The 60,948-nt window shown below is 40.1% G+C and overlaps 2 protein-coding genes across 4 annotated transcripts; one reads left to right on the forward strand and one right to left on the reverse strand.

Moving 5' to 3' along the window:
• Window positions 1-5,413: 5,413 nt before the first annotated feature.
• On the reverse strand, window positions 5,414-36,966 carry AARS2 (alanyl-tRNA synthetase 2, mitochondrial). Its single transcript, XM_032216271.1, has 22 exons — window positions 36,690-36,966; window positions 35,243-35,431; window positions 34,184-34,329; window positions 32,500-32,694; window positions 31,479-31,623; window positions 29,755-29,900; window positions 29,286-29,394; window positions 28,579-28,617; window positions 27,121-27,234; window positions 26,650-26,775; window positions 25,915-26,065; window positions 23,880-24,049; window positions 23,368-23,481; window positions 21,360-21,500; window positions 18,602-18,739; window positions 14,666-14,775; window positions 13,954-14,062; window positions 11,512-11,634; window positions 10,543-10,653; window positions 9,422-9,505; window positions 8,912-9,022; window positions 5,414-6,630 (listed from the first exon to the last, which is right to left on the reverse strand). The coding sequence occupies exons 1-22, from the start codon at window positions 36,915-36,917 to the stop codon at window positions 6,466-6,468; spliced, it is 2,964 nt and encodes a 987-aa protein (XP_032072162.1). The 5' UTR covers window positions 36,918-36,966; the 3' UTR covers window positions 5,414-6,465.
• Window positions 36,967-43,344: 6,378 nt separating this feature from the next.
• RNF8 (ring finger protein 8) lies at window positions 43,345-59,998 on the forward strand. 3 transcript variants are annotated; one of them, XM_032216713.1, is made up of 8 exons: window positions 43,345-43,487; window positions 44,542-44,670; window positions 49,184-49,918; window positions 52,175-52,237; window positions 54,753-54,842; window positions 55,154-55,261; window positions 57,391-57,602; window positions 58,660-58,789. In XM_032216713.1, the coding sequence occupies exons 1-8, from the start codon at window positions 43,365-43,367 to the stop codon at window positions 58,697-58,699; spliced, it is 1,500 nt and encodes a 499-aa protein (XP_032072604.1). In that variant the 5' UTR covers window positions 43,345-43,364; the 3' UTR covers window positions 58,700-58,789. The 3 variants fall into 3 exon arrangements, with proteins under 3 accessions (XP_032072604.1, XP_032072603.1, XP_032072601.1); XM_032216712.1 differs by having other exon boundaries at window positions 43,361-43,438; window positions 57,391-57,595; window positions 58,660-59,998; XM_032216710.1 differs by having other exon boundaries at window positions 43,365-43,487; window positions 57,391-57,595; window positions 58,660-59,998.
• The last annotated feature ends 950 nt before the right edge of the window (window positions 59,999-60,948 follow it).

The following is a 60,948-nucleotide window of genomic DNA, read 5'->3' on the forward strand; positions in this document are numbered from 1 at the left end:
AGGAAATGGAGGCCTGTTTGGAAGCCCCAGTACCTGAAAAACAAGTGAATTGTGCAGTCAAATTTCTAGATATGTGGAACAAGCTGGGGGTTTTGAGATCTAGTATTCCCTTCCCCAAAGAACTGAAGAAAAGAATAAAGGAAGAAGTGGCCCAGGGAGAAATTACTGACGCCACCTGGAATGAAATCCAGCTCTTATTACGTTCCCTGGTTGTTCCTACTTTTGAGCAGTTTTGGGATGAGATGAGTGAAGGGTTGAAGAAATATGGACTGGTGCCTTCTCAGATTGCAGAAGAACGTTGGTGCAAGCTGGAACCATTCCTAAATGTGATAGCTGGAAAAGTAGCTCTTAGGCATATAAGGAACAGGGAAGCACAAGATGCAGCCACAGCAAAACCTACAAGGGAAGACAAAGACTCTTTTTGGCAGTCTCTAAAAGAGGCTGCCGAAGGCTGGCCCACTGTGGAGATGCTCCATTTCATTAAACACCTCCAGGTATGTGGCACACCTGTGCTGGAGAGTGGCTTGCATTTTCTACTGGAAGTGCAGAAATTTAAAAATGCTCATCATGACTGGCCTGACATGACTCTTCTGAAGAAAAAGGTTCTTGTGATACGTGAGTGTTTCCTTGCATCTGAGATTGAGCCTCGGCTACAGGTAAGAGCCCACAATGTCAATGGTATTTTTATTCCCCAGGTCGAGTGGTCTATTTAACAGGTTGGTTGGTAAGAATTGATTAGTATAGGGAAGCAAATTTAACATAGTTTCTTTGTATTTTTGCCAATCATTTCTTACCACCAACCTGATGGATGTAAATGATTATCTCACTTCCATGTAAAAGTGCTCATACTATCTATGGCATGGGTGTCAAACTTGCGGCGTGATGTGATCACGTGATGTTTCACGACATTTTTCCCATTTGCAGAACTGGGATGGGCGTGGTCTAAGCATGACGCATCCGGCCTGTGGGGCACCACTTTGACACCCCTGATCTATGATAAAGGACAAATTGTCTTGATCGCTACACTGTTGGTATTAAAGAGAAATACCAATGGATGGACATTATGATCTTTAAAACACTCCGCCAAAATTTCTGGCAGAGAATATTTTCTTCAAAGGTTTCCAAAAGGAATGAAATTGTCCAACAGTTACTCAAGAGCAGAGAATAGTACACCAATACAGAAAATGGTTCACTGGAAAATAGATTTCATTCTATTTTCCTTGGTATTTAATTGAAACGGGAAGCCATCCTACAATTTAGTGTTGGCCTCAAAACAGATCTATTTACTAGACCTTTTAATGTTTGACATATTATGATATTTAACTGTTGCTTGCAGGCTGCTCTGAGTAGTTACAGGAATGGAGGTAATATATTTTTTACAAATAAATGTTAATCACATAAGTATCTGTGAAAGAAATTAGCATCACTGATACTGCCCAGGAATCTGTACAAAGCCAAAAGGGACTAGGAGTCAAAACAATAGCACCAAAAGTTTCAGAGAAAATATTCCAAGATGCACTGAGAAGCCTAACAATCTAGCAGTCAGTATTCCTGGAATTGCCAAAGCAGCAATTCCAAAATAATGAAATGCCATCATCTGCCTCCCATTAGCTAAATTTATTTCAGCTTCTTTTATCTAGAGAATGTCCTGGCTGATCATTTACTGCTGCTTTAGTAATTCTAGCAGAGAAATCAGATTCCATCCCAACAGAGGTCAAAATTGCAGGAAAATAATAGGAGATCATACAGTTGACCTCCAAATAATTAGATCTGTGTCTTACTGTGTGACTGGAGAGGAAAAGGAAGAAAGAGCTATATAGTTCCAGGGATAATCTTGTCATGCAGAATGCTAAATGTCTGTGGCTTGCCCTGCAGGTGGCTGTAGATAATAAGAGGCTGGGCAGAGCTATCCGGGCAGCTGAGCAGGCCCTCCAAAAGGAGATTCCCCCTCCAAGTTTATTTGACAGTCTGAAGGATTCAGTCTCCAGCATGCTAATGCCATATTGGGCTGCCTTTCAAAAACACTGGCTCAAGAGATCTGTGGCAAGTGCACAAAGAGTTCCAGGTAGGTCTGTTGTCATGTGGAAAACGAAGAAAAAACATAAACACATAGTGATTGTGCTGTCTCCTTTCTAAATAAATCATATTACAGTATGTTTAAATTAGAATTTGTCTCTCCATGTTCGACACCATAACTAAAGCATCACATTAACCTTAAAATCCATAGTCTTCTTGAATTGTAGAAGTTAACATTCACTGCAAATCAATGAGCTTTATCTGCAAGTAACAATACACATATATTTACCAGAGGTAGGTTGCAAATCCTAGTGCTACCGGTTTGCTCATGCTTGTGCACGAGTGGCAGTTCTGCGCATGCGCAGAAGCATCCGAGTGGGTGGGTGGAGCCTCCCACCGCCGCCACTACCGGTTCGCCTGCTCCGGTCTGATATTTACATCCCCAACCAACATAACATCTATCTTCGCCACAAGTATACCTTACAAACATATCCATAAATATACTGAACAACCAAGGAGACAATGCTGAACAATTCATTAGGGGCTACATTTATTCTCACATATGCTTTATTTCCATTATCTGCTGCTCTGTCCTGTAGTAGCACCCAGCTACATAAACATGCAAAGTATTTCATAATTCAGGCTGATTCAATTTTCCTCATACTTTGTCTAAATCAAGAAATGCCCAGTAAACTTGTCTATATTTAAATTTCTCAATAACCTACCAAACAGCAAAAAATCAGTTTCCACAATCCCTTGTACAGGATAAAGCCATATTGCACTTTCCAACTTTTATCCATGTTCACTCCCTTTTAGTGTTTCCGTCAGCATTCTGATGGTACATTTCAGGTCCCTTCACTGAAACTTGGTGCAACATGGATACAATGCTTTCCACGTAGGTTAACAAAAATAGCTTTGTAACTGCTATTTTTATTTCGTCTAGTGCTGAGAAATCAGCTGCTGCTGCAGAAGAGACAGGCCAAGCTCAATGAATCGCCATGTTCTCTTCGGCTGCCACCACTCCAGCAGCCCAAAGACGACGAAAGCAAGTCACAGAATGGTTTTATATACTCTTTCTCCATCAGTGAAGGCCTTGTAGTACAGGTGTGTATGGGGCATGGTACTCTGCTGCTAAATAGACTTAAATAATTTAGAATCTCTGGTGGTAGTGGAGCTTTAAAACAGGTTTGTTTATTTATTTAAACTATTTATATAGCCGTCGGTCTTATAAATTTTTGGCTGACATAAAATTATGGAATATATCCTCTAAAGTTGATGGATTCCAACTCCCATAAAATACTAGGTTAGAGATGATGAAAGTAGTTTTATCACATCTACAGGAACAGGGTTTTCTCATTACTAAAGTGATTTGAACATTGCATTTTCTCTGCAAGAGATGATTTCCTGGGCAATGTGGACAGTGTTCAAAGTACTGCTTGTCTAAAATAAAACTATTAAGTGCATCACTAGAAAAAATTCCACGGAAATGGCTAGGTATTATGGAAAAAATAAAAGCAAATTGAAGAACAATCCAAATTAACATGTTTCTCTTCTTATAATTACATTAAGTTTTTATTTTACCTGTAGGTAGCTTAAGGCCTATTGCAAAATGTTCGTTGTTAATAGTATACCACTATTATTGAGTCAAGAAGTTGTTGTTATTATTAGATTTCATGAAATCTTTAAAAAGTATGAAATAATATACTGTAAAAATGACATAAAGGATTTGTAATGCAAACAGTAATTTCTTGAAATTCTGGGCCACGGTTTAATTGAAAAATCAGCAAAACACTATTGACATGCTGTTTAGCTGGAACATAAATATAAAATGTGGTGAAACTAGCATTATGGCTTGTAAATGTATATCTAAATGGTGCACGTGAGTCATTTTGTTACAAAATGGGCAGCAAATAAATTCAATAAATACCGTATTTTTCAGAGTACAAGACGCCTCTTTTTCCCTCAAAAAAGAGGCTAAAAATCTGGGTGCATCTTATACACTGAATGCAGCATTTTTTGTCTCCTGAAACTCTGCCCCCTTCACCAAAATGGCCGTGCATAGCCTTTAGGAGGCATTCAGTGTGTCCTGGGGGCTGGGCAGGGCAGAAATGAGTGAAAAACAGGCCATTGTTTGCTCATTTCTCCCCCCCCCCCCGAAACACACTACAAACCTCCTAAAGGCTATACATGCCCTTTTTTGGAGAGGGGGGGGGGGGAACAGGTCCGTTTTTGGGATGTCTGCAGAGGGCAAAAACCTTTTTAAAAAAATTTCCTCTTCAAAATCTTGGTGCATTTTATACTCTGGTGCGTCTTATACTCCAGAAAATACGGTACATAGGGACACAATAGACATAGACACAGCTTTTATGTGAAAATTGTTTTCCTTTTTAATAGTACCATATTGATGATACTATAGAGGGATGTGATGGCCTCTGTGGCTAAGACGCTGAGCTTGTCGATCAGAAAGGTTGGCAGTTTGGTGGTTCGAATCCCTAGTGCTGCATAATAGAGTGAGTTCCCATTACTTGTCCCAGCTTCTGCAAACCTAGCAGTTCGAAAGAATGTAAAAATGAAAGTAGAAAAATAGGGACCACTTTTGGTGGGAAGGTAACAGCGCTCCATGCGCCTTTGGTGTTTAGTCATGCTGGCCACATGACCAAAGAGATGTCTTCGGACAGTGCTGGCTCTTCAGCTTTGAAACGGAGATAAGCACCGCCCCATAGAGTCGGGAATGACTAGCACATATATGCAAGGGGAACCTTTACCTTTATTGATGACACTGATGGAAGATTACAACACAAACATTTTGTTTGTTTTGCTTCACAGAATCCAAACAAAGACATCCTGAACATTAGCTCTGCTGTTTTCAGAAGCATGAACAAACCCAATGGTTTTGAGTTTCCTTCACTTCCAATGTACCAGTGCTGATTGAAGCAAGGAAGAAAGGTGCCTTCATATAGTTCCCAAGACTCTAGATTGTAAAACATTCTATAGGTTTGCTAGTTAAACATGTATTGGGACAGTGCTTGATTGCAATTAAGGACACACATACATGTATGTATTTTCCTTCTCTGTTGTTGATAGGGGTAATTTAACAGAAATGTACCATTTACTGTTGCCTTCTCTGTTGCCACTCCGGCCCTATGGAATGAGCTGCCCCCGGCGAACCGGGCCCTACCCACTCTCATGGCCTTTTGCAAAGCCATTAAAACCTGGCTTTTCCGGCAGGCCTGGGGCTGTTGACCCCTTGATAGTAGTCCAGCCCCGTCTGATTGGGTGTCTGTTGTGTTCCTTTTTAACTTGTTGTGTCCCATTGTTTTAATAATTCTTTTTTTCATTTCTGTAAGCCGCCCGGAGTCCTCCGGGATTGAGCGGCATAGAAATTCAATAAATGAAATGAAATGAAATTTAGTTAAGAAAACTCAAAATCCTCTGATTGCCAAAATATCACCAGGAACACTTTTAGGAAGATTGGAATTTGTAAATAAATAAGAGGTTGTGCTTTTTCCAGGAAGGATTCATTAGCTCCCATTATGAATTTGCAGCATCAGTCTTTTTTCATAAAAAACATTTCATGGCTAGACCCTGAGTCTATGGGAAAGTCTCGGCTGATACTTTCCATCAAATGGCAAGAGAGCAGTTCTGCAATTGAGGCTTTAAAGGGTCAGGTACTATGAGACTTCTTGAAGGGTGAGCTCAAATTTGATATTTTTGTTCATCAATTGGTCTGTTACAAATGTTTTTCTGAAAACCACAAGTTCTCCACCCCCTGTGCCCAAAAAAATATTGTAAGGTTAACAAATTGTCTTGATTTCTGAGCAATATAAAAAGGCTAAGGATAGGATAAAAAATTGAGTTGAAAAAAAGTGGTAAATGTGACCTATTTAAAATTAATCCAGGCATGATTAGGAAACCCTGGCAGGATGAATCTGGATATAAGAAGTTCAGAGTGGTTTGCACCAGAATTATTATTTGTGTTAAGTGCTTTAAACAGCAAAAGCTCCCTTCAAAGTAATTCTTATTTGCAAAATTTGTACAACCAGCCAGAGAAAGGCTAGATAGCATACTTGCCTGGAAATAATTTGCTCCATTGCATAGTCAGGAAAATGGTTCCAATGAGACAGCATACGAAACTTTTTGTTCTATTGAATAAAAAAACATGTTCTTGCAGCCAACCAACTTATATCTTTTATTGTCAAAGAAATATAGTCATTTCTTTCTTAGCAGCTATTCTGAGAGGTTGATTATATTTACATGTATGGTTGACTTGCCTTGTCCTCGCATGACTGGTCAAAGGAAGTTATTTATCTACATTGGCTAGCCAAAGCAACTCATTCTACCAGTCCAGTAGTAACAGAAGAATCCGAAAGGTTGCAGGACCATAATGTACAAATCTTATTAGGATTCCCTGTAATTCAAGTGAACATCCAAATTCCTCACAAGCAAGCATCAAAATACATTCTTTGCATATTCCCGGGCTGCCGCCAGTACCATCTGTACATCATCGGTCTTCGCCATGCCTTTCGCTACAACTCCAGAACCTTCGGCTTTGCCTCCCATTTGAGTACAGACAGCGAGAGCCCAGTCAGCTGCAGAAGCCTTTGATAATAAACTCTATGAGAAGGGGAACAAATGAATAGAACATAGATGAACTGCCAAGAATGAAGATTGGGTTTTTGCTCTGCAGCAGGTAATTGAGAAATGTATTCATGTGAAAAAAGAACTGCACTGTGCATTAATTGATTTAGAGAAAGTGTATGATAATATGAATAGTCCTGAATTATGGACTATATGTACTTTTGTATGTAGATGATATTTTGTTGTCAGTTGAGAGCCTACATGATTTCTTATGAATATTAGGTTGTATGAGGAAACAAGGAATAAAATTCTGAAAATTTAAGGTAATAAAAACCAAAATAGAGCTGTTAGTCAGGAATATGGAAAAATGGAGTGAATAATTGCAAATTATATCTACATAGTAGAAAATTAGAGGAAGTATGTGTGTGTTTGTGTGTGTCTGTCCGCCCATCCTGCCTAATCTATATATACTGCCTGTATCTAAAGATAGACAGAAGGAGTGGTGGTGGCTTATTGGTAGTAAATGGTCTGTGGCAAGAAAATATTGTTGAATTAAATTGAGACTGCATAAAAAAACACTTTTGTCCATTTTATATAGAAATGACAATAATTTGACAATTTGCAATCTTTGTTAGACATTAAGGGAAATCAAGCGTGGATTGATTTAAGGTAGCTTATTCCCACATTTGGAAACAGAATTTCTGTCGCTAAATGATGAGGTCATTGAGTCACACTTGATTTTATTATTTTGTTGCCATGGTTATTAATCGTGGGGTCATTAAGCAAATTCGACTTTCCCCATAGATTTTGTTGGAAGCCTTCTAGGAAGGCCACAAATGATGATCATGTGACCCTGGGATGCTGCAATCTTCATAAATGCATGCTAATTGCCAAATGCGTGAATTTGATCATGTGACCCCAGGGATGCTGTGACTCTCACAAGTTGCTTTTTTCAGCACTGTCGTACCTTCGAACAGTTGTTAAACAAATGGTAGTATGTCAAGGACTATTGGTATATAAAGGCAATCTAATTACCATATTTTTTCGGAGTATAAGACACACCCTTTTCCCTCAAAAAAGATGGTGAAAATCTGGATGCGTCTTATACACTGAATACGCATTTTTTGCCTCCCGAAACCCTGTCCCCTTTGCAAAAATGGCCATGCATAGCCTTTAGGAGGCTTCCAGAGTGCTCCTGGGGGCTAGGGAGGACAAAAATGAGTGAAAAATTGCCTTTTTTGCTCGTTTTTCCCCTCCAACCCCCAGGAGCATTCTACAAGCTTCCTAAAGGCTACGCATGCCCAAAAATGGACCATTTTGAGGAGGTCTGCAGAGTGCAAAATTTTTTAATTTGCCTCTTCAAAATCTTGGTGCGTCTCATACTCCAAAAAATACGGTAATCACTAAGAGAAAAATCCTGATATAAATCAACTACCACTGATATTTTTTCACATATTAGTACGTTCAAAGATCAGATTTCACGTATTTCTGAAAGCAGTACAAAATATTGTAAATTAATATGGTTGTTTAGAAGAGGACATTCTTTGGATAATATATTTTGGATGAGCGAAAGAGAAGCTAATTAAGAAATAATTCATTACCTATAGTTACAGTGACAGGATATTGAGAGTGCCCACCATTCTTTTAATATCATTTCTTCTGATCATCTTTTCTTATGTTAACCCTGCCTTAATTAGCATCTCCGACTTGTTTGGCCAAATTCCAACACCATGTAAGTGCAAAACAACAATAATCTCTAATATGTGATTCCTACATGTAACTAAAAGTGAAAGTCTGAAATGGAATGAAAAGCTGAAATATTTGTCTACCATATAACCTCGTACATGAATGTTGCATAGCTACTAATTCATTTTTATAAAATTGTTTAGGCATGATGGTGATGTAATTCTACTGAAAGATGTTACTATTTGTTCAAAAGAGAGAAAAATGAACTATTTTTACTGTGTGTTTTTGTACCCTCGAGCCAGGTCATTCACCTGCCTTTGTGCCTAGGATAGGATTAGAATACACAGCCTCATGGTTTCTAGCCTGATGTGTTAACTTCTACACCAAACCATCATTCTAGTACTTTACTAGGGCCATTTTAAAAAATGAAAATTAAAAATTTCTGTTCATATCATGATTTTTACTGACCCTAATGACCAGTAAAAAAATGTGACATTAAGAGAAAATTTTGAAAAAGCGTTCTAATGAAAAAACAAATTTCAAAATTTGTTCTCATTCAAAGAATGTGAAGATTCTGCTTGTATCCTTTCAGAATAATGGAAACTGCAGAATCACAGGGAATTCCACCTACCTTGGATACCTGACAAGCACAGAACACCTGGCCTGCTGCTTGTGAGCTAAGCAACATCACAGAAGCCCCTGGTACTTTGTTACACAATTGATTGACTGTTTTCATCAAGATCTAGGACAGAATCAAGAGATAAATATAAACTTCACTTTCAAAACCTTAATTGTTTTAATCAGGGAATTTCAGAAGCAGAAGAAATCTTCAATATTTTAAATTGTATCATGTTATAAAGCAGTGTGAGATACCCTGGACTGAGGAGAAATTAACAACAGGTGCAAAAGGAAGATTTTTAGCTTACATAACTCTAGAATTGTAAAAGTAGGAGGAAACTAATCATTAAAGGGTTCAGAACCAACCAGCCCACTCTAACTATTTGAGCAGTTCAGATGTGAGCCTTCCTCTGCTCTAAACTGCTTAACAGTTGAGGAAGCCAGTTTAATCTGCTGATTGCCAAAACAACTTCAGCATGGTATGCTGCTTTCTAAGAGAAATCCACAGTTGGTTAAAACTCACATAGGGTGACTCAGTAGAAATAGTATCAATGATGACTGGCTCATTGGAATACTTTGTCAGCAAGCCTTGCACCTTCTCTGCAGCCTAGTAATGAATGTACAAAATGCATTAATAATGGTTGGGTAACAGACATAAAATGCATACCATAAGAGAAGTGATACTGACAATGAAATATCAGTGACATCTGTATTAATTACTACTTTAAAAATAGCAATTAAAAAAACAAACAGGAAACCCTGCTGCAAGAGTATAAGCCTTTGGATTATGTATGTATAAAATAAAACAGTTGCTATAAAATATCCATATTTTCTAGTTTTTATATACATAACACATATGTATACATATGCATATACATATAAAATTAACAGTTCCGTATTACACCAGAATAGAGTAGTCTAGTGTACCAGTGATCTATTTCCTCACTAATATTTTTAAAGTTGGATAATCATGGAAAGCAGTTAGTTTTTTTCTTTACAAACTAATCATGAAATTAAGTATAAAAAAGGACTCCTCATCTCTAGAGGATGCTTTATTTAAAAAACTATTAATCTGTTCTTGAGCTCTTGTTTTCTTTCTCACAAAACTATCACAAGCTGAATCCTGATAACCAGGCTCAGAATTCGTTCTAGTAGATTACTCACCTTCCCCCACAACAAGTATCTCATCATCATTTTTCCTTCTGTTTCTATATAGTAGCTGAAGCTATCTGTTGGTTAACTGCAAGTCTCAGACGTTCCAGCCAACATGACCAATGGTGGAGAATGCTATGCATTCTGCCATGGATTTTCTCTTGGATCAGTCCCCTGAATTATTCAAAGTATATGATAGTTTATATATCATGGAAGGATGTGGCTTCATTTAGGAATGGTGTCACTTGATACACTTCTTGTTCATTTATTAAAAATGTATTTCTATACATATGTGTAATTACAATATTTGTCAATCTGAAGTCAGCATAATAAACCTCCAGCTCAGAATTCGTCCCAATCGGGTTTAACATTCTGTTTTTATTGGCATATTGGCCCTCATAGCTGATTATGGCTCTTTGCTTATTTAATTTTTTGTAGCTTACTATGAAATTCTGTCATGCCTGATAAAATGAAGAATTGCTAGATCCTTACCAGTCTGATTTCCATTTTCCTATGGGCGTTGTTGGCTGCTTGCTGCAGTGTTTTGAGAGTAGCCTGCAATTTCCTTTTCTGCCACTGAGGCATCTTTGTAATATCCACCCTCTGTAAAACAAATCAATTCCATTATGCCTTTTCATTTCTTAGATTCTTTTTCGGATGGGGGAAAGAAATAATTTTCAAGCAATGCAACTGAAGGCAGAAAATTTGTTTTTTTTAAAAAAAAAAAATCTGTAGTTAAAAGGACAGAATTTGTTTGAGTGAGTGAACCCTAATTTTACTCTCAAACAGACATTTTGGCATGATGTACATTGATATAAAAAAGTCTTTAGTGGGTCCTATAAAGCTGTCGGCTGTTTGTGTCAGAGTTCCCGCATGCTGCTCCATGCTTATATTACTGGCCAGTCATCTTACTGAAATCAAAGGAAGGGAAATAGGATGATGGTCAGAGAGAAAAAAATAAAGCCCTTCAAGCAGGTTAGCAATAGCAATAACATTTACACTTATATTCTGCCTCAAAGCACTTTACAACAATCTGGACAATTTGCAATGTAAGCATTATTTGATTACCCCCAACAATGTGCTCCTTATTTTACTGGCCTTGGAAGGATGGAAAGTTGAGTCAACCTTGAATCTTGTCAGGATTGAACTTCAGGTTGTCGGCAGAATTTGCCTGCAGTGCTGCTCTTTAACTACTGCACCACCAGGACTCTTCCAGATTAATGACACGTGTATCTATGCTGAACATATTGACCTCAAATGGGGGGAAGGCCAATCTTCAGTAAACATTTACACTATCAAAGACTAACACTAATATTTCCATTCATTCAACAAGTATCAGATAATATAAGCTTACTTGATGACTAGGAGAATATGAGAGAATAAGAATAATGTGAGAATAAGGTCATGTGACAGTACTAAAATAAACCTCCCATGAATTCTTCTGAGGCAGGCACTACTCACATCAGTCAGATGACCAACGTTCTTGCGGATTTGCCACGCTTCATTAACAGTGGCCCCTCCCAATTTCACTTGGCTAGCAAGTGAATCCACTTCTTTGTCCAAGAACTGGCCAATATCCTGAGCCTATAAAAACAGAGGTACTGTATCAATGGTGTTTTATTTGTTCGCTGGACCTCTGGAAAGGGCTGCTGTTCAGGAGAGCATAAAGTGGGTTGCTGGTGATGAGAAAAAGTCATAAATCTCATTAACAGATATGATGCATTCCAAGGAGAGGGGAGGTGAAAGTAATGAGAGGAAGAAAGGAGATTGCTCTTAGAGGTATGTATGTTGGCGGGACAGTTATAGTTAAACTAAAGCAGTGATGGCGAACCTATGACACGCGTGTCAGTGCTGACACGCGTAGCCATTTGGGGTGACACGCACAGGATTTCATGCGATTCATCCTCGGCTCCTGCACGGCCGCCGAGGATGAAAGAATCTGTGCTGGAGGAACGGGGGGGGGGGAGGCGGGACGTGTGATCTCCCCCACCCACACTCACTTACTGTATCACCGCCGCCCCTTTCTGAGCGCAGGGGCTGCTGGTAAGGCGTGCGTGCCGTGCGCACACACGTCATCAGCGCGGCGAGGGAGGACCCGCAGGAGAGGAGCGCGGGAACAGTGCGCGCCTCTCTCCAGTCAGGCCGGCACAGAGAGTCTACTCCTGGGACTGTCGGTTACGACCGCACCACAGCAGGGAACAGCGGAGTGCCAACGGGAACTGTGAGCGCCATTTTTGTAGTTTAAACTATAAATTGCGCAAAATTATGTTTTTGTCGAAGTGACACACAACGCGAGTTATGCTCGATTTTTTGCCAATTTTTGACACACCACGCCAAAAAGGTTGCCCATCACTGAACTAAAGTAAGCACTTGCACAGACTAAAAGCCTCAGGAGTTCTGGATAAAGCTGAATAGGAGAGATGACAACTGAAGAAAAGAAATAGTCTTTATTATTAAAAGCTACTCTTGTCTAATTTCTACCATCTCTTATATAAAAATCTACCGTATGACACGGACAAAAGGGGCAGAAGCAGTGGTGGGATTCAAGTAATTTAGCAACTGGTTCTCTGCCCTATTGATCAGCTGGGCAGGGATGGCTCGGTGGTCATGACTGGCTGGGCGTGGCCAATTCAACATCACTCAGGTTGATGGGCGCTTCTCCTTAGCTGTTACAATGTAATAAGGGTTAACCGGAGAGGCAGTTTCTGTAAGCAGAGCAATAAAGATTAGGCTAGAAACAACACCAGAATGTTTCCTTCCTGCCTTCCTTACAGGATTAGCGCTGTAAAGTGGGAAAAAACAAAATGAGGTTTCTAACAACAACTGGTTCTCCGAACTGATTAGAAAGTTAACAACCGGTTCTCCCGAATAGGTGTGAACTGGCTGAATCCCACCACTGGGCAGAAGGTGTTCCTTGTCCAGTTCCACTTCATGTGTATTTTGTCCTTTCCCTGCTTAAGTATGGAGAAAGACAAAGCATAGGCAAAGTGGAGAGGAACTGGTCCTAGCAATTATTCTATCTGCTTAGAATGGTTATGATATTAATATCGTATTAAGAAATCTTATTCCACCTTGAATTTGAAACAAATCTAGTTAGATTTCTCCAAACACCAATGGCAGGTTTCCCAGTATATTGCAAGACAGCAGTGGAGGACAAATCAAATCAGGCCAGGGATGTGGACAGTTTAATTAGTTCAACTGCAATATTGCTATCTGGAATTGGGTTGCATCTGCATATCGTGCTGGTGCTTAACAAACTGTTTTGACTCCCTGTCCATTTTGTAACCCAATTCAAAGTACTGGTTTATAACGTGGAACCTTTTCTAACTTGAAAAGAGATACCCAGGAGGATTGTCTGCCTAAACACAGCACGTTCCTACTTTGGCCTTTGCATCTTCCTTTGATATGTGGATGAAGTGTTGGGGAAAAGGCTAAAACAAGCTGTGGAAAGTTAGTTAGAGACTTCTCCTGGTAGTTTCCTTGATATTAGCTTTGGTTGAATTGTGTGCCATCAAGTCAGTGCTGACTATTCGCAATCACACACAAATGGACCTTCTCAGGGATGATTTATGCCTCAATTGTGCATCAATTGAGTCAATTCACCTTGCAATTCCACCCTTCTGCATTTGAAGAAAGGGAACGGAATTGGTGAGGGTTTGCAGAGAGGTCTCCTAAGTCAAATGCAGAGGCCTCAGCAGCACTTCTGGCTAAGGGGCTGGAGCACAGATGAGTAGATACTGTGAGCATTGGAAAGGGCCTCCTCCGGCCACCCCTCTCCAGACAATACAAATGTTTCAGATCAAAGGGAAACAAAAGGAGGACAGCAGATCCTGGGGCCTGTTTAAACAGTATCAGCTTCTCTATCTTTGTAAAAGTCCCGCAGCTAGTTCACTGAGGTCTTACTTGTCTGGCTTGCTCTCCTGTCACTGCAACAATATGGCTGATTCCTTTAACCGCCTGCCGCTCCGAAATGATGGTGAAGTCTTGTACATCTCCTGTTTGCAGAAGGTGTCTGGAGAGGAGAGAAAGACCGGCAAACAGGCTATGTTTTTTGGAAGAAGCCAGAAATCCAAAACCCATCTCAGTACATATAAAGGCCCTTGGTATAAGTCTAAGGAACAGTAAATGGCAGAGACAAGACAGCCTCCAATCTTCCCCCTTATGTGAGCCATGGCTAAAAGGGCATCTCCCAACTTCTAAAGCCAAACCACCCTATCAGATTTGGTCAATAAATAGTTCATCTGTGCGGAACTTCAAGTGCTTGCAATAAATAACCAAGAAGGAAGAAGAAAAACAAAAACTAAAATCTGTATTTTGACAGAATTTTTAAGCTACCCATCTCTTTGGCAGTAAGTTACAATGTTATATTGCTAATGAAGGTTCCCCAGGTAAGAGTCTCACTACCAAAACGCACGAGGGAGCTGCCAACCAAGACCCCTGGCAGCTTAAGAAGAAGCAGAGCGCTGTGGCAGACTGCTGAAATTATACAGACTTTGGTCTTCCCACTGAAACTGGGAAGCAGACTGGAATTTTTGAGGAAACCCATTTTCCATGCACAACGTCAAGGCATGTGCAGAGCATCTCAATTTAAAAGAAACGGGACAAAAATACTTACGTTCCACAGCACAGCTCCACCGAGGTATTCATTGCATGTTCAGAATCCTCAGCCAAGATCTTTTCAACTGGGATACCTACTGACACTACACGAACCAGATCGGGATACACCTGAAAGGTTTCAAAGAAGACTATTTGACATGGCAATATTGGTCGTGCAACTGGTGAATGCAACTATTACATGGACATAATTATGTGGAAGATGGCAGCACCCTTGAGAATGTGCCTAAGACCAATCTGTGGGAAGATCTGCACGCACTATCTCCACTCATTTGCCCATATTTCTTAAAGGTGACAGCATAGCAGCACAATCCGAGTCCTGCCACCTTTGTTTGTGTCAGCATCACATGCATATACCAAAGGACAGGGTTTAGATCATGTGCTATGGCCACTAATGCTCCTGAACAATTGATGCTGGATGGGAAAGATATTACTAACAAGTGGAAAATGGTTGGACCTGATATATTTTCAATAACAGCCAAATGCTTGGCTACCAGTTTCTGAGATTCTCAAATTCCACCAATTTCAAATGTTCTATTTTTCAGAATGCTCAGTATTTTGTGGCTGGGAACTAAACCAAAGAGGGAAGGAACAAGTTTTAGATGGAAATAGGATTCCGAAGCAGGAACCTATAGAGAAAGCATAAATAACTATACACAATACCGTATATACTCGAGTATAGGCCGACCCGAATATAAGCCGAGGCACCTAATTTTACCACAAAAACCTGGAAAAGTTATTGACTCGAGTATAAGCCTAGGATGGGAAATGCAGCAGCTACCGGTAAATTTCAAAAATAAAAATAGATACCAATAATGTTTTTGAATATTTATTTCCTCCCCTGGAGTGGGGAGGAATTGGGGATTTCATAGTATCCTTCCCCTGGAGTGGGGAGGAATTGGGGATTTTGCAGTATCCTACCCCTGGAGTGGGGAGGGAATGTGGCTTTCATAGTATCCTATCCCTGGAGTGGGGAGGATTTGGGGGATTTCATAGTATCCTTCCCCTGGAGTGGGAAGGAAATGTGGATTTCATAGTATCCTTCCCCTGGAGTGGGGAGGATTTGGGGGATTTCATAGTATCCTACCCCTGTAGTAGGGAGGGAATGTGGATTTCATAGTATCCTACCCCTGGAGTGGGGAGGATTTGGGGGATTTCATAGTATCCTTCCCCTGGAGTGGGGAGGAAATGTGGATTTCATAGTATCCTTCCCCTGGAGTGGGGAGGATTTGGGGGATTTCATAGTATCCTACCCCTGTAGTGGGGAGGGAATGTGGATTTCATAGTATCCTACCCCTGGAGTGGGGAGGATTTGGGGGATTTCATAGTATCCTTCCCCTGGAGTGGGGAGGAAATGTAGATTTCATAGTATCCTTCCCCTGGAGTGGGGAGGATTTGGGGGATTTCATAGTATCCTTCCCCTGGAGTGGGGAGGAAATGTAGATTTCATAGTATCCTTCCCCTGGAGTGGGGAGGATTTGGGGGATTTCATAGTATCCTTCCCCTGGAGTGGGGAGGATTTGGGGGATTTCATAGTATACTAAGTCAGAAATAACATTGCTGCGTAGCCAGGAGTGTGTCTCAGTCACTTAAACCTCATACATAAATCATTGTACGAGGCGCTCGACGGCACCTCTTACCTGCCGCGGGTCCCACCAGGACCGGCCAGAGGCACAGCAAGCTCCGGAACCAGAGCGGGAGCCTCCGCCGCATGGCTCAGCTCCGCCAGGGACGCATCCGGCAAGGGGAAAGCGGGGTCCCCTCTCGCGCAGCGGGTGGAGGGCGTGGGGCGGCGGCAGGGCTGGGCTGCCTCCGGGTCCTGCCTCCCGGAGCCCTGGGGCGGCCGCGGGAGTCCGTGGGCGGCGGGGCTCGCTCGGCTTCCAGCAGGGAGGAGAAGGGGGGCTTCCCGGAGCCGCGCGCTCGGCAAGCTCGCCGCTCAACTCAGCGCCAGCGCGCCTTCATCTCCGAGCGCCCAGCGGAAGGGCCAAGCCGCTCGCCTCGGAGCCGCTGGAGCTGGGACGCCGCCTCCGCCGTGGAATTTGCTCCAACTCAGCCGCTCCGGCCCATTGTCAGCCGGCTGGTCCCTGCCTTCCCTCCCCTCCTCTCTCTAGCTTAAAGAGACACCGACTTGCCTCGGCTGGAGGCCGGGCACGGGGAGGAGTTGGCGCCAGCCCGGGGAGGGGGCTGCGAGCGGGCGGGCGGGGGGACGGGAGGTAAAAGGCTGGATGGGTTTGGTTGCCAAACCGAGGCGGCTCGCTCGGGGCTCTTCCCTCTCTCCCCACGGGTGGGCAGTGGCCGGAGTTCCCACCGAGGAACTTCGCCGGGCAACTCTCGGTTCGGACGCCAGGGGCGACTGGAACCCGGCATCCTCGGGTTCCGATTCTAACCCCGAAGGAGAGCAAAGCCGGGAAGGGCGTCAAACTCTTCCACCCAAGCTGGGAGCCTGTCACGTTTGGGAGGCTTGCAGCGGCTCACCTGCGTGGAAGTCAGCGGACTACACGCGCATACACAGACACATCCAGACAAACATCCAGACAGACAGACAGACAGACCTCTGGCCCATCAGGAGGTCCAGCAGCCACCGGCCGTCCTTTGACTCGGACGTGGAATGGAAGGGAGTTAACAGAGGAGAGGGAATGGCTGGCGCAGACTGCCCAGCAAGACAAGAGATCCTGGGGCTTTCATAGTATCCTATCCCTGGAGTGGGGAGGATTTGGGGGATTTCATAGTATCCTTCCCCTGGCAGGCTAGGAAATGGAATGAACGAGGGGGCAGCCAGGGGAGGGAAACGAAACAAATAAGTGGCCAGGCAGGCTAGGAAATGGAATGAACGAGGGGGCAGGCAGGGGAGGGAAACGAAACGAATAAGTGGCCAGGCAGGCTAGGAAACGGAATGAATGAGCGGGCGGGCGGGCAGGCGAGGAAACAGTCCAGCGGATGGAGCAGAAGCAGCCCCGGGGCTCCGCTGCCGCTCCCCGCATTTTTCTGGACGGGGTCTCGCAGGAAGGAATCCCCTCCTCCTCCAACAGGCAACAGCACTGCCGGATCCAGTTGTAGACTCGAGTATAAGCCGAGCCGGCTTTTTTCAGCCCAAAAAGTGGGCTGAAAAACTCGGCTTATACTCGAGTATATACGGTACTGGCTATTTGAAATGTATTTAGTTCCAATATTCTTTGAAATCTAGTCAATTATATTTTGCAGCACTTACGCTCCCTAAGGCCCATTTGGGAGTTACAGACTAACAGACAGAGGGGTCACTCAAACATGCTTCTCCCAACTTTGCATAAGAAGAAAATGAATGTGTTTGGCTGAAAACAGTTACAGGCAAGGCATAAATGGGAATTCTGCATAACTGCAAGTCCTGATCATGCAGGAAATATAACTTCAGATGAATATGATTATATTCTCTGTACAAACCTAGTTTATTCGTTGAAGAGTATGATATAATGCTCTAAAATGTATTCCATGTTTTTCTAGGGTTTTTATTAACATTTTATTTGAAATGTACCAAAAAATTAATCCCTAACATTCACAGACACATCCTTTGATCTATCTATCCTGAGGTAAAAAAAAAAACCCACCCTGTTAAATTAGAGATAAAAACCATATAACAGTTCTTTATAGGTCAGGATTTTAATTTCAAAGGACCATCTTGTATGTTAACTCACAGTAGAATTTAGTAAAAAGTGATTGGAGAAATTATATGCATTAAAATGCAAAACAAACGGAGAGAATACTTTGTAAATTTGGACTCACTTTTAAAATGCATATATTTATAATTGTTAGACATTTTGATTCAAAATACATTCAAGAGCATAAATTTTTACTCAGGAATGACTCCAAATGTCTCCAAAACAAAATGCCTACCCTGGCTGAGATCACTTTGGGTCTGCCTTTAGCTATTTAAGACTTTTTGTGTTAGTCATTGCCAAATTACCGTATCCAGTTTCCGGAGTCCTAGAACATCACTGGTCTGATTGAGAGGAGTTTTTCCTGTATAAACAGTTTCATTCCTTTTGATCAACTCTTGGACCACACTTTCTACCTCTTGCAGAGTCTCTGTTTTTATGGGGACCTGGTGAAAAAAATATACTTCATCAGAAAGATGCAGTATTACACAGCATGAAGATTAATGTATTGTAGAATGCAAGAGAGTGGATGATTAGCTTCCAAGATTCAGTTTAGTTGTTAATACTTGCTAGATTTTTAAGCCTCAGAGTTCTCATCTAAAAACTGGAATCAATAGTTCTTGAATCAAACTACATACAAGATTTGTTTGCCAATGTACACAAATTCTGTGTAAGAGAATGCTAACAAAACTTACATTATTAGGCTTTTAGTGTCAAAACACCAAGTATTCACAATAGCAATTAGGATTAGATGGCAACTGGTGGGTTACTGTATTTTTCGGAGTATAAGACGCACCAAGGTTTTGAAGAGACAAATTAATAAAAAAGTAGGTAGATAGAGGGATAGAGAGGGAGAGAAAGAAAGAGAAATACAGTAGGTAGGTAGAGGGATAGAGAGAGAGAAATAGAAAGAGAGAGAAATACAGTAGATAGGTAGGGAGAGAGAGAGAGTAGGTAGGTAAATGTTTCCAGGTGTATTTATCCATGTGCTGGAGAAGGAAATTGCTGACAAACCTTAAGACTTTGTTCCTGCTGGCATGTAATGTAATTCTCATCAGTTAAAGAGCTTTCCAAAAGGAAAAAAAGTTTTTGCACTCTGCAAACCTCCTAAAAACGGCCCATTTATCGCGAAAACGGGCCCATATTTTTTTCAAATAAAAGGCATGAATAGCCTTGGGGGGGGGGGGGCTTGCAGAGTGCTCTTGGTGGGAGCAAAAACGAGCAAAAAATAGCGCATTTTTTTCAAAAATATTGCATGCATACCCTTATGGCTGGGGGCTGGGGAAACTGGCCCATTTTGTGCTCATTTCTGCCCTCCCCAGCCCCCAGGAGCTCTGAAAGCCTCCATAAGGCTCTGCACAGCCATTTTAGTGAAGGAGGTGGGGCCTCGGGAGGCAAAAAAATGCCGTATTCGATGTATAAGACACACCCAGATTTTCAGCCTCTTTTTTGAGGAAAAAAGGGGCATCTTATACTCTGAAAAATATGGCATGTTGTGCATGTTACACATTAAGATGTTAATCTATATTTAAATGCTCCAAAACTAAATTGCCTACATCACTCCGCCTCCATTTATACATTGAATTTGGTCCTGTATAGCACACAATTCCCTCACACTGTTATTTTAGGGCCTTTCCTCAATCCATCCTTGAACTGGCAAAAACCCATATTACAAGACATTCATTATTCCCATTGCTGATCCTATCTCTCCTTTATTGTCTATACCAAATTACTCATTTACCAAATTTTCCTCCATGGTAAAGAACGACCGTTGACTTACTTGAACGGTCCTTCTATGTGCGCTGCGAGGGGAATCCAAGCATGGGTTAACTTTGTCCATTCCTGCTGCTGATTTGGCGCGAAGGCACTAATGGTTCAAATGGCTGGCTCCATCACCTGCATCAGCACAAAAAGTGCATGGAAAAAAATGGCCACCGTCTTTCCCCGTCCGGAAGGCGGGGGGGTGGAACGCTAGCAGCCGAAATGGCGCGGCTGACTCACCCGGAACCGCACGGCGGTGGCAAGGCTCCCAAAGCGCTGGAAACAGCGACTCACGCCTAACAATTGTGACCGCGGCCGCCGGAGACAAGGTCACGCTGCCTTTCTCAGTGACAGGCTAAGAGAACGGGAGGCGGTACCAGTGGGTTGCTGACCCCGCGCCGACACGAGAGTGGCAAATCAACTCTCACCATGGCCACTTATCAGGAAAGAGAGCGGCGAGCTGACCCTCTACTGATTAGACCCATTCAGGAGCCCAATGAGTAAGTCTCCAGGCACACATTCCTGCGGCCGCTAGAGTCTCAAGGAACCGCAAGTATAAATTGAGGAAAATGAACACCAACAATCTGTAGTCAAACGTACTAAAAAGAGGAAAAAAACCAAGTCAAATCAGGTAATTTTGTCTATTATCCTAGAGGAGAAAAATTTTGTGTCTCTTTAAGGCTGGATTGAGTTAAAAAACTGAACTATCCCAGTCAGAGGAGGCGTGGTCAACAATTACATAACTCAGTCTCTAGGCTAATGGACAAAGTTAACCCATGCTTGGATTCCCCAAGCAGCGCACAGGAGAATGACAAAGTCTAAGAATTTATATAGCCACTGGCAGCCATTCAGTGTTGGGGAAAGAAGGAGAATACAGCGAGATGGCCAGCAAACACATTTATTAAATAAAAACACTGTTTCAATATCAGGACTGCTAACAATGATGGAAGTCCAAAGGCTGCCTCACTCCTCATATGCCAGGACAGCGATCCCCAACCTTTTTAGCTTGGTGGATTGGTGAGCAGGGGGATTGTTCTGTGTGAGTGGCAGATGTGTGCATTTATGCAGCTCCATCTACACAAGCAGTGGGCATCACACAAATAGAGCTTTGGGTGCGCGTGCTCACCCACCCGCCACTTGCATGGCCCGGTTCTGAACTGGCTACGGCCTGGGGGTTGGGAACCCCTGTGTTAGGGGACAAGATAGTAGGTGTTGAACTAACTTTTGCAGCTCATTTCTAGGTGTGTTCCAAGTTTTCTTATCCTCCCTGCTCTAAATGTGGAGTACTTTGGGGATACCAGGCACCTTGGTGTTGACAAAAAATCGCAGGTGCTCAGCAGTCACACTGGATCCCTGCTGTTCTGTGCAGTCTCCCAAGACTTGGCGGAGTGCAAAATTTAACAAGTGGGTAGCTGTGTGGTTCCTCATGGAAGCTAGCCTCTGGGCCTGAAAACAAAAGCAATGCACTGGATAAGGGGCGCTGGTATTGCAAAACATTACAATAAAACTGAACATATTGGCAATGAAAAAGAAAAAAGTTTTTAATGCATAATGAAATCATTTTGAACACTTGACTGTACACACAAAGTTTTGCCGATTCTTAATTTACCTACCAAAGCACTAACTATACCAGGGGTGTCAAACTCATGGCCTGCGGGTCGGATGTGTCATGCCCCCGCCCGGTTTAGCGAAGGGAAAAAAAGTCCCGATATGTCATGAGATGCCGTTGTGACGATGCAAGTTTACACCCCTAAACCATACTGTCTAGGAATGTTCTCAGCAGAGGGTTTTCCCTCCAGTTTTGTTATCCAATATCTATTTCCTCTGGAGATACAAATTAAGTGTATGATTATAATTTCGCTGTTTATAACTTCTATAGCCCTTCCTTCACTAATGTTCTTGAATGAACTAGTCAAGAACCTCTGGCCTTACAGATGTTGCTGAGCAAGAAGCCCTAGCAGCTCCAATTAAAGGGCAATGAAGGATGCTGAAACTGATAGTTCAGTAATATCTGAAGACCCCCATACCCAAAGACACATACTTGTTTGTTAGTTCTTTGAGGTAGGGTGAGGTCAAGAAACAGATACTGCAAGGATTCCGGGAATGCTACTCTATTATAGGACATGATGACAGAATCCTGAAAGCTACACTATTAGTTTGGGTCTGTCTTGTTTGTCCTGCACCAAAAAGAATCAATGCATTGATTCTTTTTTTAGTTTCTATTGCCATTTCTCCTCCCTTAACAGGCTCATCCATTCCTTCACCAAGGTCATCTCTGTGTTCTTTTATATTGTTTGTACTAGAACACCAACTTCATAGTTGTTCTTTTTGTCCAAAGGAGACTGTGTATTGTTCGTATATAAATTCACCCAATATCAGAAGGTCACCATACTTGTTTTCTAAGATATTCACTGCAGGATAGTGATTAAACTCCTTGATACTCCAAATAATGCTCCTGATAATTAAACAATTATTAAATAATTTGCTAAAGTCTCTCAAAGAACTGCTTAAGCAGCCAAAATGATGGAATTTGCCTTACTATAACAAAGTTACTCTGCTGAATTTTTTTTTATTTGCATATCTTAGCCTTGCTTATTTAAATAGGTCACATATTTGTGAATCATTAGGGAACCCACAGGGTTGTGGATTCTGTAAAACAAATACATCTGTATTTGTTAATCTTTGTGAGTTGGTCGAAAGGAATATAGTGTTAGTGTCAACCTGCAAAACGACTTAAGCTGAAGCTATTCTTTCTCATGCTTACTCCTGCTTCGTTTCTTGGTTGCCATTCATGGGAGGAGGGATGGGCAAGCTTAGGAATGTAGTGCCTCAGCTGCTGGTCAAAACATCTACCATCCAGGGTGTGAACCAAGGTCATGTCAACGGACACCTGTCGGAGCTGAGTGGGAACCTCTGGCTGAATTGATTGGCCCATGTGATCTAAAAGATACAGGGTGTATGTGGGGAAATTCTATTCTTTTAATTATTCCTAAGTGCCGGAATCATTCAGTGCTAGCTTCACCTTTCTAACTCTTGATATGATACACTCAATAAAGGGCTTCTTGAACCTGAGCAAACAGAGCCTTGACTGTCTTGAGTTCATTACTTGGAAGAATGACAGTTAAGGCAAAATCAACAATGGTATAAACTAACATAGAATATCCTATATCTTAATCCGTTGAAATGTTGGTCATGCCCAGCGTGCAATGTGTTTTTCTAACTTCCCACCCAATATAAACTTTTAGTATGGCATATTTATAAAGACCCTGTTGACCCAGGTGTTTTATGGGAATTGCCCAGAAAAGATTGTTACCTCATCCACAAAGAGGTGTACTTGGTCCCCAACCTTCAGGCTTTCTGAAACGAAGACTTCATGGATTACATAGCCACCAAATACTTGTACAGTTTCAACAGGGAAAAGTACATCCTCAAAAGTAGGAAAAGACACAACTGTTAACATAGACACTTCATGATTTTGTGCAGCAGGTTCTTTCATTCTTCTACAGGACATTCAAGTATTTTAGTCATTAACAAATGCTATTTATCAATCAACTAAGCTTCTAAATTAACATTGGGAGAAGTACAGATTAAGATCAGTAGAGGTAAACCTTCTGCATTTAATACAAATAAGTAGTGAGTTTTTCTCTTCCCTTTTGCTTATATTTGCTACAGTAAAAGACTGAAAGAGAAGCAAGATGATGTGGATAAGGAATAAACTAGTGTTGTAGCTTGGAGACGGCAACCAAGATGGTTAATACATTTCAAGGAAGCTCGTTCCCAGAGTTATCAGGAAATAATTTCAGCTCTGCCTGGGAAAAAGCTTACCTGCTGTCTGCCACTCGTCATATAGCCTTGATCAGACGCCTGGCCACCCTGCTCAGCATAGAAGCAAGTCCTGTCTAGCAGGACACCACAGTGTTGTTTTCCTGAAACTTCCTCTTGAAGAGTCTGATCTTTGTATAATGCTAAGACAGTGGCTTGGCATGGCTTGAATACTGCAAAGAGCAAGAAAAAGGTCATAGATTCCATTTCTACAAGGTGGCCTATTCAGTGGAGCCACCTGAACAACAAGACAATCAACCAATCATGTAGCACTGATCTGACTAATGCTCAACTAAATTATTTTAAAGCCAAGTATTTTGGATACACAGGGAGGTATCCAAGAACACAAACATATTAAAATGATATTGTTATATGGGAGTAGTTACTTCTCTTTGGGCAAACTCTGGAGGACAAGGGGTCTGGCCTGCTGTGATCCACGTGGGTCTTGAAGAGCCAAATACAACTTAGCAACCGAATAACAATAGCATGTTCTCATGAAAGATCTTGCCAGTTTGTGTAATATACTGCTGGAGACTTCACAAAAATTTGCAGCTTCCACCAAATACTTGAAGCTGGGTATGTGAAAAATCTAAGAAGTACGAAGATGAATGGCTGTGGAGATACCACTCACAGTTCCCCACATAGGTAATAACAAGGATATATTACTGGCTTTAACTGTATTACATGGATTTAAATATGCATCCATTCAATGCATGTGCTATGATAGATTTTCTTCCTTCAAGTTCAATTCCCCAGCTCCAAATCCAGGAGACCTAAACTTTCATTGCTCTACAAAAGAGGACAGCATTTAGGAAAACTTGGAGATTAGACAAATTTGGGGATTACTGGATTATTTAGTCTAATTAATTCTATTATTTAGATTATTTAGTCTATTCTGGCTGGCAATACTTCTTCAAAGTTTTTACTGTTATGAATTATTTAGTGACATCATGGAACTTGCTGCAAGTTGCTAAAAACAGGCTTCTTTCCTACACTGGAATCCAATTGTCTCATCCCTCCATCAACCAACTCTCATAGTGATTGGTGAAGAACACCCGATTGAAAATATTTTGGTTCTTAACTAAAAGGCCAAAATGGTTCTTCTCCTCTCTTCCCTCAGAGAATCCTACATGCAAAAAAACAACATGGAGGAAGGAGGCTAATATTCTCCATGGTGTCCAAAGGCAACAAGTGGGATTTGGGTATATAGAGCTCACCCGATTAGAGAGGAGGTGCTTCCCAATATGAGGAGTGAACAAAGCAGCGCCTCCTACTGTCTTGGCATCAACTGCCGAAAGCCAGTACCAAAATATAGACTATGTGATCCTCTTGTATGAAATTCACATAGCCGATATCCATTTGGAGGCAACCAGGGACTTCAGAAACCTTGAAAGTTTCTGAAGGCCCTGCCCGTTTTCTGAAGGCTTCTGAAGACCCTGCCTGCCTCCAAATGGCTTCAAATTGTTGTCAGAGGGAGAGGTGGCTGGGATTCTTTTTTCACTGTGACGCAGATTTCAGATGGAACACAGCTAGGAAGTCTTAGGGATGCAAATCATCCCCTTTTCCATCCTTAATACCTCACAAAACCAGAAAAAAATGCTGAAATTAGCCTCAGAAACAATTATTTTTACTCCATGATCTGAGGCAGGTTTTAAGGGTGGAAATAGAACTATTTGTTTAAAGTCTGCTGTTGCCATTCTCTCACTTATACCATGTGGGAGAAAAAATAAATATAAAAGGCAAACAAAAAGAAAAAAAATGTCACCCTCGTTGTTTTGATGAAATCACCAGAGAACTCTCCCCCTCCTCATTATCCAAGATCTCTATATTTAGCTGAAGCTTGTAAGCATGCAGCATATAAATGCAATAATAAATAAGAAATGGCTGCCTGAGTGTGTTTTTGTAAAACTCACAATTATGCTGCTATTGACTTTTCAAATCAGGTAATGAGCCCAGTTACCCTACTCTAACAAAACATTTATCTCCTTACTGGAAAATAAAGTAAGTCTGGTCTTCACCAAGGAGGGTTGATCCTTACCATATTCCCCATCTTGTACACGTTTATAGTCATACTTGGTGGAATCATCAGTAATAGGCACATTCCGCTGTTGCAAGTGGGCCAATGAAAGCACATCCAGCTGCTTCTCAGCACTCTGGGTCTGATGTTGCTGATGCAACTTAGCATTGTGCTGCAGAGATGGAGATGGGAGGAAAAAAGACAGAGAGAATAAACACAAGAATGAGACATATCATTTTAATAAAACCTGTTCACAGAATTCTGAATACTGTAGCATTTTTAGAAGACTGTTCCAATCTAGGATCAAGTTTAGGTTTTTGAGAAACTTTGCTCCCTTTTAAATCAAGTGCTGGGGAGGTGGAATTAAATGGTTACTATGAAATTTCACTTCAATTCAGTTTGCGCCTACACACATTTTAGAGAAAAAAAAATAAGGCTATTCCATTCGGAAAAAATCAGATCAAAATTAAAACAGATGTCAACAATATACTTAATCTATTATTATGCATTATGGTTTTAGCTAACAGAGGGGCTTCTTCAGTGAACCTCAAACAACTGGAGTGAACTCCTTGTACTCTTCCAAATATTGCTAAATTCCCAATATTCTTCACCATCTACCAAAGGGGCTGTTGGGAATAGCCATGGGTTGCCTATTCTTGCCTTAGATTTCTCTAAAAGTACAGTTTTAAGGCATTGATCAGAGGAAAAAAGGTGATCAATTAGGATAATTCATAAAAAGACGTATGTGGGCCTTACTTTGATATGCTCCTGAGCCAGACGATCAAAAGTAGCAATGTCTAGCTGTACTCCTTTTTCTTCAAGCATCAATTTAATGAGATCCAGGGGGAACCCCAAATTTCTATAGAGAGACCAAGCTACCTCGCCTGCAGACAAAAATATGAGCAACTTCAGCAACTTTCCTATGTTTAAGCATGTCATCCTATAGTGCAGCATCTGCCAAATTTCTAACTAGAATTTGAAATCGTAAAAAAAACCCTCAACCACAGGATAACCGTGGACTGTGATTACAGAGATAAGACACCAGAAAGTTGTACATTAATTCCCATTAACTAGCCAGAATATCACTCTTTCAAGCAAACATGGTCAAAAGCAAGGGATAGGTCAAAGCCAGGGAGGTGGGCTCTACAAACAAGGCATTTATCACATTACACTGTATGTTGTACTTTGGCAGCTAGCAGTGGTCGTTTGCGGGGAAATGACATCCTTGCCTGGGAAGACTTTGGAATGATTCAACTTCTGGAGAGTTCGGTTTATAACTCGACGTCCTTGCAAGAGAGAAGAGAAAAATGCTGCCTCATTTTCATTGATGATATTCATAATCTGCATGGAGATAAAGAAGAGGCACAAAATAAATAAACCTATCGCTTAGAAAGCAAATTTATTACAAGTGTTGAATAAAAGATGAAGAGGCAAATTAAAAATTTGAATAGCCAAGCTCTTCCAAGGTATCTTGCTCCCTAAGATGATGTAGTACAAGCATGATACATGCTCCTCACTTTTGTAGAATTCTACTCTCCCTGCAATCCTATGATCCAAAAGGGAAGAGTAAGAAATAGGTAGAAGAAAAAAGGCATCTGCTCTAGAAAATAAAATCCAGATTGCACACCCAGTTGACATTGGTCTAGGTTTTTAGATGCATCTAGTCCACAAAAGACCATCATCAACCATAATTAACTATGGCAACATAGGTATGCCATGGGAACCTTTTTGGAACTGAGGCCACAAAGTAGGATGCAATTCTTACTTGAAGACAGAATGGACATCATTACAATATACGTGCCCATTTTTCTTTGCACTTATGTTCTTAGTGTCACATTTGGTGAAATATTTTTGACACAGTAGTTTTAGGGATAGGCTGAACCCCTACGCCCAACTTTCAACCTGACATAACACATAATTCTCAATCTGTTAGCTGCAACAACATCCTTTTAACGAGGGATGTTATTTGCATTCAAAAGGATAATTTTGTAAAGTTTAGACATATTTTTCTACTGCCTTTTTATGAACAAACTTTGTGCAATCAAAGTTATATATCAAAAAATGTTTTTATTTTTATTTATACATTTTTCTTTAATATGCATAGATGCTTAGTAAGCAGTGTAAGAAAAATGTATAAAGTTACATATCAAATATTTTAATGTTTTTTAAATGAAGGTTTCTTATCAGGAAAGGTTTTAGAAAATTAACTGGAACTTTGTTTCTTCAGATAGTATACAGTACATGTCAGTTATTGCTTGGACTATTCACTGGGTTAAAAAAAGTACTGGAAAAGAGGAATACATCTTTCAAAGCAAAAACAGAGACAGCACATTTTGTCTCAGATCTGGCTCTACATGGGCCGCTGGCTTATGACTTAATTCACGTCAGAAGGAAAAGTCTCCTACTTGCATTTGCTCATGTGTGGCACAGAGCTCAACTGTTGGATTGACCTTTAAAGTGCAGGCTATATTAGCTTAATTGCTCAGGAGACAGCAGAGAAGCCCAATCTCACCTCCATTCTTCCACTATTCAAAATAAGATGGGGAAAAAATGCATCAAAAACTGGAAGCTGGTATAGTATGCTCATTAAGAAGGATTACTAAGCAAATAATTCCACTATTTCAAGCAATGTGTAATAATTTAGAGATTAATACAACTTTGAGTGCAGCAGCAGTAGCTGCTTACCTTCTCTGGATCCCTCTTTAGTTCTGGATAAGCATCTCCCTGCAAAGGAAACATCAACTCATTACAAGTCATTACTAGTGCAACTCTCACTTCTCCCCATCCCTAATATACATTATATGAAATTCTTTGCTTCTGAAATTAGGAATTTTGTTTTGTTAGTCTCATGTCAGGAATTATATAATTTAGATCTCCCCCGTCCCCAATTATACGCAAAAAATCAAATCTCTGAATAGGATAAACATGAGTGATAAACAACACTAAAGCATTGTGTTGACTTAACACAAATATCCCAAAACGCCTTTCAGGCCCTTCATATTATTGGACAGAAACACTTCCATAAGAACTGCCTTTCAGTCAAGAAACATGGAATTCTGCAAACGTAGCTCTTTCCTGATTCCAAATCCTTGGATAATCCTGTTACTTCTGCGCATTTTCTAGTTAGCAGAAGTGGTGTGATATATCTCACTGGAATAGTAGAACTGCTGGATCACATACTATTTCTTCTAATATTGAAATTCATGTGTAGGACAATTAGATAGTTTTAACACCTGCATTAAAAAAATCTGCTCTTTGACTTTGTTGTATCTCCCATATTTCTAGCAACTAAGGGATTCCTCATCTGATGTTACAGGGTAGCACCATCTGATAAGGCAATCAATGCAGCGTTAGAAAAGTGTCTTGACCTAAGAAATCAAATTCTAAGTTACCAGAATTTCTACCACGACAGGAACCAAACTCGCCAAGAACCCAGGTGGAGCATGGAGAACCTCAGAAGAAAACCGTACAGCCCTGCGCAAAATCTGACGTAGAACAAGCCTGTAGGGAACAAATGTTTCAAAATGAAATTAACATTTTGAGTGAGTAGGCAATTTTACTTTTTCAGAAAAACATCTGAATACTTGCTTAAAATTCCCACCAAGATTCTCTTAGTATTTATCTTGTTGGTTTTACAGCAATGTCCTTGGTATGCTCCATATATTTTATGCATGCATTTCCTATGTGCTGCAGTCACTCTTTCCTCCACTAATCTTTTGAAATCATTCAAAATTATAGTTTCCATTTGTCCCACCTGCTTCCTCTTTCTGTGTAACTTTCTCTCTGACAACATCAACCCGAATATTCTCTAATCACTCACTCCCAGCTGTTCTTCCCCTCATTATTGGACTTTTTCCTTACTCGGCACCAGCCATGCCTGGGAAAATCCCATCCGCAATGCACAAAGACAGGGCACGCACGTGATCTGCCACCACTCTGTAGGCCATATTCACTCCCCCTGGGTCAATGTCGCCAACCAAGCCTTGGTAACCAGGTCCACCACAGCCCTGAAAGGTAATAGAAGACACTGAAAAAGTCACACAAGAATATGCACGTTCTATTTAATTACTCTAAGTTTCACCACTTTTCCTTATTTTTTTCTCCTTAAAAGTTTAAACGGATTGGTCTTTAAATGTTTATGGGATTTTTTTTTTAAAAAAAGGGCAGACCAAAAATATTTCACCAAACTAACACAGGCCTATTCCCCATCCTCATACAACACACAAAACATATTTAGGAAGTCTAATGCATTTGTAAGTTCATTCAACTGCCTCTGCGTCTTTTAACATTCTATCACCTATCTTCTGAAAAGATCCTGAGAAAACATTTGCCTATTTTAATAGTTTACAGAGCAGTGTTATGTTTGAACTTCTTCTGAACCAACTTTGAAACACTGCACACACAGCAACAATGCCTAAGTTTCTTGGGACTTAATGTTGCAGTTTTAGGCCTTACTAAATTGAGTGGCACTTCTGTGTAGACATGTAAATGACTACTGCAGAAAAGTAGAACTGAGAGATAAGAGGGGGATATTCCCAAATATAATAAGACCCATATCAGAACTTTTTTTTTTATAGTCCTTGAAAGCTGCACTTTTCCACTCAGAAAATTCTAATGCTATCAGAGCTGGTCTCTCAGTTTGAACAGCCAACAAACTATTTAAGTCATTCTTCTGGCTCTTTTAAGACTACTGCCAGAAAAGGAGATGCAGCAATTTTTATTCTCCTGAGAAATAAGTATTCTAGCATATCCACAATATTCATATTGGTGAGTCTCACGATTATGTTGAATTCTAAATCCCATAAACATTGTCCAGTGATCACAGACATCTAAAATCTAGTGGACCTGAGATTCCTGTTCTTACTCCAAAAAGACAGAGTTGTATCAGGGTGATTCTGTCACATCCATCTGTCTCTCACTTGAGGATTATGACAGCAGTTGGGAACAGAATGGCTGTTGCTAGACAATACGATTGTAAAGGACAATTGCATTGCTTAGTGACGGCAGTCCCAGTTGCCTTGTTAACTGAATCTTAGGGTTGTTATGTGAGAAAGCTTCCAACTGGTTTCTCACAATCAAAGCCAGTGAGGAAATTGGTAGGGAGTTTTAAGTCCAGGGTGATAGGCAGGAAAGTGGCTGCTGCCAGTGGGGGAGGGAACAAGGGAGTATGTGGGAGTATAGAGGAGGGTTGGGGAAGATACATGAGAGGGTTGAGGATGGAACGTAAGGGGGTGCACAAGAGATGTGGTAGGGATGTGCAAAAAGCAGTGTGCTTTTTGCACACCCCTACGCAAGGAGGTGTGTGTGCAATGAGCGCAAGGAGCACAACGTGACTCAGAAAGTGTGCAAGAGACATAGCACAGGTCCAGACAGGAGCACAACTGTGTATGATAGACATGATCTGGGTTGGGAAAGGGGTGTGAGGTGGAGTAGCAAGGTCCATGAAGATGCTCTTTAGATACATTTCAAATCAATGTAGGTCAATGCAATCATAGTCCTTCTTAGTTCTTAACTGGAGCCTACTAGATTGACTGTACATACAAAACTTCAAAGTCTCATTAGAACTACACCAAGATGATCATCACCTTATGGATAGCATCCAGGATTGGGGTGAAGAGGTCAGTGTCATAATTGGAGCGTTTGTTCTGAAGAACTGTCATCAACCTTTCTAAGCCCATTCCGGTGTCCACATGATGCTGAGGGAGATGGCGTAAACTCCCATTGGCCTCTCTAGAATTGTATCAGTTAACCAACCAAGGAAAAATGGTAAACATTAATTAGAGGCCAATACTTGTTTTGCTGAAGGGAGGGGAATGGCAATGCTGCAAGTGATTGAACTGTAATTGGAGAAAGGCATCAGGAAAACTGATGAGGACAGAGTAGATGGCCAAGATTAGTGGGAGATTATGCAAAATTATCATAGATTAGGACAACCCTTTACTATCATTCTATAGAAATAATCTGTTAGGTGAGCAAAGACAAAGACAAAGACATAATTTCTTATGTTCTTATGCTACCCTTTTCTCTCTTAATTTATTTTGCTTTCTGATACCTTCTTCTCTCTCATCCAAGATGCAGATTGCAGGAAAGAGGCAGATTACTCTTGCTAGAGATCTGGATTGATCTACCATTGAAGGCTTTTGAAACTAGGACACAACCTGTGATGGGGGCTTTGGGCTGAAGGTTGCTAGCTCTGACAGTATCAAAATATTAATGCACAAAGTTCACTCATCTTGGGCAGTACACAGAACGGTAGGGTAAAAAAGAAAAAAGGCTTTTAAAATTATTTTGTAGATGATGGGGAGATAATGGCAAAATGGGTACTTGCAGAGATCTTGTCAATCCACATAAAATCAGTGCAGTCCTTCAGCTGATAAATTACAATACAATTAGAGGAGATGACAGGGAGAAGAGGAAATACATATGTAATATAATTATTTGGACTGATAAAACAGTACTGATTGATGTATAATCTGTGAATATTTATTTAAAAAAATTATACAGCTGCCCAAATTAACCAAATCTGCATATCCAAGCAAACTTTTGCTAAGAGGTCAAGCTATGGCATTTATATAAAACTCTTTTAATAGTAACACGATAATGTACCTGTTGTATTGTATGAAAACAAGGTTCCAGATCTCCACCACATCAGGACTGCCCTGATTCACGAGCGCTGCTGCATTTCTTCCACCACCTATATGATCATAATGGATTTCTGTGCAGGGCCCACAGGGACCAGTGTCACCCATCTCCCAGAAGTTATCTTTCAGGTGAAAAGGAAGAACATGGCTAGGGGGTATACTGAAAAACAAACAAAGAACAACAATAAAAAAAGAACAAGCAAACAAGCAGAGCAGCTGGTGAGTGGAAACAGTAAATTCCTATTTTCCTTCTTTTCTCCAAATGCCTGGATCTATGAACTTCAGTAATCTCAAAATGGGAAATCTTTGTTTCCAACCTGCCTCTTTGCTGTGGGTAGGTGAACTTTACTGGTAACTTATGCATGGTTCATTCATTCTGCTAAATCACACATCATCTTTACAAATCAGAGGCTGGTTTCCCATCACATGTTAAGCCAAATAAACCATTGTATGGCACAATATGATACATACAATCCATTCCTCCTTCACATTACAATCATGGCCTGTACTGATGAATGCTACTGAACAAGATAAATAATATTATGGTATTCAGTTCATACTTGCTGCACGCAGTGGCTTTGGTCTTCTTGGCATGACTAAAGATCAGGATTATGCAATGCTTGAGCAAATTGGGGGTACAAATTAGGTAAAACCATGTGAGACATAAAACAAGGCTATAAACTATTTCAGGTAATGCACTGACCAATGACTCTTTCCTAGTCCATTGCCCAGTTACCATATTATAACTGCTGCTACCATTATTTCCATACTGCAGTAGGTTTACAAACATGCCTCCAAGTCTTTTCACTGTATTATTCTAAAGAATTCCTGGGAATTATTTACTCAAAAATGAAGGTTCTGGTGAATACTTTAAAACTGCTTCCAGATGGAACATTAATAGAAGATTCATAGAGTAGGTTAAAACCTTGAAATATTGGATATCTGCTTTCAATCTTCTACCTGCAGAACTAACGAAATATGAGAAATGAATACAAATCCCACAGTACATTTTTTCAATGATTATGTATGTATAATGCTCATTACTTTGTCCCAGCAGTGATCAAACCTTTTAAGGCCAAAGTTCTGAGCCAGTTGTTAGATGGTACCCAGTTGCATTTATACAAATTTAACCTAGAAGCTATGAGAACAAAATTGTTGAAATCCTTATTCCTCATCAAGATACAATTCCCCAATATTTGTATAGTGTGCGTGCTTCACATAAAAGACTCTTCACAATGATGCAAACTGATATTATCCATTAAAATGACAATGACTATATATTCCATGCCCACCCCCATATGAATGCCATACATGCTTACGTTTGAACTCACAAACTGAATATTATTTGTGTTGCTTCAGTGTCAACTGCATACTCACTGGTGTACAGAATTAATAGCATTCATCAGGTCATGCTTTAGCTGCTTGCACTATTAATGATCCATCTGTTAATTCTTCTAAGACATTGGCAAAAAATCTATCATGGAAATAGCTTTTAAAAGTCATCTAGTTCCCACTTAATATAAATTATTGTTTAGGTTATTTATATGACTTATATCATTTGAAGGTATATGTTGTTTGCTTTTGGACCATGATAAAAAAATGCAAAGTTTCTAAAATGTATTTACATTCATTTAAAAAAAAATACTTACCCAAGTGTAAGCCATATATCCCTACACTCTTCATCAGCACTTAGACCAAGTGAGGCATCACCTCCAAAATAAGTGACATAAAGCTGATCCTTTGGAATTTCATAGACTTGTGTCAGGAGTTCCCATGCCATCTTACATGCTTCCTCCTAAAATAAAAAAAGTATGGAAGCAATGAAAAACAAAAAATAATAGTTAAGTTTTTGGGTAAGAAAACAACTCCAGATGCTCCAGAGGGAACAGACTATAAAGTGTGATATTAACTGCAGGTAGCACAAATCAAGGCCAACCTGGTGATCAAATAAAATGAAAATATGGGACCAAAGTGATTTGGTGAGATATTTTCCCAATCTCTTGCAACTGGATAACCTCGGATAGATTACTCTCTTCTCTAAGCTATTGGGCAGAATACTCTAAATTATTTGAAGATACAATGTAGACAGATAAACAATTAGTGTCATTAATGGCAAACTAGAATTCTGTAAGGTCCTTTTGGCTGTTTATTTCTATACAGTTATTTAAATTATGTTTTGCCAGACTAATGTCCTTCGGATGTGGTGGATTACAACCTTCAGCATGTGTCATCAGCGAAGTCATGCTATCTAAAAACAATGGATGCTACACTCCAACACACTATAATCCACAGACTGAAGACAACTGGTTTAAAGTATTTAGATCAGAAATGGGATCACAGAAGTCTCATCAAGTCAATATGAGTGCAAACAGCAAAACCTGTTCACTTTGGAATTAGATGGTTTCCTTGACATGACTTATGCCTCATGTTTGTGTAAAGTGTCATATTTGCGTAAAGTGCACAAATCAGAATAGCATGATCAACTCTTTCTCAAAAAATATTATTTCCATATGCAGAAAATCCTTTGCACTGAGAAGCCATAGAGATTACAACAATTATTTTACTGTTCCAATTTATGGCGCAGTTTAGAAACAAATATGTCACAAAGAAAAAAAGATAACTCTGGATCATTCTTAGGTCTCATTTAGTTACAAATTAAATTAATTGCAAATAGGCCATTTTTTAAAGCAAGTGTAACAATGCCTTACTTTGAAATAATCACCAAAGGACCAGTTCCCGAGCATTTCAAAGAAAGTATGATGATAAACATCTCGACCCACATCCTCCAAATCATTGTGCTTTCCACCTGCCCGCACACACTTCTGGGTGTTCACAATTCGGCGGTAACGTTTAAGCTCACTTCGAGGATCTGCTGTGCCCAGGAAGATTGGTTTGAACTGGAAATTAAAAGATAAATTAGAAAGGAAACTTCACAAGTTATTTGGCTCACACTAAGAGAAGGATTGCTCTAGTGGGAAGGCACATTCTCTTATCACCCAACTAGTACTAACCATGATTAAGGGGATCATCTAGCAAACATTTGCCAGTAAGTACAGCAAACCCAGCGAGCCACATTTTAATAGTTTTACTATTCCAGATACTCTTTCTTTTGTGGAATCTGTGACTTCTTGGAATCCTGTTGTTATAATTTAAACAATGTTTGCAATGATCAAATAAGAAACAGTCACCATGCATAGGCTGTAAGAAGGTCACTCTTTTCCCAATCCCTTTCTTTCAAAATAATAATGTTCCTCCAAACCCATGAATGCAGAAAAATAAATTGAAAGATGCTGCTATGTGTTTATTCTCTACATTTTTTAGAGCAGCAATGGCTCCTTACTTATAAATCCATCATTAGTTCAGATTTGGATATACACTGGGCCATTTGGTAAATTTCTCAACCGTATTTCAGCTTATAGTATATGTCTGAATGACACTGCAAGCCAAAGTGCAACATAACATGTCATGCAAATATGTATTGTCAGTCTCACATATGCACACAGTGTGCTCAGAATATCTGAGAGCAGGGCATTATTTTAGTTTAACACTGATCTAATCAAATGGTGACTTGAAGCAACAGCTCTCTGAATCCAGTCCATTAACCTAGCTACCCATCATGCTGGTTCCAGTGATGCTCTTGAAAAGCAAATTTATATTAAATAATGTTAGATAATATGAATCACAATATCATGCAAAATGGTATATGAAGCTTACTTTATTTTTATCTAAAAACATTTTAAACCAAGTTCTCAAGAGAAAAGGTGCTAGAGAAGAACACAGAAGTTCTTTTTGAAATATCCCAACTGCAGTCCTCAGTTGCATTAGGATGCTTCTTATTCCCACTGCATATTTCCTTCAGCTGAACATTTTTTCTCCTTTTTACATTTCCAGAGAAAACATTATAGAAGTCTAAAATGTTGTAAAATGCAGTGTAGCTTTATGAGCAAATACGCATTTTTTTCTTTTTTTTTTTTAGCAGCGAGAAAGATTTAAAACGACGGCACCGTAGCAGCGGCATTTACACCAAGAAAAAAAGAAAAGAAAAGAAATTCCTGAAAAAAGGGAAGGAGATAGCATCCGATCAGAGCCGTCAAGGGCAACAGCGGAACCCTTCTGCGAAGCCTGTTGGTTTCGCGCCCTGTTTTGGGCACGTACCTGGTTCATTCCCGCGTTCACGAACAGCAGCCCGGGATCGTTTCGCGGCCTCACAGAAGCCGAGGGAACGACTTGATGCCCGTGCCGCTCCTGGAAGAACTGGAGGAACATCTGGCGTACGTGCGCGGAGGACAAGGAGGCGGCCGAGCGAGCTTGGAAAGCGCTCCGATGCCAGTTGCAGGGCATCTGGAGAAATCGTCTCACGCAGCCCGGGATTCCTGCCGCCATCTTAACTGTGGGCGGAATCGTGGGAATCGGAGGAGGGGGGCAAAACTTGCGAAGTGACACCGCCGCTCTGTGTCATGAATGCATGAGAGCTCCAGCTCCGTGTCGAGAGCTGAGTATGTGGAATTGCTGTCTCAATTTTTGAAATTGCAGTGATCTCTTTGTTAAGTAGGGTTCCTGCATTGCCGCCCTTGAGGAGGTGCAGAGAAAGTCCACATCCAGCCTTTTATTGTTGCAATGATTTTAGTTTATAGTTTGCATTGTGTTCATGTTGGTGGATTTGGATGTTTAGGGCCGGTAAGTACATTGAGGTTACACCAAAGGGAAGAGCGATGGCAAGAAATTAGGAGTCGTAATATAAATTTACCTCACATTTAAAATGCCTCATATAAAAAGGATGTAATAATAGCTATGCTTAATGGATATTTAACAATAATAATAATGTGTATAAATGTATCTTAGATTGAGGATATTAATAACGGAAAAAACATGGAATTGAAAATTATTAGAGAATGACTATTAATGCTAAAATAATAGAATGATTTAGAATAGGATGCAAAAAATTCTTTATTGGATATATTGAAGATGATATAATGAATCATAACACAAATGGATACATATTTAGAATACCTTGTTTAAAATGGTGAACCAATAGTGATAATCAAACTAATGAAGTACAATAATAATGTTTTCAAAGATATTTGATTGACAATATGTGATTTTTGATAAAGCTCAAGTGATGACTATGGAAAGGACACAGAAAGATCTTATAACCAATCAACACACTGTATATAGTTGAAGAGGTTTTTATTTTACACGTTTTGTCTGTTTATGTTTGTTTGAAAATAAAAATTTTATTAAAAAAAAATTAGGAGTCCCTGTTTTCAAGGGATTATAAGCATATTCAAACAGATCTCTTCAATGCAAGGTTGTGACTCCTTTTGTTACCTGTCAATAGGTATGAGAAAATGGGCTGGAGGGGGTGGTGGTTCTCAGGGCACGCACTGCCATAAACATGGTGTAGCTCTTGAGTTCAACACACATTGTTTAATAGAAGGGGCTCAGCGCACACCCTCTCTGCTAGATCTTGGCAGTGGGAGGAGGAAGGAGGTGGTCAGCAAAAATAGTGGAAGAGCAGCTGTTCAGAATCCTGCAAATACATTGTGATGGGTGCACTGTAGTAGTGATCAAAAAACATGCAGAAACAAAAGCTTCCTGCAGAGTTGCATCAGTTCCCATCCACAAAGTTTAGGAAGGTTGTATGGAACATGCCCCCCACCCCTTTCTGCTTTTTTTTAAAAAATCCTTTGCTTTGGCTAAAAAATGAAAGCACTCTTGATTCTTTTTGAAATGAAGAAACGTACGCATTTTAGTCTTGGAATCCAATAGATGGAGGTTTAGAGGATAGGAAAAAAAAATCTAATAAAGTTGTGGATATTAAAAACTACAGATAGAACTCCCCAGACTTGAATTATTAATAGTTAGTATTTTAAACACATTTCGACTAAACAAAGAAACTTCATTTTCTTGCAAAAGAAATAAATACTGTAGGCTCCATCCAACATACTATCTCTTTAAAAGGTACAAAAGATGACTGAGAAGTGTAAAAACAGGAGATGAAGATTGTGAGATAATGTAGAAGTTGGACAATCATCAATTTTATCTTTAAAGTATGGTTCTTTATATACCATTTGAATTTTTATGCTTTCTTGGACTTTAATGGGTATATTTTTGAATGTTCACTAATCAAGTAGAGGCGTCAAAGCCCTGGAAATGAACCATTAAAAAATTAGGATTTGCATCATTTTTTTAATTGCCTGAATACAAGTTAAATACACAGTAGAAATGCAAAGAAACCACTAGGTTGCGCTGCTTCATTGGTCGAGTCAAAAGACAGGGGGACCGATTGCACAAAGACTGTTTTGAAAGAATGTAAATACTGAACTGGAAATTCTAGTTTTTGAACGTGTGCTTCAGCCCATTTTCTTTCTGATTTTAAAGCTGTCTCAGATTTTTCGGAGGTATATTAAAATGTAGTTTCTTTAAATTGAGCAGATTAAAAAGACAAACCACACTTGTGGGGATTTGAACTGCTAGGAACTAGTAGATGAATACAAATCACAAGATTGTGAAGGAACCACTAGGCTAAACAGGCTCAAGAAGTACTTCCTGTTCAGAAGAGATATGAGCTGACTCAACAAAGTTCATACATACAATAGTGTAAAGAAGCAAAGATTTCACAAATGATTTAAAAGCTGGACCAGAAAATTTATTTTAGTGTATGCTCCAGCACTGCTCCATCCTGATTTTTATTCTCTTTAGTTTTAGAAGGAATTTTCAAAAATGTGTTAGAATCAAAAAGCCAGGCAGCGCCCGCAGGACTCGAACCGCCGTGTAGCAGTTGTATAACAATTACTCGGATTACGAAGGAACCGCTAGGCTAAGCTGGCTCGAGTGTTACTTCCTGTTCAGAAGATATAAGAGACGTCTCAACAAGATTGTAAACTTGACAGAGTAAAGAAGTAGAGAGTCACAAATGACGTAAAGAAGGACCGGAAGTTTTATTTTCAAAGCGTGTGTTCCAGTCCTTTTCCATTCTGATTTTTAAATTCTTTCTGGATTTAGGAGGCATTTTCAAAAATGTGTTAGAATTTAGTGTATGCTTCAGCACTTCTTCATCCTGATTTTTATTCTCTTTAGCTTTAGAAGGAATTTTCAAAAATGTGTTAGAATCAAAAAGCCAGGCAGCGCCCGCAGGACTCGAACCGCCGTGTAGCGGTTGTATGACAATTACACAGATTGCGAAGGAACCGCTAGGCTAAGCTGGCTCGAGTGCTAATTTCTGCTGAGAAGATATAAGAGAGGACTCAAAAAGGATTGTAAGCTAATAAACATGTAGAGGTTCACAAACGATGTAAAAGCTGGACTGGAAATTTTCTTTTCAGAGTATATATTTCAGCCCCTTTCCAGTCTGATATTTATTCTTTTCCTGGTTTTAGGAGATATTTTCAAAAATGTATTACAATAAAAAGCCAGGAAGCAGCCACAGGATTTGATCTGCTAAGAATTAGAAATTGATAAAAAAAATTATCCACATTGCAAAGGAATCTCTAGACTAAGCTGACTCAGGTGGCAATTTCAAAAGATATAAGAGATTACTTAGCAAGTATTGAACAGACTATGGGATAAATATTCTCAGATGATGTAAGATTGGAATATTTTTAAAAAATATTTTTTCTTGGTTTTAGGTTTCAGGAGATATTTTCAAAAATATATTTTAATTAAGATGAGACCAAAAAGCCAGACAGCGCCCGTGGGACTCAAACTGCTATGAGATAGCAGTTGAACAACAATCAGTAGGCCGTGAAGGAACCACTAGGCTAAGCTGGCTTGAGTGGTAATTCCTGTTCAGAAGATATAAGAGACAACTAAACAATAAAGATTCTCAGATGATGTAAGAAACTGAGTGGAAATTTTTTTTTTTTAGAATATATATTCCAGTCTTTTTCTATGTTTTCTCCCCTTTTATCTTTGGTTTCAGGAGATATTTTCAAAAACATTTTCTAATCAAATTGAGCTGATGAAAAATATATGTTGAAAGTTTCTTTCCACATATAAATAACAAGAAAAAAGGGAACAAACCAGTTGGTCCACTAAAGAGAGAAGATGGCAAGGAAGTGACAGGCACTAGAGGGAAAGCAGAGCTGCTTAACACATTCTTTGCATCAATCTTCACTCAAAGAAACTCTATAACCCAACCTACCAAAACTTAACTGTAAAAGAAATAAAAAATTGCCTTATCTTTTGCAGAAATTTTGTAATTTCTGTAATTACAAACTAGATAAAAATAAGAGAATAGTAAGAAAATACAAAGCTGATCTTGATTAATATAAATAATTGGGACCTGATGGATTACTTCCCAGAGTTCTGAAGGAGCTGGCAGATGTTATCTCAGAACCATTGTACCGTATTTTTAAAAAATCCTGGGGCACCAGGGAACTACCAAAGAATTGGAAAAGAGCTGATGTGGTTCCCATCTTAAAAACAACAACAACAACAACAACAAAACACCAGACCTAGGAAACTACAGATCAATCAGCCTAACATCAATACCTGGGAAGATATTGGAAAAAATAAAAAAAACAGGGGGATAAGGGATAATCAACAAGTATGTGCACATGCAGCTCAATTTGCGCAAGTGGTGTGCATGCATGCCCATTGATCACGCAAATGGAGTGTGCGTGCATATGCTTGCCCATTGCTCACACAGGTGGGGATGAGCATGCGTGTGCACGCCCACCATTTCTATAGCTTGGTTGCAAATAGTTCATGGCTCACTAGTGGGCCGCGACCCTGCGACCTCCTGCTTAGAGAGGGCTGTTAAACATTGTGAAGTGGTATCAGGGGTGGGTTCCTGCCAGTTCTAACCTCTTCTATAGAAGTGATTCCACAAATCTACCGTGCCATTTCGAACTGGTTCCAGCTCCCTCCCCCTGCCCGTCCGCACCATGCTTGCCCCGCCCGCTGCTCACTGATTGGCTGGCTCACCAATCACTCCGCCCACCTCTAAGAGTCCTATCTAAACCTTAAAGTCTTAAAGCTGTCAAGTTTGAACATCCCTGGTTTTTTTTTTCTAAAGGGTTAGGGGTGCAAGGGTCTTGTAACTTGACAGTTTTAAGACTTGCATGCTTCAAATGCCAGAGTTTCTGAGCCAACATTTTGGTTGCTAAGCGAGAGCATTGTTAAGTGAGCTTCACCACATTTTACAAGTTGGCCATGCCCACCCAGTCACATGACTGCCAAGCCACTCCCACCCAGTCACAGGGCTGGCAAGCCACTCCCACAAAGCAGGCCACACCTACAGAAGAGGTTCTAAAAATTTTGAAACCCATCGAGTGGTATATAAGTCTTAAGTGCAATTGTCTATCCTATCCTATCCTAATTATTGGAAGGAAGCCCTGTTGAAGTAGAACTGCACTGTTTAATCAATTAAAAATGCTAACCAAACCTCCATTATTCAGATATTTTCTTATTTTTTGTCAATTCTATTTTAAAAATGCAGAATCAAACAATGTCTTCATGAAAGCTATAATCACTAAACCATAATGTGGTTTGTTTGTTTGGCTATGGCTCCACATACTATACAAATCCAACCAATATATTTTTGTTTATAGCTTATTTTATTCTTTGAAGCTTAGCCAATTGTATTTTATTCAGTACTGAATAGACAAGACAAACCAGGATTTAGCATGGATGTAGCATGAACACACCCATTGTCTTTCACACAAATAAGTGGTTCTTTTAAAACTGTCAATTATGGTAGGTGTGCAAAGAATTTGAGAGTCCCGATCCCAGTAGGTGTGTCCTTGCATGGAAAGGAGTTAGTGTATTGAGGAGCAAGGAATCTGCTCCTGAAAGATAGCTTCAAATGGGGTACAGAAATTATACATTTTTAAAGAAAAGGTGGAACTTTAGAGGAAGTGTGGTGTTTGAGTGTGTTTGTGCCATGTGATGTTTATTCTGGTGAATGTAGGGTTCCTCTGAGAATCAGGTTTAATTAACTCTATTTGCGTTTATAGAACTTCTTTGGTGTGTGTATTAAGTCTGGGTAACTTATTTGGCAGATCAAGGAAGTTTGAGTAAAAGAATTTCTCCTGTTTGCTATAATTTCCATATGGGCATAGTATTTCAAAATAAGGAAAAGAGATCTATTTCAAAAATATTGGTTTTATGTAGACAAGTTTAACTGATGTCAAACGTTCAACTTTAGTGACTGTTAGCTAAAGAAATCCCCAAACGAAAAAAACATCTAATTTGTTGAGTGCGTTTGAAGTTAATGAGCATAAGGTGCTTAATCGGTTAACATTAATTTAAACTATTAAATGAACTTCAGCTTATAATAAAATATGTTACTGAAGGAATTTGGGTATCCTTGGAAGCGAAATAAACTTTTTTTTTCATACCCGCTGAATTCCGAGTCTGTTTTTATACGTGCCTGGAGGACAAAGAGATTTTTTTGCAGACATTGCCCTAATTCTACTTGTTAACTTCAGCAGAAAAGTCAGTAATTCTTAAATCCACTCGAGGCGAAAAAAGTAAAAAAGTTTGTGATTGTTTGCAAAGGGTTATTGCGCCCAAAGACCAGCGGTTGTGGCAAAAATGCCCCCTTCCTCGTAAAAACGCAGCGCCCAATCAATCCTGCACAGGGGTCAATTGGGTTTGTGATACAGACTGACGAATCGGCTAAACGCAACAACAGCGCCCGCGGCTATCTCCGGTTATCGATTAGTCTGGCCTGCTACTTTTGCCACTTTGGGCGCCATCTTTGTGGGGGGCGTCTGAAGGCGGCAAGACGTTGATTTCTTTGCCCGACGTTAGGAGGAGCCGGCGTCCGTTCGGCTTCAAATCGAGCGATTGCTTCTGCCTGTAAGTGGCGTGGACCATGAAAAGATGGCGGAGTGTTTTGGCGGCGACGACCGGATTTCTCGTCCCTCAGGATGGCTGGGGCAAGCTTGGTGCCTCAGGCGAGTTGGCATGAATGAACAGTGGCTGCTGCTGGAGGATGGGAGCGAGGTGAGAGGGCCGAAGGCCTTTTCTCTCGAACAGGGCTTGAAGGGTCGAGGGAGGGACGGCGAAAAGAGGGAGAAAGCGCTCCTCCCGCGCCCCCTGGCGGCTGCTTAGGACTTACATTCGCGGGGTTCCTCTCCAGGGGTCTCCAATCTTGGCAAATTTAAGCCTGGCGGACTTCAACTTCCAGAATTCCCCAGCCAGCAAAGCTGCCTGGGGGATTCTGGGAGTTGAAGTCCGCCAGGCTTAAAAGTTGCTAAGGTTGGAGACCCTTGTTCTATGCTCCCGGGAACCTGCCACCTTTTTTTGTTTTTTAAATTAAGTGGTCCGCATTGAGGATCACACCGTGAAAACCCACTTGGCTGCGTTAAGTGAATTAACATTCTGGAACTGCCAGTGAGGATCTGGGGGCTGAGTAACCTATTTTTATGACAGTGACTACTTTGGTGTAGAGTATTAAAGGAATGCTGCAGATAAGTGTTTTTGAAACTTGGCAACTTTTAAGATGAATGGACTTCCAACTTCCAGAATATCCCAAGCCAGCATACATGGGAGTTGAAACTTCACAACTTGAAGTTGTCAGGTTGTGAACTTAACAACTACTGGTTTCAAAAACAGCAGTCCAGGTGTAGTATCCTTGACTTCAGCAAACCTTTGGTAAGGTCTTTTGTCAATTACAGTGACCAAGTGCTCTTCATTATAAAGGACAGCTCTCTCTTATTTCTGAGAGCTGCCCTTTAAATTTATTTAATTACTTTCTTGGTCTCTCTCTTGGATTTTCCCTTATAAAGCAAAGTCTGAAGCATAAAAACATTACTTTAAAAAAAATCCTCGTGAACAGCTTTCAGATTTGTCACACACGCCCTTTTTTTTAGCTTTGCCCTTTTAGTTTTTATAAGAAAATATGTCACACTGCTCCTAACATGTCCTTGTGGGTGGTAATGTATTTTTCAATGAAGTGAAAATATCCCGCATACTTAAAAAAAAGTTGTCCCCTCCTGGCTTACAATAATTCATTAGATTACAATTTTAAAAACACCTTGTCTATTTCTTTGTTTAGGTAACTGTAGGTCGAGGAGGTGGTGTCACTTACCAGCTGACATCAAAATCCTGTCCACTGATGATCTCTCGGAATCATTGCATTTTCAAGCAAAATGCCAATGGCGAGTGGACCGTGATGGATAATAAGGTAAATTAATCAGAAAAAGTGAAAGATGCTGAATGTGGAAACCAGTTTGAAAAAATGACATGGAAAGCCGTAAGTTTTAATGATAGAAATATATATTTATGTTGTAGGCAATTTTTGAAAATTAAGCAGTTTTTGGAACGTGGTCTGCTATGATAAAAAACAACAACAGATTCAGGAACTTTGTTTGTGAAAATGTTATCCAGAATGCAAGATTATTATGTTTTACAGTATACTTTAAATTTATCAACTGGATTGGGGATTGGCAAGATGACAAGGGCATTTTAAATTTCATCAATTTTAACTAGCATGGTCAATGATAACAGGCAACTGTAATCTGTTAACTTCTGAAGGGCTATTCATAGCTAACTTCTTAGCTGAAGAATTTATTTATTTATTTGTTAAATTTATAGGCCGCCCAACCCCGGAGGACTCCGGGCAGCTTACAAAGAAAGAAAAAAGAAAAAAAGAAAAGCAAAATAAAGAATAATTTAAAATTCCCAACACGCATACATTTCTGATCGGCGCTGGACCTTAACAATAAGGTCAACAGCCCCAGGCCTGCCGGAACAGCCAGGTTTTAACAGCTTTTCTGAAGGCCATGAGAGTGGGTAAGGTCCGGACCTCTGGGGGTAGCTGGTTCCACAGGGTCAGAGCAGCCACAGAGAAGGCTCTCCTCCGGGGGCCCACCAGCCGACATTGTCCGGCTGACGGCATCCGAAGGAGGCCCACCCTGTGGGATCTTATCGGCCGTTGGGTGGTGTGTGGCAGTAGGCGGTCTCGCAGATACGCTGGTCCTGAGCCGTGTAGGGCTTTAAAGGTGATAACCAACACCTTGAATTGCGTCCGGAGACCAATTGGCAGCCAGTGCAGCTCACGGAGGACAGGTGTAATATGGGTGTATCTCGGTACACCCAAAATTGCTCGCGCGGCTGCATTCTGGACTAGCTATAGTCTCCGAATGCTTTTCAAGGGTAGCACCATGTAGAGCGCATTGCAATAATCCAGCCTTGAGGTGACAAGGGCGTGAGTGACCGTTTGAAGTGCCCCCCGGTCCAAGTAGGGCCGCAATTGGTGTACCAGGCGAACCTGGGCAAAGGCCCCCCCTGGTCACAGATGGTGTTCCAGTGTCAGCTGTGAATCCAGGAGGACCCCCAAATTGCGGGCCCTCTCTGAGGGGTGTGAGTTTTCCCCCCCCCCCCCCAGGATCAAGGACGGACTGTTTGAACTATCCTTTGGGGGTAACATCCAAAGCCACTCGGTCTTATCGGGATTGAGCACCAATTTGTTCATCTCCATCCAGATCCTGACAACTTCCAGGCATCGGCACATCACGTCCGCCACTACACTGAACTGGCAAGGGGCAGATAGATACAATTGCGTATCATTTGCATATTGATGGTATTTTATCCCGTGCCGTCATATGATCTCACCCAGCGGTTTCATGTAGATGTTAAATAGGAGGGGGGACAGGACCGAACCCTGCAGCACCCCACACTTGAGGGGCCTAGGGGTCGACCTCTGTCCCCCGACCAACACCGACTGCGACCTACCGGAGAGGTAAGAGGAGAACCACCGTAAAACGGTGCCTCCCACTCCCACCTCCTCCAGACGTCACAGAAGGATACCATGGTCGAATTGATGAAGATATTCAATGGACAATAAAGGTTGATGTGATTGGAAGGCCCCTTATCACTTAATTTCCCTCACCTGACATGATTAATTTCAGGTTGTGCACGAGACCACTGTTGTCTTAAAATTTTTTGGGAACAATGCAGGGGAATTGGGAAGGTCTAATGCATAAGAGATCATTCCTAGCTTATGTCATGTTTTATCTAGTGCAGTTCTTTAAATAATCCTGCGTAAGCAGTTTTTCCCCTCAGACCTTGGGCATTCTGGTATAGATACTTTCCCCTCTCCCCCCCCCAAAAGCAGAGATAGAAAGACAAAATGTTGGTTCCTGTGAAAGAAGACAGCTCTCTTTTCCAGTTCAAACCCTGCCTTGGCCCAGATGCCACAAATGGCTGAGTGCTCTTCCAGCTATTTGCATGCCCGGGATCATGACAATAGCATATTTTCTGCTGATTACTTTTGTTTTCTTTTGCTTGGTATTCACCTTGCTTTTGGGAAGTCTCTAATCCCCAGTTGCTTCATTTCCTCAGATTCCCAAGGAAAAGGAAATGGGGCTTCTAATTGGGCTGCGGTTCTAATGGAGCTGATTTACCATTAAAAGAAGTACTCTCTTACCAATGGTAATTGGGACCAGAGCTTTGTTGTTAAGCAACACGGTTGTAAGGCACAATGCCACATGACTGTGCCAACTTATGATGGCAGTTCTGGCAGCCCCACTTACTGGTGTTAGGTAAATCCTGCATGGCTACAGCATCCAATGGTCACCAGTATTTGTGCCCTACTAGCTTCCCCATTGACTTTGCTTGTTGGAAATGGGAATGAAGGTCGCAAATGGTGATCATGTTGCATTGCAGAGGATGCTGCAATGTTGTAACTGCAGTCCAGTTGCCCAGTGCCCAAATCATGACCATATGACTGTGGAGATGCTGCAGTGACTGCAGCTATGAGGACCCATTGTAAGTATCCCTTACTGTCATAACTTCAAGTGATTGCTGAACTAGTGGATGTTAAATAACTACCTGTATTAATGCCACAGGAGAAACAGAAAAGGCATAAAGTGTGGGCCAATCAGAAAGAAATGTGAATTGTTCATTGATGAGGGAGGAAGAGGACTAATAGCCAATCTTTGAATCCATCATTTTCTTCTGGAAAATAGATTTTATCCTAGTTCTCATGAAATTCTGTAGGATTTTAGGATGGAAAGATGCAGGTCTCCTAGTCTTATACCAGGTCTTGTATTAGTGATCTTCTTGGGGGCTAGTTCTGTCCCTTGAGCCTTCCCTTTTCCAAATTATTCAAGAAACGTCTTGAGGCTAAGATGCTTCAAAGGCTCTAGGAAGGGGATTCTCTCTGACAAACCCAATATGTTATTTGAGGCAATCTTAGATCTGTCTTATGGTTTAGGATAAATCAGAAATGTGGTTTATTGTGATACAGGTAGCTCTCATAAAGAGACCACCTTGTTTTGCAACCATTTGCAGTTACGACTACCTGTATATGAATCTGGTCTTTAGGAGATTTTCCCCCCTCCCCCAAATTATTGTGGCAGTACCATATTTTTTTTCCATATAAAAGAGCATATTTTAAATCATAAACAATAAGAACTATCCATGCATGGTTTGACAGAATATTATACTAAACATTACAGTGAAGGCAATAAAATAAAAACATACAATGGGATGAAGTGTTTTGATTTCACTAATAAATTTTGGCCACTTCCTGTTGAAGTGGATGTGGAGTTTTCCTGAATACTATTTTGTATTATAAGTTGCCTTGGCACTTTGATATTTACAACAGGTATTCTATAATCTTAAAAGATTTATAATAAACAATGATTTTTTAAAAAGAAATTATTTTGTCATCCATTAAATTAAATCAGCCAACAGCAATAGTCTTTTCCAGATAATGGAAGTAATTGGACAGCCAATCTACTGTAGAGGTGGTGACTCTAGGAACAATTAATTACAATTTGCTTTGCTGGGCTTCTACTTTCCATTAAGTACTACTTCAACCCAAGTAATTAATGTTTTGCTGCATTCACACTGCCTAGAATATTTGTTGGCTAGTGGCTTTTTGCTTAGCTCCAGATATTATATAACAAGCATTTGTAAGCACTAGACTGCTTTTGAAACTGTCTTGCAGAAATTTGCTAGAAAAAAATTAATTATCTCTGAGCTAATGTTCAGTTATTTTATAGGTTATAAAACAATATACAGTATTTTGAAAGCAATCTCTGTAACTGTGATGTTATGGTAGACAGAAGTCACGTCTACATATTAGAAGCATCCTATGTATAGAATCAAACTTGTAAATTAACTGTATTTTATTTTGCAGTGAAGATGCCCACATGATAACACTGCATCTTCTGAAGCCGCACTTATTGGGAGTGGGAATGATCCAGTGTGATTTGCTTGACCAAGTAGTTAAGATTCCCAAGAAGTCAAAAGCAATAGCTGTTAGAACAGCTTGCATTACGTAATCAGAATTTAACGCCTGATTTTTTTTTGAGATTTCAATCTTGGTAGCAGATTTTTGTTTAGGCCCTTTCGCTTCTAATAGAGGTGTACAGTATGGACAACTCGCCACAGCCAACTTATTACGAACTCACCATGGCCTACTTGCTGTGGCCAATTTATCAAGTTGGCTGTGGTGAATTGTCATAAACTCATAGAACAGTATTGTATTGCATCTGGTTATTAATTAGCTAATTAGAAGCCAAGCTAAATAAATTACTTTATTAAACAAATAAATACATTCCTTAATAGCCATATTAAATCTGCTTATCCATTGGATCACTTTTTTTCTTCATTTTCTTTTCTTTGTTTTCCCCCATAAATTTTCCATAGCTTTTTTTAAAAAATATGTTTGTTTTTAATTTCTATAGAGCCTAAATGGTGTCTGGCTGAACTGTGAACGCATTGACCCTTCAAGGGCCTATATTTTACAAGAGGGGGACTTTATCCAATTAGGTGTGCCTTTAAAACACAAAGAAACTGCCGAGTATGAATATACACTGATAAAGGAAGAAAGAAAGATAATTAGCCCATTTTTGGCACTGAAAAATGACCAGGTGACAGAAAAAGTAAAGGACAGAAGTAAACGTAAAATTAGCTTGGAGGAATCGGAGACATCTGGAGCCGAAGGGCCTTCCCATTCTAGATCCAAGAGAGATCGAGTATCCTCGGATAATGACTCTTTGGGAAAATCTCAGGAAGGCAGTACAGATCTGTCTAAACCACCAACGGAAAACACAGAAACCATAGTACTACTGTCGTCAAAACCAAGTAAAAAGGAGAAGAAGAAAAACCACTGTAACTCTGTACAGCCTGATCAAGTATTTCTCATCTCTAAGGAACAAAAAACACCAAGTCTGGAACAGTCTTGGAACAGTTTAGAACAAGTAATAAAAACTCTGGAAGGCATGACAAAGCTCAAAGCCAAAGTGCAGGAGAAGCAGACAGCAGTCTTGACTGTAAAACAAAAACCCAAATTTGCTCCAAAAGAGATTCAGGTATTGGAGCAGGAGCTGCAACAACTGCAAGAACAGTTATGTACCGAGCAGCAGCAACAGCAGCAACAAGTGGAACAGTTGGAGAAAACTTTCTGTAATGAACTACAGGTGGGTATAGCTATGATAAGCTTTCATTTATCTTTTAAAATAGTCAAGCTTTTAGGATAAACCGAAACTAAGGGATGGAGGGTGGATGCACTGTAATGTACTTGGAAATGCCAATATTTGGGGTAAAGTAGTAGTCTAATAAAAGTAACATTTGTGGACTTCTGAAAAAGGTAACTTTTTGGTAAATTTAGTTGCGTCATATAATTTTTAACTTTTTAAACCTATTTTATGCATAACCTGCTGTCTTTTGTAGTGCAGTAGCAGCACTTCATTCAAAGAAAGAATACATCCTTTGGCTTCCTAAAAAATGATCATCCCTAACACGAATGAACAGAGGGAGGGGAAGGTCAGCTTTTTCAATATTGGCAAATCTTTTCAGGTTTTTAGTCACCATCATCCAATTTCAGTGATCTTCTCCTTTCTCCACAGAACTTGAAAATGTGAAAGGTTTCCTCTCCATAGGTTTTCCAAATTTCAGTCTTGGGCAATATGACAATTCTAGGGAATTTTAGAATGTTTATTTTTTTAAAATTACAATTTGAAGGACTAATGTGTGCCACTGTGGGAAATGATTTAGTTCCCTGGGATGTTTTTCAAGAATAAAACAGCATTTTTATTCTTTATTCTTTATCTTTTATTCTTGTTTAAAATACAGTTTTCAATTACAAAGGATCCTCCATTAAGATAAAAGAGTAATTTCATTTGATGAAAAATAAATATTTAATATTCATGGAATATATATTCTGACTAGCTGTACCTGGCAACGCGTTGCTGTGGCCCAGTCTGGCCATAGTGGGGCAGCGGGTGGGTGCTGCCGTTGGTCAGGACTCGGGGCTGCTGGGCCGGGTGAGGCTGGTTGGGGGAGATGGCGCTGGGGCTGACGGCCTCATGGAAGTTGTTGAGCATCTTGGAGGAGCTGTGCTTGGGCTCCCCCAAGTTGATGGCCTGGGAGAGTGAGACGTCCAGGATCTCGGAGGAGGAGAAGTCCTTGATGTGCCGCCTCACGGGGTACCCAGGGGCTGCCCCAGCCCCGCTGCACCTCAGGCTGATACCGCCGCTGCCCGTCGGAGCCGCCTTGGCGAGGCCGTAGCTGGGCGCGCATGGCGGGCCAGGCTGAGGAGACGCTCCACCGCCGCCTCCTGGGCTGGCCGGGGGTAGGCCGGTTTAAGGGCGGGGGAGGCAGCCGAGGGATGGTGCAGGTGACGCCCTGCTGCAGACAGCAAAGGCCCGGCTGGAGGGGAGGGGAGGGGGGAGGCCGAAGGGCTTCAGCTCCCCTTGGCGGAAATAGCCGAAGCTCGTCAGAGGAGGGGAGGAAAGGGTAAAGGGTGCGGCCGCAGCCCAGCCACACATATAAAGGGACCGTCGGGATGAAGCTGGAGAGAGGCCGAACTGTTCTGAATATACTATGCTCACTAAATGAACGCTATGGTAAACGACACAGCTCAATTCCAAAGCAATGTCACACGAAATAATTAAATCAAAATGAAAATAAATTGAAATCTATGAAAATTCAATATAACAATGCAATCGGAAACATTGAAATGGAATCATGAAATATTTAGTATAGCGTGTGTTGCTTTTACGTCCACCAGATGGCGCTGGTTTTCAAAACATGTTTTTACAGAAAATTATGTTTTTACCTGTCACAGGTGTGACATCTATGTAATATACATATATAAAAACATTCACGTATTCGAATGCATTACATTTTCATTTATATAGATTACTGGTTCTAGTTCTCCAGACCTGTTATTCTTTGGGGAGATCTTTTGTAACATATTTTAAGTTGCCTGTTTTCAATCAACAAAACTTTTGGAAAAGGTAACATATTAATATAGAAAAATTCAATAACAGCTATTAGGTTCAAGTGTTTTCAGGTGAAGGTGTTTTTTCTTCTTCTGGTATGATAAGCATTGATGTTTCACTGCTTTAAATTTGTTATTTGGTGGGTGGAAGAGAGAGGGTTACCCTAGAAGAGAACAAAAGAACATTTTAAACATTCAACAATAGAAGTATTGATGTTAAAAGTACAGTATAATGTTTAGCAGGATATACTTTTCATTGACAAAAGTGAAGATGATTTTTCAGGATTTATTTTTATTTTAACATTTCAGTTTTCACAACCAGTAATTGTCCTCTGCTGCATTTTCTTTTAAGTGTATGGCGAAAAAACTTTGTACATGATATCCAGCAAACTGACATTTATTTTCTTAATATTTTTTTTCTGCTCGTGATTCATATCCTGTTATTATGTAGACAGCAAACGAAGAACATGGAGAAAATAGACTGAAGGACCAACTTGCTCAGGTTTTATTACAGGTAATTTTAGAAATTTTAATGTTTTTAATCACTTAAACAAGAAAACTTAGTTATTAGTTTCATACAAATCTCTTCGTTTCCCCATGGAGTTGGTTTTACACTGCTCTATTTTATGTTGTTTATCCTCTCTGTGTTCACTCAGGATTTTACTTTTTTGTTCCCAGCTTCATCTTTTTCTTGGGCCAATCTGACTTTGGCATTCCTATGCTATTTGTATTCTTAAAAGACTTTTTTTTGCCTTATTTACATAAAAATATCTCCACCACATGATTATAGGCCTTACTTTGTTGGTCAAAAATTGAGAACACAGCTAAAAACCTTTGTTTGGCCACAAATTCAGTTCTGAAGCTGTGGTCACTTATAGTTCCTCCAGGGAGGGACTGCAGCATGTTTAATTGCTCCGTAGTTGCAGTTGCTTTGTCCACTTGATGTCCAGACCAATTATCTTGCCCTACTAAAAAAGCTAGTTCCTGATAGCTGTAATTCTGTTTTGACAGTTTTAATACTATTGTATTTCATAGACCTGTCAACAAGTTGCCAATTTTGCATTGTTTTGACAACCTACATGATACTTGTCCAGAATTCATCCTATTTTGTTTTTTATATTTGTTTCTTTTCCATCTCCATATTGCCTCCTGTTCAGGGGTGGTATTCACTTACCTTCCCTACTGGTTTGCAAATGTAAGTGCATGCGCACAGCCTTCCGTGCATGCACTTTTGGCGAAAAAAGGGGCTAAATGGGATGCCGTAGAGTCGGGGCGGGTGGGCATGGCCACTCGCGATTTCCACCACCGGTTCAGGCAAACTGATCTCAACTGGTAGAATACCACCTGTACTGTTGTTTCTTGTCAAGTTTGTTTTTCCCCCCGTGAAGTTTATATAATTCAGAGATAACGGAGATGTGACCACTGAAAAATTGCTAGGACATTAGTTGTGTATCTTGATGTAGTGGAAGTCATTATAGTGTTGGCTTCTCCTATGAGATAAAGGTAGCCAACTTGTTGTTTTGAGGGAATTGTTCTTGGTTACCATTTATGTTTTATTTATTCATCTTTTAACAACATTTTACACTATGCTTCAGCCATCAAGTCCCAGTAATGTTAATGCCAGAAAGTGCCAAGTTATTGAAATAAAAAAATAAGAGTTCTTAAATAAAGAATATGTATGCATATATGTATGTACTGTGTTTCCCTGAAAATAACACAGGGTCTTATTTTCTTTTGACCCCAAAAATAAGCGCTTTGCCTTATTTTCGGGGAGGTCTTATTATTTTTGAGGTGCAGGAGGCGGCAAGTGTGGTCACTGCATGGCTGCTGCTGTGTTGCAGTATTTTCAGGGAAGCCCGTTTCGGCTTATTACCTGGGGAGGTCTTATTTATGGGCAAACAGGCTATCGTATTTATATATGTATGTAGTAGTGGTGCTAAGGATGGTCACTTGCTTTGCTTGCTACTTTTTCCTTTTCTCTTTCAGAGATTGTTTTCATTGGTGATTTGAGAGGGTGGGAGGGCACTAGTCCAAGCTGATGAAGCAGCAGCAGCAGAAGACAGCAATGAAGACAGTTTACTTATATATCAAATGTATATACAGGTAGTCCTTGACTTACGACCTCAATTGAGCCCAACATTTATGTTGCTAAGTGAGACATTTGCTCAGTGAATGTTGTCCCACTTTACAACCTTTCTTGCCACAGTTCATTTCATTTTCATTTCATTTTATTTGTCTTGTATGCCGCCCACTCTGGAGGACTCTGGGCGGCTCACAGCAGACAAGGGAAAGGGGATAAATAGACAAGTTGTTAAGTGAATCAGTGCAGTTGTTAAGTTAACACGGCTGTTAAATGAATCTGGCTTCCCCATTGACTTTGCTTACCAGAAGGTCGTAAAAAGGGATCACATGACCCTGGGCCACTGCAGCCGTCATAAATATGAATCAATTACCAAGCATCCAAATTTTTAGCACATGACCATGGGGGTGCTGCACTGCTCAAAAGTGTGGGAAAATGGTCATTAGCCACTTTTTTTCCAGTGCTATTGTAACTTTGGTCACTAAATGAATTGTCGTAAGTTGAGGACTACCTGTATTTCTTTAATATATTGTATATATGTACCTGCATTATAGATACCCATAGAGCAGCAGCTGCAGGAATGGGGGCAAAGAAGGCAGAATGATGAAAACAATGCCGTGATGTAGGACCCAGTGCTTTTGTGTGCGTCTTGTGACATTACACGCATATACAAAAGGGGTGGAATTTGCAACACAACAATGCAATATTCTGTTTTCATCATTTTGTCTGTTGCGTATTTTTAAAGTTAATAGCTCTGTGTTATCTTAGGCTTCTACTTTTTTTAGTGTTTTATGGTTTGATAATCGTGTATAGGCAAATATTTGTACGTTTTATGGAACACATTCTGAAGAATAGTATTTCCGTGGCAACCAGCCTCAAAGATATTAATTTTAATGCAGCATATCAAATTATTTTGCCGAAACTGTTTTTGTTTGCTTTTAATTTTTAGCATCAGGCCCTGATGGAAGAACTGAATCGTAATAAGAAAGATTTTGAAGAAATAATTAAAGCCAAGGATAGGGAATTGAAAGAAACCAAGGTATGAATAGACCCTATGAACCTATGGAAAAATGGATAGTGCAGACATTCTACAATCCTCTTTTTTAAGTGTCTATAAAATTTCTTCAGGAAGCTCCTGTCTTCCTTTCCATCGATACAGTGTAAACTGCCCTCTTTTTTTCCTTTTTATGTTTAAATATGATTGTGGATTGAAAAGCAGCATTTTAATTAATCATATAGACAAAATTTATATTTCTCAGTACACAATACTTCATCGTAAGAAGCACGTTGTCCCTTTCCTAGCTTCAGCAATTGTATTCCTAGTGTTTTTGTGTTCTGTCTTGGCCATAGGAGGAGAAGGAGAAAGCAAGAGCACAAAAAGAGGAGGCACTGAACCAGATGAACGATGTATTGGAGAATGAGCTGCAGTGTACAATTTGCTCTGAACACTTTATTGAGGTAAAATAAGTAGTATTGTTTGGTTCAAAAGAGAACATTTTAGAGGAAAGTGCAAGTTTGTTCTTCATATTTTCATGAAAACCAAGGGGGAAGCTTAAAGCGTCCCTGTGAGGAAAGCTTAAATAAGACACCAAAGATCTTATAAAAAGGATTTTAAAAAATGTAATCTAGAACTGCTGGAGCAATGAAAAAGTAAATTGAGGCAAACATGAGAATACCAGAAATAGATGATGTTTTCTGAGGTGCATCCCTTTGCTTTGCCCCATTTTCCTGGTTAGAGACACAGATACTTGTGAGAGTGTGTTTTCAGGTGATGGCATACAAAATGTTGAATCTCCATGTCCCCACTGCTATACCTTATTGTACAATATAAAAGCAAATAAAAAATAAAACTGCATATCAACAAGGCATAATGTAATATATTATTGCCACATCCAGGAGATGGACTTTAACACACTTCAAGGACCCCAGCCTGGGGAAAATGCCAAGTTTTTAAGGTCTTTACAAAAGATCTACAAGGATGGGGTCAGAGGTGGTATTCAGCAGGTTCTGAGCAGTTCTGGAGAACTGGTAAATGCCACCTCTGACTGGTTCCACCCCATCTATTCTCTGACTCCCGAGTCCCAGATGATCGGGAGGGAATGGGGATTTTGCAGTATCCTTCCCCTGTCACACCCACCAAGCCACACCCACAGAACCATTAGTAAAAATGTTTGAATTGCACCACTGATGGGGCTAATATTAATCTCAAGGAGGAGGATGTTCCAAAGGGCAGATGTCACAGCAGAGAAGGCTCTCCTCCTGGGCCCAGCCAGTTAATAGTATGCCTTTCCTGCCAGCTCTGGCAGGACAGGTAGAAACAATTAGGGAGAGATGGTTCCACAAGTATCCTGTTCTAAGCCACGAGAGGCTTTAAAGGTGACAACCAGCATCTTCAATTGCACCGGAAGCATACCAGAAGCCAATGCAGCTTGTGGAGCAGTGGTATCACATGTGCCGAATGACTGGAACCAGCAACCCGCCCATGTTGCTGCATTTTGCACAAACTGAAGTCGAAGCATCCAAATACTCTTCAAGGGCAGCTCCATGTAAAGTGAATTGCAATAGTCAGTTCTGGAGGTTATAAGAGCATGAGTGGCTGTGATTAGGGTCCCTTAGTCCAGGACAGGAGCAACTAACACCCAACCCTAAGCTGTGCAAATATCTTCCTAGCCACGGCTGCCATCTGCAGGAGCCATGAGTCCAGGAGGATCCCAGATTGCAACAGTGGATCTGTCTGGGCAATGCCACCCATCCAAACCCAAAGTTGGAAGATCCCTGGAACCAGAAGGTCCAAAAACATAGTCCTAGTTGATCTTGCTTGGATTGAAGGAAAGCCTGCTGTGCCTGATCCAGGCCCCCAGTGCTTCATGAATCTCTTAAGAGAGTAAATCAACTAAACCAGAAGTGATTTAACACTATAGAACACTTTTTATGTATTTACATTTTTTTATTTGAAGTTTTGTTTTTTCTTCAAATGATTCAAAATATAACGCTAATATAAATGTAGATAGTACAGGTAGTCCTCAACTTACAACCACAATTCAGCCCAAAATTTATGTTGTTATGTGAGAAATTTGTTAAATGAGTTTTACTCCATTTTACAACTTTCCTTTCCACATTTGTTAAGCGAATCACTGTAGTTGTTAAATTAACAACATGGTTGTTAAGTGAATCCTGTTTCCCCATTGACTTGCTTGTGAGAAGGTTGCAAAAGGTGATCACCTGAACCCAGGGCACTGCAACCGTCATAAATGTGAGTCAGTGGTCAAGCATTCCGAATGTAAATCACATGACCATGGGGATGCTGCTGTGGTCACAAGTGTGAAAAAATGGTCCTAAGTCATCTTTTTCAATGCCATTGTAACTTTGGTCACTAAACGAACTGTTGTAAGTCGAGGACCACCTGCACTATGGAGGAAATGTAACAAAATCTGTTATACTGCACAGTGGAAATATGCAGAATAACCTTGGAAAGTGCCGGGTTTATGTTTCTCTTTTTTACAATTAATTCTTCCCCGAGAAACTGTGATGAGCAAAAGAAGGACCTTCTATCAAGTGGCCCTTTTTTTTCACTCTTTTTTTTATAGGCAGTCACTCTGAACTGTGCTCATAGCTTCTGCTCCTATTGCATTGATGAATGGATGAAACGTAAGGTGGAGTGTCCGATATGTAGAGGGACAATATTATCCAAGACTCGGTCGCTGGTTCTAGACAACTGTATTGACCGGATGGTGGAAAACTTGGATGCTGAGACAAGGCACCGTCGCCTGTCCCTTATCCAAGAGAGAAAAGGTGAGAGGTGGGTCCTCCCTTCCTAGCAGTTGAAACGTATCTGTCAATAGCTTCTTTTAGGGAGTAATTTAGAAATGCATCGATAGTAAGCTTATCATACTTCTAGAACTTAATTTTATTCATGATGAAATCGCTTATCTGCATTTCTACTATAGCTTTAGGATTGAATTGTGCTCAAATTTGAAAAGAGAACAATACAGAAAATTTGTCAGATATTTTACAAGTTGTACAATTGCAAAGCTTCCCAGAATGTTTAAGAAAATAGGTGTGAAATAGATTAACTCCCTATTTAATCCACATTGCTTAATACATGTGTTTTAATACGTATGTTTGTTTGTTTGTTTGTTTGTTTGTTTGTTTCTATCTCACTTTCTTCCATTATGGAAATAGAATCATAAATACTGTTACATTCATTAGGATATAAAATGGTATTATCTACGGTATCAGCCGTAGGTAATAAAATATTAAAATTAGAGCAAACCCATATGAATTTACATAGAAACAGGAAACCTGTGCGTATCTGAATAAGTTTATTCGTGAGATTAATAGATTTCTACTCTGTATGTCTATATCTGACTTGAAATCATGGTCTTCCCCACCTTATCTTACACATTTATATATCTATTACCAGTGGTTCTCAATCTCTGATCCGCAGATCCCTATGGGGAGTGGGGGGAGGCTTGTCGTCACAAGGGATTTGCAAACATTTGAAGAAATGTTATGATTTAAATCTTGATTTAAGTCTTGGGGTCTATAGCAATAGTCTGTGGTCACAAAAGATGTTTAAAGGGAATACCAGGTGAAGAAAATGTTAAGAATCACTGGCGCGTAACTAATTATGGAAGTTCTCCAGTTGGTATCTCCACAACATTAATATAAGACTGCTGCTGATGAAATGGCCTTGTGCATTACATATTTTTGTATGTAATCTTTTGACAGAGATTTATTTGAAATAAGTTTATTAAAATTATATATAACTTTTGTATATTATGGTATCTGTATCAGCCTACGTCACACAAACATTGCATACACTAATTACTGTATTTTTGTGTGTTTAATTGCAGGAAAGCAGATTGTTCCACCAAGCCCACCATCAGACAGTGAGAGCAGTAGTCTTACCTCTTCTTCAGACAGTGAGAGCAGTAGTCTTACCTCAACATTAGATAGTGAGAGCAGTAGCCTTCCATCTATGCATTCCCTTAGTAGCACTTTCACAAGCAGCTCTGAAAGTGATGATTATGATGGTGACTCCGATAGTCCCCATTTGATATGAAAATCTGCTCTGCATGTGTGCAGCTTTTTGGAATCTCCTCAAGATGGTTTCTGTGGGGGGAAAAGGGTATTTGGAACAAAGAAGATGTCGAATTTTAAATTGTGGATTAAAGGAGCTTTGCAGGATCCTATTCTTTTCTTCATTGCATATATGGGTATCTTTACCCCCCCAAAAGTCCAAATTTTCAATTTTATGACTCACTTGTTACGCTGGACTCATGGTGTTTAAACCTTGTCTGTTCTTGCTATGAAAACTAGGGCTATGCAAACCTATTTGAAAGATGCCTCACAGCATAGAAAAATGCATAATGAAAAAGTCTTGTTTGAATCAATGAAGCTGCTAATGTATTTTTCTCCAAATTCATGCTATTCCTTTTCTACAGTCAAGTGAAAAGAGCAGGAAGAGCTTCTACAGCAAACACATGAACTTGGCAAAACATAGCTGTTTATTGATTAGAAGAGTAGTGCTTCGTGCATGCTTCTGTATGTTACGAAACAGAATTTTTTAAAAGGTTTTCATAGCTTAAAAATTGTGGGTGAGAACGCACAAGCTTGAATATCACAAGGTTGAATTTTCTCTCAGTAACTTTAACATTGATAGTTGGTCAACTGAAGTATATACTACTATGTATCATTTGTGACAGCCATATATATATATATATATATATATATAATGGTTCGTAAGAAGAATAAGAATGGTAGCCTCAGTTATAATTTTAAAAAATGTTGAAGATAATTGTTAAAGTTTGCAGGAACTGCACTGTTTTTTCCATAAAAGGATCTAAATTGTTTTCGTCAATTTCTGTTGCCAGAATAGAATAAAATCAATCCAAAACTTTTTTTGGGGGGTGGGGTGGGGGTGGAGATAACTTACTCAGGATACCTTGAGACTAAAGTGAAGAAAGTCACCTGAAAAAGCAGAATGGAGAAGGTGCATATCTGAACAAATGGAAGATCGCACAATACTACTGTTCTAGAATTTTATTGTCATAAGTGTACAACACCCATGTTCCAGGCTTTGCATTCAAACCATCAAGCAATTGACTATGCCTTATTTTTTGTTTTGGTATTACTTAAAAGACATTGTTTTATCTATTTATTAAGGTGAAAGATATAAAAAAGAATCTTTAATTTCTTTGTTTATGAATTTTTGTACAATCAATTCAGTCTACCTATTTTAGTTTTAACAAGAATGATTAATTTTACATTTTAATAACTGAATTTTGCAAATGTAATTGTTAAACAACATTACAAGTAATTGTAAGCAGCCTTAATAGTTGTCAAAACATTACTGTAGCAAAACTCATATGTGACAAGATCCTATTCAGACTACTCAGCCCAGAATTTATTGGTGAAGTTACAGCCATGTGAAAAAAGTTAAGTACACCCCCACTGAAATGTTTGACCTTTTCAACATATTTCAACATTTGATCTTCTTTTTAACAATATTGGTAAGGTAAGTAGACTTTACTTTTATCACCTCAAATACCTAAAACTAGACTGAGGTCCGCCACATCTGGTGCAAATAATTAGAATGTTGTTAGAGAAGATTTGGAAGGAGCCTGTCTTATTCAAACCTGAGACATTTGGTTTGCTTTACTCTTAGTTGCTGAAGTGTGTGGTATCATGGGCCTATATCAAAAGATGTCTCCAAGACTTTCAGAAATAAAGAAATTGTCTATGACTTTAGGAAGCAATTTAGAAAGCTTGCCCAAAAATTGGATATTAATCATTCCACTGTATAAAAGATCATCTACAAATGGAGAATATTTCAAACAACTGCCAACTTGCCCAGGCCTGGCTGTCCCATCAAGTTCAGCCAAAGAGCAGAACACAAGTTGCTGAAGGAAGTTTCCAAGAATCCCAACATTTCATAATGTACCCTATAAGTAGCTGCCGTTACTGCTGATATCAAAATGCACGAGCTGCACAAATTAGATCTATATGGAAGGTGTGTCAAGAGGAAAACTTTGCTGTTCAGCAAGAACATCAGGGCAAGACTAAAGTTTGCTCATGAACAGATTCTAGGCAAAGCCCAGATCTTCCAGAACAATGTCCTTTGGACAGAAGAGACAAAGATA

The sequence above is a fragment of the Thamnophis elegans genome, chromosome 4, assembly GCF_009769535.1.
Source record: "Thamnophis elegans isolate rThaEle1 chromosome 4, rThaEle1.pri, whole genome shotgun sequence".
NCBI classification, from domain to species: Eukaryota; Metazoa; Chordata; class Lepidosauria; order Squamata; family Colubridae; genus Thamnophis; species Thamnophis elegans.

Bases quoted from the DNA above. Each gene is read 5' to 3' on its own strand.
- AARS2 (XM_032216271.1), bottom strand. From the start codon at position 36,917: ATGGCGGCAGGAATCCCGGGCTGCGTGAGACGATTTCTCCAGATGCCC. The intron at 35,432-36,689 runs GTACGTGCCCAA...TTTAATTTCCAG, and splicing joins TGAACGCGGGAATGAACCAG to TTCAAACCAATCTTCCTGGG. The intron at 29,395-29,754 runs GTAAGGAAAAAG...TGTTCCCTACAG, and splicing joins CCAGGCATGGCTGGTGCCGA to GCTTGTTCTACGTCAGATTT.
- RNF8 (XM_032216710.1), top strand. From the start codon at position 43,365: ATGGCGGAGTGTTTTGGCGGCGACGACCGGATTTCTCGTCCCTCAGGA. The intron at 43,488-44,541 runs GTGAGAGGGCCG...TTCTTTGTTTAG, and splicing joins TGCTGGAGGATGGGAGCGAG to GTAACTGTAGGTCGAGGAGG. The intron at 52,238-54,752 runs GTAATTTTAGAA...TTTAATTTTTAG, and splicing joins TTGCTCAGGTTTTATTACAG to CATCAGGCCCTGATGGAAGA.